Source organism: Eubalaena glacialis, chromosome 3 (assembly GCF_028564815.1).
Source record: "Eubalaena glacialis isolate mEubGla1 chromosome 3, mEubGla1.1.hap2.+ XY, whole genome shotgun sequence".
Lineage (NCBI taxonomy): Eukaryota > Metazoa > Chordata > Mammalia > Artiodactyla > Balaenidae > Eubalaena > Eubalaena glacialis.
This window is the reverse complement of record NC_083718.1, coordinates 17,390,002-17,450,949: the sequence shown is the minus strand read 5'-3', so window position 1 is coordinate 17,450,949 and position 60,948 is coordinate 17,390,002. Positions and strand designations below refer to the sequence as shown.

Genomic DNA, 60,948 nt, shown 5'->3' with positions numbered 1-60,948 from the left:
CTCTGAGGACAACTCTTCTGAATACAAAAGTTTCATCACACACCTAGATAAATAGCCCTAAATCATAACTCCCTGAAAGTATGCTCAGTAGAACAGATGAAAAATATTAATGTGGTTCTAAGCTAGAAAACATCCTTTAGAGAATCTAAAATTGTATAAGAATTGTTGGACTATATCTTCAAACTACAAAATTCTGATTAGATTTATTACAACTCTTAGTATTTTGTTAACCACCAATCACTACTCTAAATGTCCTGTCACCTATCTCAGACACCACTTTACTTCCAAATCTGTTCATTGGTCCTCCTGATTGATATATTTAATCAAGTTCAGAAAAGCTCACACAGAGAAAAAATTTACCAGGAGGCCTACCTTTGCTGCAATAGTCAGTAAGATTCATCTATCCAGCTGGCCAATATTCAGACTCCTGCTTTCTTGGGGAAGGAATGAGAGAGCTTTTTGTAGGCATGGAGGAGTTCTCTCTCCATTTTCCAAAATTTGTTCTAACTGCCAATTCACCTCAAATAGTCTTCGTACTCATAATATCTGCAGGGCTCAACAGACTCACTACCTATCACAGATATACCGAGCGGAGACAAACATCAGTCATGTTGATCCTAATAGATAAATTTAAGGAAGGAGCAGTATGAACTCTGCTTCCTTCAACTGAAAATCGTCTCCAAGTAAAAATGAACTTAACATCGATAGAGTACCGACAAATTAACCTCTTCACACTCCTAGACAAGCTTCATTATTCTAGGACTCCTATTACTGTACAATTACTGTACAATTCTGTTACAATAGTTTTTTAATGTACAACTTGGATTCCACTATAATAGTTTTTTAAAAGGTTATCTTTTAACAAACATTTTTTAAGTCATGGCAGATAACTGATTTATTTCAAGTTATCACTGTTAATCCAAATTGCCACACAATCCAAATCATACAGTGGGCACGTACTGCAGGAAGTCGACTTTAAAAAGGAACAGGAGATTTGACTTTTTGATTTTTACAGGAGTAAAATTACCCCTTATTTTGCCATAAACAATATCACTCAAATGATTCTAGTACAGTTCCTGGAACAGGTGCTCAATTAATGCCAGATAAATGCTTCACTTAACTTTCTAATTCTAGTACGAAATTTAAGTCAAGAATCAATGGTAGGGCTTCCCTGGTGGCGCAGTAGTTAAGAATCTGCCTGCCAATGCAGGGGACACGGGTTCAAGCCCTGGTCCAGGAAGATCCCACATGCCGCGGAGCAACTAAGCCTGTGCGTCACAACTACTGAGCCTGCTCTCTAGAGCCTGCAAGCCACAACTACTGAGCCCACGTGCCACAACTACTGAAGCCTGTGCGCCTAGAGCCCCTGCTCCGCAACAAGAGAAGCCATGACAATGAGAAGCCCGCGCACCTCAACGAAGAGTAGCCCCCGCTCGCCGCAACTAGAGAGCCCGCGCACAGCAACAAAGACCAAACGCAGCCAAAAATAAAAAAACAAACAAATAAATAATTTATTAGAAAAAAAGAATCAATGGTAGCTAAAGTTATTTCACATCTAAGTTAAAAATGTACCATTTGCTATTTTATGCATTGCTGTGGACTGAATTTTTGATCCCCCGCCTTCCACAATTCATAGGTAGAAGCTCTATTCCTAATATCATAATATTGGAGGTGGAGCCCTTTAGGAGATAATCAGGTCATGAGGCCCTTATAAAAGAGACACTGAGAAAGACGACCTCTCTCTCCCTCAAGTAGACACAGCAAGAAGTCAGTTGTCTACACACCAGGAGGAGGGTGCTCATCAGACATCAAATCTGCCAGCACCTTGATCTTGGACTTCCCAGCTTCCAAAACCATGAGAATAAATGTTTGCTGTTTTTCCCACCCAGTCTATGGAATCTGGTATAGTGTCCTGGACTAAGACACACACACACACACACACACACACACACACACACGTGCACACTTCCTTAAGAAATTACAAATGTTAAAAAGTATCTACTGATTTTTCAAATGTATGTTTTAAAAGTGAAATTCACGTGGCACAAATATATCACTATACTAAGTGCAATAATGGTACTCTGTGATCATTAAAAAAACTGAAAAAATAAAACTTCCATCCCATTTCACTTATGACTCTTTTATATTATATAATTTTATATTAATATAATTTTATATATATTAAAATTAATATAATTAATATAATTTTGTATTAATAAACATCTATAATAAAATAACATAAAATAAGTAAATCCGTATAGGGAAGAAACAAGTTATCCAAAAGATGTAATATCAACTTACTTATTTGACCTCCTCCTATCTCTTCTAAATATTTATGCTCTATGATGAGTCCTTTACAGGCATTCTCTCAGGCCTTACAATTCCTTACAAGGTCCTCAGTTTGTCCATGTTTCTGCTCACACTTCAACCTTAGGACTTCTCTGCTGTTATATGTTAACTGGGACATCTTTAGGTGTCTAGAAACTGCAATTAAATGGCTTTATGGTTAAGTACTGTATTTACATGTCCTAAAGACCAGCACGGGAGGAAGGATTAGTTTAGTTGGCAGCCACTGAATATTAAGTATGTTCATATGTGCAAAACACAGTGACTGAAAAGCCTTAAGAGGTTTTCCAAAATTTAAACATTCCCTTTCACCCACTTATTCATATTATAAAAGACAAAATATTTTAAAGGATTGGACTTACCCTCAAATAAATCTTCCAGAACTTCCTATGGAGTCATTTCAGGTTCTAAGTACTGAAAGCGAGCCTTTGAATTAGTCCATCCAAAGCGTTCCCAGGATATATTTTTCAATGAGTAGAATAATACTTAATCCATGTAGAAGTCTAGGTAACTTGAAAATAAATTCAGTATTCTAAGTTAAAGTACTAAACTACTGTAATGATTCTAAGTTATTGTCAGTCTGTAACAGGTATTAATTTTGTGAGATTTCAACGCCTAAAAGCAAAAAATAAGCAATACTAAACTATGCTAATACTGAGAACATTCACCCTAGCCATCTGAATATCCAGATAAGGGAATAAGATAATACCTAGGTACTGGTTACCTGGTTACTATTTTCCATTGTTCTTTTTAAACAAACAAAAATAAAATCTTTTTATTACTCTATTACCCTAAATAGTTACCAAAAATAAAATCCAAATATTGTTATATTTAGATAACTACGGGGGGGGAGAGGTATAGTAATGCTGTTCTTTCTCTTTTCCCTCCTTAAAGAACTCAAAGACAATATCAGAAGTTAGGTGCAGAATTATTTATCTGATTGATGTCAGAATTTAAATGTTGTAGGGGGACTTGCCAGGTGGTGCAGTGGTTAAGAATCCGCCTGCCAATGCAGGGGACACAGGTTCAAGCCCTGGTCCAGGAAGATCCCACATGCCGCAGAACAACTAAGCCCGTGTGCCACAACTACTGAGCCTGCGCTCTAGAGCCCGCGCGCCACAACTACTGAGCCCACGAGCCACAACCACTGAAGCCTGCACGCCTACAGCCCGTGCTCCGCAAGAAGAGAAGCCACCGCAATGAGAAGCCCGCGCACCACAACAAAGAGTAGCCCCCGCACGCAGCAACGAAAACCCAACGCAGCCAAAAATAAATAAATAAATATTAAAAATAAATAAATAAATAAATAAATGTTGTAGGTAAAATATTTAGGGTAGAGATGACAGAGCTAGATTATTTAAAACATCCATCTAAAGATACAGAGTTTTTAAAATAATATGCTCATCCTTAGATTCATATATGGTGGTATTTTGCTTAAATATTTGATCGCCAATATGCAGAAATATTAATACATATAAAACATCCTATCTTTATGATAAAAATTATTTCATGTGATTTACATATGCTTTACACCTTCTAACATAAGTGATACTTTTTTTTTCTTATAGCAGCAACTCAATTTTATTTTGGAATAAAATGATTTCTGAAAGAAGAAAATCTGCCAATATTCTCTTCCTTCCTTTCAGTTTGAAAATCTTGCTCAATTTTTCTAAATTAAACTAAGGACTATACGATGAGTTTATGTTAAAAAACAACTTTTTTACTAAACAAGAAGTTATTTACCCATTTCTATCACCTGATGTCCTATTCAGAAGAATTTTTGCAAAGCTTTAATATGATTCAGAAACAGGTTAATACCAAAAAAAAAAAAAAAGTAAAATCTTTAATTCTGAGAAGATAAAAGTTTTTAGGTGCTGCAAATTTGTTTTTCAAAATTATCTACGTGTGAGGTTGTATTGAAATATTTGTCTGTGTTAAGTTATATTGAGATGTTTAGCATGCTCACGTTACTACTGAGGACTAGTTGTTCACATTTACTTATATTACACTGACAAAATAGCAGTTCTATAATTTAAGAAGACACTAAATTTCATAAGTTTGGATACATACAAAAATGTACTTTGAGCTCTGCTGGTTTAATCATTTGATATCTTAGATGTATACCTTCCTTTAGGATAACAAATACCAGGCCATGGACTAATTTAACTTTGGTTACATAATACTTGTAACACTCAAATGGGTTTGCAAATATAAACGTCTCTGCTCTAGCATAGTTTTGAGGGGAGGATTATCCTTCCATATATAACAGATGCAAGCATGTGCAATTTGGTAGTAGGAGGAAACTATTTTTACTATGGAAAGATGGAGTAAGGGATGGACCCTTTTAAAAAAGAACACATCACTTTTATTAAATAATTCCCCTACAAAGTTTGCATCTTAGGCCCAGTTTGACAGAAAATTTGGAATGATATAAAATAGCCCTGCTTTCTCTTCTCTTTTTGTTTAACACCTAGATTCTGAAAGTCATCCAATTTAATAATCTTTAAGACAACTACAAGGAATCAAGTCTCAAATCAGACACAGTATCTGATGCAGACTATCTGTTGTCTACCCACCATTTCACTGGTCAGCCAGTCCATGAAAAAAGAATTTAAGCTAACTCAAATATTTCGGGAAAATAAGAGAAACTAGAACATGTCGAATATGCTTCCTAAGAAATTATGCCTCATTGCATAAGTTAAATATGAGAATTTCCACCTCAGTAAACCTCTCATACAAAAATAACCTAACACTTAAAATAAATCTAAGCCATTATTTATATATATTACTTAGCATATAAAAGGAAATAAAATAAAAGTAGAAATTTGATGCTTCTTAAATCATAATTGCCAGAGTGTCTAAAAATAAAATCATCACCCCAAATCAGAAATGCTGTAATTTAAAAATTTTGCTACATAGGTTTTCTCAATAGCTCACCAAAAAGAAAACACCAACCCTTCCCCACAAAAAATATACATATATAGGTCTGTAAGTTAGAGGCTGAAAAATATTAACTTCAAGGAGTTCATTTTAATTATGAATTGATATTGCATTTCTACAACCCTTAGTGATACTTAAATAAAACACCAATATCCAAAAGCAATAGGTAAACTTATAATGAACTTGGTAAAATGCATATCTCAAGTAGAAATATTTCTTTCTACAAACGTTCTAAAGAACAATGCTTAAAATTATACAAGGTTTGAAATATCATTTTAACCAAGTTTACACGAAAAAGAGAAACACCAAAGTTGATAATAGTGAAAGTCTTTTGGCTCTCTTACAAATGGTATCTTTATAATTCCCCAACTTTCAGAGCATGAGTATTTTTCTAGGAAAAATAAAATGGAAACTGTGTTTCTTATATAGCTTTATGTGTCAGAGTCACTTCCAGACCCCGGCCTGTTGTCATCTGGTCCATCACTTTCTTTGTCCCAGTCTTTCATGGATGCTCCCATCATGAAATTATCACGTAGGATAGTCCATCCTGGGCCCTCTTCTGATTTTGCTTCAGTCTGTGGAAAATTAAACAATCAAAATATTCAGAAGTCAATTTCATCATAAGGAAATTTTAAAATTCCAAGCTATAAAACAAACCTGTCAACACTTTTATAATAGGAGTGAAATCAAGACAAATTATAGACTGACTTTATTTATACACTATGATCATATATGCACAAATATGTAGTACTATGCTAATATATTTCAGCCTTATAAAAGAACCATGGAAGCAGAATTAAACTTTTTTTTTTTTTTTTTTTTTGCAGTAGGGGGTATAATACAGTAAAATCTAGGTTTGGTATCAATTTTTAAAATCTTCTGACAATCAAAACAGACTTACAAAATATCGTTTAACATTCAGTGATAACTTATTAGAAAATGTTTGGCAAATTATTTTAACACAAAGAGAAATTTAACAAAGGTTTTTAACCCAAAATAAAGGCGAGAAAATGAAACTAACCTGATACTGTACTAGGTTTTAATAGATGCTATCTCATTTAACATTTGATAAAAATTCGAACCAAATGTTCTTTATTTAGGTTATGATCTCACTGCCTGCCCAAATCACGGACTCAAAAGACTAATCACACGCTAAAACCATAAATATCTGAAACAGGCAATAAACATAATAAGTAGTCAATTCATTTTGTTTATTCATAGGATTTATATAAAACTATGTAAGAGAGTCTAAGAATTACAGCCTCTTATTTCATGCTACAACAGTACCACCTTGTGGCATTAATTAAGTAATGCAGGATGCTGAACTCTAAACTGGTTTCTTTCCTTCATTCCACAAATATTTACTGAGAACTGCATATCAAATACCTTTCTTAGTGTTAGAAACAGAGTGATGAACAAAACAAAGTCCCTGTCTTCATGGAGCTAACAGTCTGTGCTTTTCTACTTATGCCATTCACAGAAATACACAATGTGGGAAAAATTCTCTCACGAGAATCCATTTGGTTAGAAAATACTGTTACCTTATGGGAGCCATTAATCATATAAAAAGCAATTATTAAGGGAAAAGATGTTAAAGACATTTACTGGGTTAAGAGATTACTTATCTAATTCTGCTGAAGCTATCTTTTATTTTAAAAAATATAGCCCTGAAACAGTCATACCATTTTTAAAAAAAAAAAAGGACACTATTACAAACAGGAAAAATCTCCTATTGGCTTACTCCTCAGGGCTTGTCCCTCAGTAGAACCCAAAGACTGGACAGCATATAAATGTGAGCAAAGATTTCAGAAATGACTTAGTGAATCAAACAGTGCACTTTATACTATAATTTAACCAGGATAAAGAAACAAAAACATCTGTGCTAGGTTAAACCCAATAGTAAAACAGTTCCAATGCTTTTCACGCCGCACTGATAGAGAGTAATGATGTAGAAAGGCAATTTGTAACGCTGCTCACAGAGGATGCTAACACCTCCCCATCCCTCATCTCTACAGTGTCAAACCTACATTCCTAAAAACGATTTCTGCTTCTGTCAGATTAAATTACCTAACTGGATAAAAGGCCATTTTCCCTGATTCAACTGAAGTTTTCTTTGCCAATCTCCTCACCTTACTTAAGTAAGACAGAGTTGCTCCCAATGAACAGAGATCCACTTAGAACCAATAACTGTAACACTTCTCCTGCCAAATTAACTATTCAAGTTTTCAATTAAATTCTAAAAAGTGTATGCTTCCTGGTATAGGCATACACAAATTACTAACTAGTAAAGACAGCCTGACATTAATGTTTGTGTTTACATGCGAGTACTCACAACCTTAATGGTAAGGCTCCATGTTTAAATAACTACACCCAACATGCTATGAACACGTTACCGACCCAGAGCAGGCAGACCCCATGTGACCGACCTCAATGCAGACGTGCTTCTACATGAGAGCTCACCCTGACAGCCAACTTCTGCCGCATCACAGAGTTGCAGGCACCACAAGAAAGGAGGGAAGGAGGAAGGCGAGACGAGGACAAAATCTTCAACACGCAGTTCAGAAAGAAAGAAAGGAATAACAGTGGACCAAAGGAAAGGATTCATTAATTAAAATGGTGAGACCTACTGTCTCGATCAAGACGATCAAGTAAACGTATGTTTTACACAAAGAGAGCGATCATAGCATAAATTCAAAGCTCTTCTCAACTGTCCAACTTGAAGATAATGAAGTAAAGCTTTACTGGGGGGTCTTGGTGGTGGCGTTCTGGTTTCCAAGCACTCATATAGCCTGCTTCAGTCAGTCTCAAAGTGTGGCCCTCACACCAGCATCGGCATCACTTGTTAGGAATTCACAATCTCAGGCCCATAAGTACAGAAACATTCAAAAAAAAACAACCCCCAAAACTTGGGCCCTGTTCCGGACCTACTGAATCAGAAACTCTGGTTTAATCTGTTTTAATAAGCCAACCAGTGCTTCTGAGGCTCACTAAAGCCTGAGAACCACCAAATAAAAGGACAAATATGTCTTAGTGACAGTGACTTTTCTTTCACTGCTGTAAGACTAAGTACACTTCACGGCTGAGAGAGAAAAGATCTCAGATTTTGGAATCCAATGTCAGACACAGCACTGGATGCTTGACAGACTGCCATCATTCAAGCTACATTACAGTGGCATTTTTATACCACAAAGCAACAATATGGAGAAAAAAACAGACAACATAAAATTTAGTACTAACAAGTGTAGGTTAACATAGTTTAAAAACAGGTGTTTTCTATAGTATCTCTCAAGATGGCAGCTCAAGAAAAAAAACATCTCTCAAGATGACCCTTTAACTTCGAATGCCTCCACATGCTGAAGAAATATGCAGCAAGAAAAAAGGCAGGGGATCCGTGTTGAGGTGGCTGTTTGAACATAAACGAGTCCTGCTCAATGGCACAGCTTAAGCAACCATGGAACAGTGACTGTTGTTTTAAAGACATAATCCACAAGGACAAGATCCAAAGAGAAAAAACAGCAACAAAATTGTAGAAGGTGGAAGCAGATGGACTGGAGGAAAGTGTCTTGGCAAAGCCAAGGAAGGTGAATCCTGCGCCTGCAACCGTCAGGCTGACAGCTAACCCAACTCACGCAGCAGAACGCTCAGGGGAAAAAACCAAAACCTAGACATGGGCAGTTCTGGGTACTTCCGGAAGTGAGCGTAGGAACAGAGGAACCAAAATAAAGAGAATTGGGTGAAAGTTATCTTAAGAAACAATCAGGTCTCTAGATCCGCTCCCCACTCCACACTCCCCTGGCAGAACACTTGAGGTTTAACCCCTGGAGAGGTTATGAGCTAGCACAGATGAAGGCATAGGTGCAGTACCAAAACCAGGGAATTAAGTTACACACACACACACACACACACACACACACACACACACACACACACACACACTCCCCAGCCCCAACAATGAGTCCCAGGCTTCTTCTCACATTGGGCTCCCAAAATGCTGGTCAGCAGATCTTTTTTCTCCAGGCAGGAGATCAGAAATACTCTAGAAAATCTGACCAGTTAATAATAAATAACCCACCAAGAGAAGCCTACATTAAAGCTCACATGTCATGTGGACAATATCCACATACTCAGAGTTTCCAGTAACCTTTTTTAGGATTATTTGTTCTAGTCATGAACAGACAACTAAGGTTTATCAGAAAGAAGACAGAGAATAACATAAACAAACACAAACATTTAAAAAGCAACTTGCTTGGGAGATTGGATTGACATATATACACTAATATGTATAAAATAGATAACTAATAAGAACCTGCTGTATGATTAATAAATAAAATAAAATTCAATAAATAAATAAATGAAAAATAAAAAGCAACTTGCAGGAAAAAGAAACTATTCAGGCAGACAGCAGAAGCAAGAAGAACTACAATCCTGCAGCCTGTGGAACAAAAACCACATTCACAGAAAGACAGACAAGATGAAAAGGCAGAGGGCTATGTACCAGATGAAGGAACAAGATAAAACCCCAGAAAAACAACTAAATGAAGCGCAGATAGGCAACCTTCCAGAAAAAGAATTCAGAATAATGATAATGAAGATGATCCAGGACCTCAGAAAAAGAATGGAGGCAAAGATCGAGAAGATGCAGGAAATGTTTAACAAAGACCTAGAAGAATTAAAGAACAAACAAACAGAGATGAACAGTACAATAACTGAAATGAAAAATACACTAAAAGGAATCAACAGCAGAATAACTGAGGCAGAAGAACAGATAAGTGACCTGGAAGACAGAGTGGTGGAATTCACTGCTGTGGAACAGAATAAAGAAAAAAGAATGAAAAGAATTGAAGACAGCCTAAGAGACCTCTGGGACAACATTAAACGCAACAACATTCGCATTACAGGGGTCCCAGAAGGAGAAGAGAGAGAGAAAGAACAAGAGAAAATATCTGAAGAGATTATAGCCGAAAACTTCCCTAACATGGGAAAGGAAATAGCCACCCAAGTCCAGGAAGCACAGAGAGTCCCATACAAGATAAACCCAAGGAGAAACACGCCGAGACACACAGTAATCAAACTGGCAAAAATTAAAGACAAAGAAAAATTATTGAAAGCAGCAAGGGAAAAACGACAAATAACGTACAAGGGAACTCCCATAAGGTTAACAGCTGATTTCTCAGCAGAAACTCTACAAGCCAGAAGGGAGTGGCATGACATATTTAAAGTGATGAAAGGGAAGAACCTACAACCAAGATTACTCTACCCGGCAAGCATCTCATTCAGATTCGATGGAGAAGTCAAAAGCTTTACAGACAAGCAAAAGCTAAGAGAATTCAGCACCACCAAACCAGCTCTACAACAAATGCTAAAGGAACTTCTCTAAGTGGGAAACACAAGAGAAGAAAAGGACCTACAAAAACAAACCCAAAACAATTAAGAAAACGGTAATAGGAGCATACATATCGATAATTACCATAAGCATGAATGGATTAAATGCTCCAACCAAAAGACACAGGCTCGCTGAATGGATACAAAAACAAGACCCATATATATGCTGTCTACAAAAGACCCACTTCAGACCTAGGGACACATACAGACTGAAAGTGAGGGGATGGAAAAAGATATTCCATGCAAACGGAAATCAAAAGAAAGCTGGAGTAGCAATACTCATACCAGATAAAATAGACTTTAAAATAAAGAATGTTACAAGAGACAAGGAAGGACACTACATAATGATCAAGGGATCAATCCAAGAAGAAGACATAACAATTATACATATATATGCACCCAACATAGGAGCACCTCAATACATAAGGCAACTGCTAACAGCTATAACAGAGGAAATCGACAGTAACACAGTATTAGTGGGGGACTTTAACACCTCACTTACACCAATGGACAGATCATCCAGACAGAAAATTAATAAGGAAACAGAAGCTTTAAATGACACAACAGACCAGACAGATTTAATTGATATTTATAGGACATTCCATCCAAAAACAGCAGATTACACTTTCTTCTCAAGTGCACACGGAACATTCTCCAGGATAGATCACATCTTGGGTCATAAATCAAGCCTCAGTAAATTTAAGAAAATTGAAATCATATCAAGCATCTTTTCTGACCAAAACGCTATGAGATTAGAAATCAATTACAGGGGAAAAAAACGTAAAAAACACAAACACATGGAGGCTAGACAATACGTTACTAAATAACCAAGAGATCACTAAAGAAATCAAAGAGGAAATCAAAAAATACCTAGAGACAAATGACAATGAAAACATGATGAACCAAAACCTATGGGATGCAGCAAAGGAAGTTCTAAGAGGGAAGTTTATAGCAATACAATCCTACCTCAAGAAACAACAAACATCTCAAATAAACAACCTAACTTTACACCTAGAGGAACCAGAGAAAGAAGAACAAACAAAACCCAAAGTTAGTAGAAGGAAAGAAATCATAAAGATCAGAGCAGAAATAAATGAAACAGAAACAAAGAAGACAATAGCAAAAATCAATAAAACTAAAAGCTGGTTCTTTGAGAAGATAAACAAAATCGATAAACCATTAGCCAGACTCATCAAGAAAAAGAGGGAGAGGACTCAAATCAATAAAATTAGAAATGAAAAAGGAGAAGTGACAACAGATACCGCAGAAATGCAAAGCATCCTAAGAGACTACTACAAGCAACTCTATGCCAATAAAATGGACAACCTGGAAGAAATGGACAAACTTTTAGAAAGGTATAACCTTCCAAAACTGAACCAGGAAGAAATAGAAAATATGAACAGACCAATCACAAGCACTGAAATTGAAACTGTGATTAAAAACTTCCAACAAACAAAAGTCCAGGACCAGATGGCTTCACAGGTGAATTCTATCAAATATTTAGAGAAGAGCTAACACCCATCCTTCTCAAACTCTTCCAAAAAATTGCACAGGAAGGAACACTCCCAAACTCATTCTATGAGGCCACCATCACCCTGATACCAAAACTAGACAAAGATACTACAAAAAGAGAAAATTACAGACCAATATCACTGATGAATATGGACACAAAAATCCTCAACAAAATAATAGCAAACAGAATCCAACAACATATTAAAAGGATCATACACCATGATCAAGTGGGATTTATCCCAGGGATGCAAGGATTCTTCAATATATGCAAATCAATCAATGTGATAACCATATTAAGAAACTGAAGAAGAAAACCCATATGATCATCTCAATAGATGCAGAAAAAGCTTTTGACAAAATTCAACACCCATTTATGATAAAAACTCTCCAGAAAGTGGGCATAGAGGGAACCTACCTCAACATAATAAAGGCCATATACGACAAACCCATAGCAAACATCATTCTCAATTCTCAACATCATTCTCATCATTCTCATTCTCAAAAACTGAAAGCATTTCCTCTAAGATCAGGAACAAGACAAGGATGTCCACTCTCACCACTATTATTCAACATAGTTTTGGAAGTCCTAGCCATGGCAACCAGAGAAGAAAAAGAAATAAAAGGAATACAAATTGGAAAAGAAGAAGTAAAACTGTCACTGTTTGCAGATGACATGATACTATACATAGAGAATCCTAAAGAGGCCACCAGAAAACTACTAGAGCTAATCAATGAGTTGGGTAAAGTTGCAGGATACAAAATTAATGCACAGAAATCTCCTGCATTCCTATACACTAACAACAAAAGATCCGAAACAGAAACTAAGGAAACAATCCCATTTACCATTGCAACATAAAGAATAAAATACCTAGGAATAAACCTATCTAAGGAGGTAAAAGACCTGTACTCAGAAAACTATAAGACACTGCTGAAAGCAATTAAAGATGATACAAACAGATGGAGAGATATACCATGTTCTTGGATTGGAAGATTCAATATTGTGAAAATGACTATACTACCCAAAGCAATCTACAGATTCAATGTAATCCCTATCAAATTACCAATGGCATTTTTTACAGAACTAGAACAAAAAATCTTAAAATTTGTATGGAGACACAAAAGATCCCGAATAGCCAAAGCGGTCTTGAGGGAAAAAAACGGGAGCTGGAGGAATCAGACTCCCTGACTTCAGACTATACTACAAAGCTACAGTAATCAAGACAATATGGTACTGGCACAAAAACAGAAACATAGATCAATGGAACAGGACAGAAAGCCCAGAGATAAACCCACGCACCTATGGTCAACTAATCTATGACAAAGGAGGCAAGGATATACAATGGAGAAAAGACAGTCTCTTCAATAAGTGGTGCTGGGAAAACTGGACAGCTACATGTAAAAGAATGAAATTAGAACACTCCCTAACACCACACTCAAAAGTAAACTCAAAATGGATTAGAGACCTAAATGTAAGACCAGACACTATAAAACTCTTAGAGGAAAACACAGGAAGAACACTCTTTGATATAAATCACAGCAAGATCTTTTTTGATCCATCTCCTAGAGTAATGGAAATAAAAACAAAAATAAACAAATGGGACCTAATGAAACTTCAAAGCTTTTGCAAAGCAAAGGAAACTACAAACCAGATGAAAAGACAACCCTCAGAATGGGAGAAAACATTTGCAAACGAATCAACGGACAAAGGATTAATCTCCAAAATATATAAACAGCTCATGCAGCTCAATATTAAAAAAACAAACAACCCAATCCAAAAAAGGATCTAAATAGACATTTCTCCAAAGAAGACATACAGATGGCCAAGAAGCACATGAAAAGCTGCTCAACATCACTAATTATTAGAGAAATGCAAATCAAAACTACCATGAGGTATCACCTCACACCAGTTAGAATGGGCATCCACAGAAAATCTACAAACAACAAATGCTGGAGACGGTGTGGAGAAAAGGGAACCCTCTTGCACTGTTGGTGGGAATGTAAATTGATACAGCCACTATGGAGAACAGTATGGAGGTTCCTTAAAAAGCTAAAAATAGAACTACCATATGACCCAGTAATCCCACTACTGGGCATATACCCAGAGAAAACCATAATTCAAAAAGACACATGCACCCCAATGTTCACTGCAGCACTATTTACAATAGCCAAGTCATGGAAGCAACCTAAATGCCCATCGACAGACGAATGGATAAAGAAGATGTGGTACATATATAAAATGGAATATTACTCAGCCATAAAAAGGAACGAAATTGAGTCATTTGTAGAGACGTGGATGGATCTAGAGTCTGTCATATAGAGTGAAGTAAGTCAGAAAGAGAAAAACAAATATCGTATATTAACGCATATATGTGGAACCTAGAAAAATGGTACAGATGAACCGGTTTGCAGGGCAGAAATTGAGACACAGATGTAGAGAACAAACGTATGGACACCAAGGGGGGAAAGTGGCGGGGGAGGGGGAGGGGTGGTGGTGGGATGAACTGGGAGATTGCGATTGACATATACACACTAATATGTATAAAATAGATAATTAATAAGAATCTGCTGTTTAAAAAAATAAATTAAATTTAAAAAAAGAATATACTGGATAAACTTTAGTCAGTTGCTTTTAGTGTCTTTTACAAAAACAAGAAGCTCTGCGGAAAACAAGATGATTCTGCTAGGACAAAATGCATGACAGGACAATACAGCCTGGGTGTGGTTTAGTTTTTAGTGCCTGGGGCATAGTCCATATTAATATTATTTCTCATAATCCTCCTGATATGATCACTGGAGAAGAGTGGGAATTGAGCTTTTTCACTTATTTCTTTAAAAAAAAAAAAAAAAACTATTCAAATAAAGAAAATTTAGGGGAAAATACCATTAATATCCTTGAAGAGTTAGAAGATTATATTGCATCCACAAAGCTAGAACAGTTACTATTTTAAAATAAACATTAAGAGAATAACAAAGAGCTTGAAATTTAAAACGCGATGGCAGAAATAAAAAAAATTATTATAAGGGTGAGAAGATAAAGTTAAGGAAATCACGCAGAAAAGAGTAAAAAGAAAAACGTGATGGAAAACAGAAGAAAAAGTAAGATAATCGGAGAACCAGTCCAAGAGGTTTAACATACAAATAACAGGTCTGCAGACAGAGATATGCAAAAATGGAGAGGAGGAAAATCGATGAAATACTTCCCGAAAATTTCCCGAAAGTGAAGGACACACATTTCCAGAGTTAAAGGAGCCCTCCTGAATGTCCAAAACACTAAAGAAAAATTGAGCCACATCAAGGACACCATGTAAAATTTCAGAACAAAAAAGGGGTGCTAAAAGAACGTGCTATAAGCTGCCAGAAAGCAAACAAATAAATCACATACATACAGATGATCAGGAATCAGAATAAGATTCAGATTTTCCTACAGCACCACTGGAAGCAAAAAAGCAATAGATGAATGCTTTCCAAATGCTAAAAGAAAAGAATTTCCAATTGAACATTTAATACCCAGATGCACTGTTATTCAAGTGTGAGGACAGAATAGAGGCACTTTCAGACACATGAGGAACCCAAAACTTTACTTCCAATTAAGCCTTGCTCGAGAAACTACTGAGAATGTCCTCCACAAAAAGTTAGAGTAAATCAAGAAGAGAAAGACACAGGAAAGAAAAAAATCAGGACATCCAACGCAGGAAAGAGAAGGGCATGTCCAGGATGAGACTGAATGGAGACTCCAGCACGGTGACTACAGTCAGGCAGGGAGGAAAGCTTGCAGCAGTGACCTCGGGAAAGGCTGCTGAGAGCTGTCATCACCAGCCAACTGCCACAGTCCCATCATTTTAACTGGACAAAACCCCTAGAGGGTATGCTTTACCGAAACAGTGGGAGTAAACCAAGAAAGAAGAAGATACGAGATCCAGGAAACAGAGAATCCAATCCAGCAGACATTCCAAGGATCAGAAGAAATTTACGTCCCAGGGTGACAACTGTGAAGCGGCCCAAGACAGCAATCAACCCAGAAACAGGAAAACAGAGGATTCTAGGAGAGAATGTCTCCAAGAAAGTTTTTACAATAGATACATTACCTGAGGTAATTTGATTTTGAAAAACTAAATAAATTGTGGAAGTTAAATATGAAAATCAAGGCAATTATTCATTTCAGGAAAAACAAATAGAAAGGAAATGTAAGTAAGGAATATTACAATCTTTAGCTGTAAATAATACTTGTACAGGCATAATAATATATGTTGAACACTGAATTAGCAAAAAATTATAAACTAACTATATTGAAAGGCCAGCCAGGAGGAAACAGACTGTGTAAGAGGAATGAAATCTTTGCCTACAATAAGAGAAAGCCAATAGGTAACACCTCAAATTGACAAATCAAAAGATCTGGCTCTGTGCTAGTTGGGAATATGAGATGTGTAAGTGCCAGCAGAACTAGCCACAGGAGCCAGCTGTCCTGGTCGCCCAGGTTGCCCTGGGGTCAGAGCCGGGCAGAGTAGACAGGATGGGGCAGAAAACTGCTTTATTTGATAATGAACTTTTTGGCAAATGTGGTCTTTTAAACTACATGCCTAAGTAAAAATTAATTTAAAAAGGAAAAAATAGGACAAGGAGAAAACCAACTATTCTTCAATCATTTCCACAAATCCCAAGTTTTACAAGCCTCCTCCAACATCTTCCTAAAAAAATCTCTCCCAAGAAACCTTTCTGGTTTTATTAACCATAATGATTCTGCTTTCCTTTCTAACTTATTCAATGAAAAAAAGAATTATACTATGAAGCTATTATGTGCCAGACACTTTATATAATATTCCCTTGCTTCTCATTCTCTTAAGTTTCCTAGCCAGATTGCCATCATCCTTCTCATCTTTAATAAGGAAACTAAGGCTCAAAGAAGTGAAGCAACTTATTTAAGTCAGAGTTAATAAACGGCTGAGTCAATACTTAAATCCAGATCCATTTGATTCCAAAGCCCAAGTTCTTTCCATAATACTACACTGCTCTACAACTTAATCAATATGAACACAATATATTACTAAGTCATCTGTTATAACCTAAAAATTACACAGTAGAATGAGTACTAAAGTACACTGAAAACAACTGAATACACTTTCAGATAATTTCTATGAAAGTCAAAACTTGGGCAAATTATCTCACACAACAGATTTACATAATTTCAACTTACTGGATCTTTTCCATAAAGATGACTTAACCATTAAGTAGAAAACTTCCTAAATGCTTGGAGCACCCACAAAGAAAAGGTAGATCAGAGATTAATATAAGAAAAGGGGAAAGCTTGAAGCAAATTCCAAATGTGTCATTTGTTGGTAAAATTTGCCTAGGGTGATCCCTAGACAGATTTCATTAAATGTTAAGACATCATGAGAATGAAAGGTTTTTGTTTTATTTGTAAAATAGAAGTAGTGGCAATATGATGTATTATGTTTACAACAGGAATAAAAAACCAAGAGAGTTCTGGATTTGAATCATTGTTAACCACTGACTACAACACTACAAATGAGAAAGTTTAGATAGAGGTCCGAGATTTGAAAGAAATTAAATGTACTTCCCTTTCTTAAACTTGGTATAAATGTAATGTAAGAGACAGTTAATCATACTGTACATGTGAGGCACAGATATTTACTACCATCAGATGGAAGTTGTGTTGACATCTAAGTCTGGATGTCTTGACATCTAAGACTGGATTGATAAAAATTTAGCAGCTTATGAAGTCTGTCAGGGTTACTGCAAGGCAGCAATGACTCAATGACCTAAAGCAACCTACAAGACAACTCTCTGTGCCTACATCAACTGAAAAATAAAACTGACTTAAATGCAAAAAACTTAATGAAAACCATATGACGCAAGGAAACAAAATAGTCCCCACCCTCACTGGCCTGGTTTTACACAAATATTTAATCAAGATCATACAGAAGCAGTCTGTGTTGATTTTGAAGATGAAGACAACCCTTAAAAATGTTAATCAGCTTCCATTTCAAGGTTCAAACATACACTGGCAGCTATTGAAAAGAAAACTGAAAACAGAGGTTTGGAATTATTCATTAGTCTAATACCAAATAATTAAGAGCTTAACCTCATTTCAGTTTTGAAGGGGGAAAATTGAAGTCAAATCCTAAAAAAATAAACATTATAATCATATCTAAATTTAGCAATCAGCAATAGCTGATTTCATTGCTTTCCCTAAGAAGAACGTTCTGTTTTCATTTTAATTTATTTTCACCTAAACTAAAAAAGGTTCATACCACTGGTTAAATTCATCTTAATACCTTTGTTGTTACAAATTTTTGTAAGCTATTTACAACTGTAGTTAGTAATCTCCCCTACATTTGTGAAAGGAAAATCAAAATGGAGTCAGGATTGCTACGAGAGCCCTCTAAAACACAGCCAAGGGACCATTAAAGAAGTGTGACTTATGCACATCTCAGCCTGGATGGAATCTGACCCTTTGACCTGATGAAGCCATCCAGAACATCTACCAGAAATTCGTGACAGCATAGCCTATCTACTTACTGGACCCTACCCTAAAACAACTCATGATTTCTTAAGGACAAAAATATTTTCTGACTTCAGTCAGAGTCAATCACAATTCTCGTCGGGTGACTTTTAACAACCTCATGGCTTTTCATCTTTATGATGAAACTTTCTCTTCCCTGGAACACTCTTCTGGGATCACCCAAATCTTCTGCATCTCCCAAACTGCAATTCTTAAGACCCCAAATAAACTCTTTTCTTATTTGCAGACTCCTGCTTCTTTTTTTTTTCTTGGTTGACATATTAAATCCTATCTAAAAGTTCTGCCTGTGAAATGAAGGGTATATGAGAAATCCCTTTACATAAAAAAATGTATTCTGGTAGAAATCAAGAGAAGTAAAATATAGCCCCAAATCTTTAGAATTTAAATAAGAGCACAAATGATTTTCTAATTGTGCAAGACACTGTAACATCCCTCTAAATAATTGAAAATTCAATCATAAAGGATTGAAAATTTTCAATCTAGAATATACGAGAATTCCAATGAAGAACCTACTGATTCAAGTTTATGTGAAAGATCCCATATCTAAACAAACTCAAACTTTTCTCTGATTCTCAAAGAATTCTTAATAAGCAATTCCTACTTGTCTTTATCAATTTTTGCCTTCTCTATTCCTTCACAAGCTTGTTTAACTCTTTTACTAGGATGGTATTCCAGGCAACAAGCCCACTGGGCTTCATTTTTGTTAACTTTTTGTTTAGTTTCCACATTCTTGTATAGTTTACAAATTCAGATGGGTAATTTCTAAGATCCAAGCAAACTAGAAAAGCATTTAATAAGAGATCCCAGGAAAAAAGATCAAGATGCTGAAATCATGTCACCTTTCATTACAGCCCAAGCACATATTAAATGTACAGAACTCTCTAAGAAAACCTAATTCTGCCTGGCTTTCCAAGAATTCAGGCCTAATATTCCTGGAAAACAAGCTTTTTTGATGCATTTTTTTTTCATCCACTATACTGTTTTTTGTTTTTATTTCATTTGCTGCCCTTCATTTTACTATGCACTTAACACTTAGGTCCTTGTTCAAAGTGGTTCTATTTGGTTTCTTCTGTTCTAACTTGCTATCTACATACATCTAGCTCCACAAAATTAAGTCTTAGGAAACATTCCTGCATCCCTGATTTTCTTCATTGTTTATATTCTCTTAAGAATTGTTAAAAGCTGACTATACTGCCTAAAAAGACAAACAGAACATCTCAAGGAGCCTTTTGACACAAGTGCTCTATACATTTTCATACTCAATTAGGATCATGAAATATTTAGAATACACTCTGCCAGTCAGTCTCTTAAAGCACATCCTTATTCTTATATCCACTACATTACATAGTACATTAATGAGAATTCAGATTTATAAACAAATTAGCAGAGCTATGAATTTATCTAGAAAATAGACACCAATGTTTTACTATCACAACTTTGTTAAAAGCTTAAATGAAAAAAAAACATACATAAGCCTCTCCTCCATGTGAGGACACAGCAAGAAGACATGTCTATGAACCAGGAAGCGGGTCCTCACCAGACACCAAATCTGCCAGTGCCCTGATCTTGGACTCCCAGCCTCCAGAACTTTGAGAAATGAATGTCTGTTGTTTAGGCCACCTAGTCTGTGATAATCTATTATAGCAACTAGAATGGGCTAAGACAGCATGTTACCTGACTATTTCCTCTTCTGAAATATGAGGGATGATAATAGTAAATACTCTCTCCCTCACATATCACATACACACACATACACACAGCCATAAAGGTCATTGATATAAATAAATGGTTGCTTTTGCCAACAAAAAACTCCTTGTCATTCTTTAAAATGTAATATGTGATTATTATCCCTCCGTTCTTCTCCTTAATTTCTTGAAGTACCCAACCACCAAGGTCCTTGCAGCAATGAAACGTACAGACTTCTTGCTAGTCCAACACTGCAGTTAGTTTATGAGACGGGGTATCAACAAGGAAAAAAATTTTTTTAAAATATCAAAAAGTTCTTTGTAAAACCATGAAAAGCTATACAAACAAAACTAAGTTATATCTGGTAGATAATATGCATACTATCAATCAATCTACTGAAGTCAACAAAAGATTTAAAAATAAATGCATTGTCTCACTAGAGTTCCTTGTACAAATGGGTGATTCCAAGTCTGGGACACAGGAAGTTCAAGGTTTGGTCTGGGACATCTTGTTATCCCAGAAAGCAAGAAGTACTCAAAGAAAAACGGGGTCATGTCAAAAGGGCACAAGAGCCAGTTTGCACTGGTTCCCATTACCTCATTTGTGAATTTAAGCATCAAAAAGCATAATGTTTGTAAAATATTGAACAAATAAAAATTCTTATGTCCATGATACTAAACAAAAAACAACAACAAAAGGCGGGGGGAGAGAAGGCTCTCTTGCCAACACTGGAGATGACTGCTAACCCAACTCCCCACTCCAGAAAGCAGTAATTAAAGGGAAGGGAACATTAGCCCCCATCTTTAGGAAATTAAATTCATCCCTAGAAAAATAAATAAATAAAAAATAAATGAGAAAATCACCATTCTGTAAACTCCAATGACATAACTGTTTTAGACAAGGATCATCAGTTGATGCTAAAAGGCAAAGGAAAGATGGAGAAAGGTATACTTGCTCCTTCCAAAGTTATTCATCCCAGAAATTACTTTATAACTGTAGGGGGAAAATGCACTTTTAATAAGGGACTATTTATTACCACTTTAACCAAATGAAAAACTACCATCACTAATATGGGATGTGATGCAATAGTAAGTACAGAGCATCTAAGTATCACACCTATGAAATAGGCCAAAAGAGTTTAACCTAAATCCTAACCTTTAGTCCTAACTTCCAGCCTACTAAAAAAGGGGCACAGAGGAACAAGTTAAAAGATATCATGACAAAACCATCAGGCAAATTCAGAATCTGGATTCATTCTTCAAGACAACTGGTTTGTCTCTTTATATATTCTTCTTAAAAAAAGGTGAGGTGGGGTGGGAGAGGACAAGGGACTGGTCAAGAAGAAAAGAGACCAGGATACAACCAAATGTATGGTGTGAACCTCAACTAGATTCCAGTTCTCGAAGTTATAAAAGAATCCTTTGAATTCTGTGGTATGTGAATCACACGACAATAAACCTAATTTTTAAAAAAGAATCTCTGGGACAGTATAGGGACTACCTTCAAATAATCACCCCAAACAAACAAAAACTAGATGGAGAGAGGATAGGCAGACAGCTATAAAATAAACACATGGACAAGTGCTAACAATTTTAGAAACTAGGTGACAGAAATACTGGTCTTTCACATATTTTTCCTGTTTGAAAATTTTCTATAAAATAACAGAAAAAAAAAAAAAGGATTCTAAAATTTCTATTAGGCAAACAATGATTAAATGATATCCAATAACTTTAAATTCCTTGATAAATGAATAGAAAGTCAATTCTAACAGTAAACTTATAAAGGATTTTCTTCTCTTTTCTTTCTTTTTTTTTTTTTTTTTGGCCACACTGCGTGGCTTCCGGGATCTTAGTTCCCCGACCAGGGATTGAACCCGGGCCCACAGCAGTGAAAGCGCCGAGTCCTAACCACTGGACCACCAGAGAATTCCCCAAAGAATTTTCTAAATAAGGCTAATGAGTTTCATAATTCTGAAGTTTTTTACTATAATATTTTATCTTACTTCCTCCTTAACCAGTTTTAAGGAATGAGATTTTAAAGTGGGTCATTCCCCAAGTGCTACTACATAACCTGTGAAGGGGAGGTGAGACCCAGAACTCAGCAAGCTGCCTTGCTTACCTCTCTAGTCTGGGCAGGCAACACTGGGGCTCGCCAGACAGCCCCCCTTCTTTCCAGCTCATCTAGGTGACAGAATGGAGACAGTTTTCTGTTCTGCTTCTAAAAAAGTACCTCACTATTTTAAGCACACAGGCACCAATGGCTGAAAGACAGTTCTGGAGCAATACAGACTAGGTTTTCATCCAGAGTCTGTCAATTATTATCAGTGTGTCCTGAGGCAAGTCATTGAATCTGACTTTGGGTTTCTCATCTTTAAATGAGAGTTCTAGTATTTCTTAAAATGATAATTATATAAAAACACGTTCCATAGTACCTGGCGCAAAGCGAATAATAATAAGGCCCCTCCCAGCCCATTTACCCTGTCCCTACCACTAATGCCCTGAGTCATCATGTACACACAGAACCCCCGATTGAGGACATCTGTGATCTTCTAATGTTCTGCGCACTATTCACAAAGTTGAGAACATTCAAATAGTAGGAAAGCACCCACTTAGAAACCAAATCCCCCTTGCTGAGGAAAATCTTGTTAAGTTACACAGGTCAACCACAGCTTGAAGTGTGGGGTAACAGAAAGTGGACACACTTCTAGTCCTCAAAATCTAGTTTTATTATTTTGTAAGAAGTATGCATTACTAGGCCAGACACACCTAAAGTGAGAGAGAACCTTCCAAATCTAAACACAATTTTTATTCAATTATTAGATAATTTTTGGACGATCCAGTAATTCAGCAGTAGTAACAACAGTTTCCTTTCAAACTAGCTTCCAACTTCAGATTCATCTTTAACTATTATCTGTTAGGAAAAAATAAGAACTGACTATAAGAAACTCATTCTAATGACATGCTATTGCAAACATTTATATAGTGCTTACTAGATGCCAAGCTTTCTACTTCTAAGCACTTTACATATACTAAATCACTTGACTCTCACAGTATCTCTGTGAGATCGTTATAACTCCTAGAATGACTGTCTTAAACAGAGAAGTATCCTAGGTTTGGTGTGGGTAAGCAACCCATATGCAGTAAGTGGCAGACCAAGTATTCTGAACCCAGGCAGTCTGGTTCTCTAGTCTGTGGGTAAGATAATTCTTTTGATTTTTAAAAATGCACCGTAAGTGCAAACACATGGGTGTAAGACACACCTTGTGCAGGACATTTAAATTTAAAAAAAAAAAAGAAAAGAAAAGAAAGAAAGAAAAAGCCTCAACCTCACTGATGAAAATCCTATGCAGGCAGCCACTTCAGCCATTTCAAATAGAACATTTCTTCAAAGCAGGCCAGAAGAGGTACGGCACCATTATTAATTTTTATTTTAACAGTAACTAAAGATTTCCACAGCAGCTCCATAATTATATTTTTCACTTATACCCATATTTCCCCCATGTCAAATGCTGCATGTTACCACACTGCCAAACATAAGTTCACTTTGATTAAAACTGCTGTTCAAATCAGAAACCACCCTACGTTAAAATTAAACAGCATATTTTAAAAGTGAGTACAAAGAGAAACTGGCTTTAGACTGTTCCCATCAACAGCAAAGTGTACAATCATGATCATTCTTATTTCAAACTTGGAGTCTCTCTTTTGTCTAAACTCTAATCTATTAAGGCATTTTCAGTAAACAAACATTAAGCTGAATTATTTACAAAGTGAGCATTCCACACATTCCTGTTAGAGCCGCTTTTATGTGAGAGTAAAACAGTGTTGCCCTGCAATGTAGGGGCAACTTAAGGACAGCATCTTTCTCCACCCTCTTGCTTGCCTTCCACACCCCCAACTCCTTTTAAAAACTGAGGCCTGAAAATGGCCGGGGGACCACCTAGGGACCTGTGTGAGGAGTCCCTCCATTCCTAGGCTTTCTCCTTTGGGAGGAGAATTCAGTAGGTCTATGAATCAGCAGGAATGCACAGTTTTAAAAGTACACAGCAATTCAGAGTCTAGGTCTAAGTTACCAAGATACCAAAGAAGCCAGGTATTTCAAAAGTATTCCCACCACTAAATACATAGCTGTGAAGAAATCACATGGTTGTCATTTATGAGAAATGTATGAGAAACAGAGCCCCCTAACTTATCTCTATGTTTGACACTGAAAGCACTCATATCACAAAATCAGAAAAAAGTAAATACCTAGTCTCTTCCAGTAACTTTTCCCCTTGATTTTGACTGAAATTTGTTGTCCTGCAATCAGTAAGGAAATTACTTTCTAACAGAAACTAGCTAGCACTTTCTCTTACTACAAAATTATTATTCCGGTTTCATTATAACAATAGCCCAAATTGATATATTGACAATTTCAAATAAATGAAAACATTGCAGAAAGTCTGTAATTCAAGAGTGTTAAGTAACATACGGTCAATGATCTCCTAACAGCAGCCAATATACTCTCCTTAGAGACTTAACAGATTTAAACTGCATCACCTTTGCTTCTGTGCCACCTTTAAGGAAACAGGTGCTTAAGTTCCAAGAAATCTGACTGAATTTTAGTCAACTTTTCAAGAAAAGAGCAAAAGGAATAATCACAACTTTGAAAGGTAAGGGAAAAAATTAGCGGCTCTAATTATTAAAATCTTGATTATTCAACATATTGGGAAAACATCACTCTAGACTGCTATGTGTTCTGAATGGGGGAAGGAAGGTACTATTCCCTTAAGGATTAGAACTAATCTCTAATGAACACTTTTCTTATACAAAATGTTAAGTTTTTGTTGCTTCCTTAAACAGAGTGTCCTAAATACAATTTTATCTTTAAAAAAAAAAAAATTCACTCAGGGTCAACATCAAGAAAGCAGCCAATGTGCCCTGCCACATGTTGGTATGCGGCTGGTACATTCAGGGCTGCATTTATTTGGTCCAAGGGAGGGATTTACAGATTCTGGATTAGAGAATTCCCTCCAAATAGGTGACAATTAATTCTTTAAACCTAGAAACGTTTACGTTTCTAAAGTACACTATTCACCTTCCCCGACTGGGTAAACAGACTAACTGTCCTCCGTGTGTCCGGGGCCCTGCAGAGACAGACAGACTCGTGAGCTCCTGCACTAAGCGGCCTCCACACACACTGCTCTTCGGGCTGCCTGTTCCTTTGCGTCAGGCTTCCCACACTAACCCAGGGCCTCTGCCCCGCGCTTGACGTTTTTGACCTGATTTACTGTCATTCGCCTCATTTCTCATTACAACCTGGAGCAGACATTGCCTCCAAAAGTCTTTACCTCTCAGACATGTTCCACCTTTTACAGTCTTGACTTGGTGAAAGCTGTCACCATTTCTGACTCTCCCAAGCTGTCAACCTCACGGTCACCCACAGTCCCTCCCTCTCCTTCATCCCTCTGAATCAGGTGAGTCCCAGACCCAGTCAACCTCAAAACTGCCTCTCAAATCTGGCTCCTCTTTTCTTCTCACCCCCATGCAACCTTAGCTCACCCCCTTTTAGTTCTCCCCTCCTGCTCTGATTACCACAATAGCCTCCCACTGGCTGGTCTTCTGACACAGGCTTTACATCCTCCAGCCTTCTTTTTCTTAAAAATAATCAAACCTGATCCCATCACTTACCTGACGAAAAATTACAACTGGCTCCCAAATGCCTAAAGGATAAAGTCCAAATTCCTTAACTGAAGGTAGGAGACTAAAAAATTTGATCCCAACTTACTCAGAATCCCCTTTTCTAGCTCCCCACCCATCAGCAAACACCCTATATTCCAACCCCTATGGAAGAAGAAAAGAGAAAAGAAAGAAAATTATAAAGAATGTGAAAAACTGGAAAACTGTTAGGCTTTTTTCCCTTATAGTAGTACAAAGATTGGCAGTTCTTTTCCTCCTAACCAACTGCTTAAGTGTGCCTTGAAAAGTAAAAATGAGATGCACTGTCTCTTTTTCCTTGAATTATTACTAGTGAAAATGTCTACTGATTATGGCTTCATTCTCTGATGCTTATTTCATTTAAGTGTTTTCAAAGACTGTCTCAGTATAGGCTGGTTTCAGCAACACTGAACACTTGTTCCAATTTGTGACTTTCTTTATGAAATTCTTTAGCTTGAAGGTAAACACTTCATCAGAAGTATCACTCACTGCTGCCTCCTTCCCTGTTATCATCTGAATTCACCATTAAACAATGAAAAATGCTTCTTCAGTTACTCAAAGCACCTTTACCTACAGGCTAGGTTGGTCCAATGGATGAACTAGTGCCACCACTACGTTTGCTTCATGACATTTTAAAACCAAAGCTAAGGTTCTTATATTCTTCCAAAGCACATTCCTCTTGAGAATCACATTTTCTATGAACATTCTCACATCATAATTTTTCCAACTTTAAAACTTTCTAATTTCATGAGCTAACATCTGTACCACCTGGAACACATACTAAAACAATTTTTCAAATGGTTTCTCTTCTCGTTTCTACATGAAATATTTGATGGACTGATTCATTCAAAGAACCAACCTCCACTGAATTTGACATTCAATACTTTACCCCAAATTTTTATCTTTTGGCTAAGAATCACTCTTTTCTTAGGCTTTCTCACTTCTACTAACAATGTTCCCTTTCATAGCCCTATCTCACAAAATATAAATAAAATAAAAAATAAAAATAAACTAAGTCCCCTGTATTGATTTAGCAAGATTTACTGTGACGTGATATGATAGGGAATAGAGAAAACAATGGGCATAAAAGTGGATACTGGGTAGTGAACTCACCAGTAAGTGACATACTTCTGCATATAAGCTTTACAATATGAGGAACTTTTTAAAAAAGGAAAAAACAAAAAAAACACAGAGTGTTAAATTTGTGAATGCCAAGGTGTAATGTGTTTACATTTATTAACGTGATGTATATCCTCTGTACAAATGACCTGGCTTAACATGATGAAAGAGATACACAATTATTTATTAAGAAAAAAAAATTAAACCATACATATGTAACTGAAGAAACAGCTCTTTTTTTTAGAGATGAAAAATACTCAGAATAATAACTGCCCTAGGCACTAGAGTGAAGGCTGTTTTTGATTTACAAATATTAGCTGTTATTTCTTCTGAAACAAGCCCATCAAGTACCTTTTTGTCTTACTTCACAGTACCCAAGCTCAGCTCCAAGGAGTAAAGTACAGTAATTGGTGACTCAAATGTAATTTAATATATCAGTGTGACATCTTTTAAAATACTTGTAAGTCATTTCAAAATCTCTTTCCCTAAAAACACTCTTTAAAAAGCAATTACACCTTTTTTGCCCTAAGGAGGGCTTTCTAACATATGAGTTCCCAAGTACTTTGCTCTAGAAATAATGACTACCTACAACAAAATTAGGAAAGAAAAAGATTTAAAAACTTCTAAGGGCAACAGCATTATCCAAGTCAGCAGGATCAGAGGAGGAAAAATGTCTTGATAAACAGCTAATGATATGAAAGGCAGTCTTTGGAACATATCAAAAAGTACTCCAATCTAGGAACCAAAAGCCTTGAAGAAGATCACGGTTTTAAATGAAATAAGCAGACTTTAAACAGCTGAAGTTGTAGCTCACAAAAACAGTAAATATAAAAACATAAAATGAAGTAAGTCAAATGTAGATGTATAGTGCACAAATACATATCACCCTTAAAACAGACTTATAAATCATAGATATGTGACTTGTAAAGAAATGAATTAGTAATTCTCGTTATCTATCAGATTACATAACAAAAATTAACAGACTAGTCAAATTTTTTAAAAAGCATATACTCTCTTTTCTTCTTTATTTTCTAAGAAACAATGCTAAACACATATGTGCCAGAGCATGAATCTAAATATCTAAAGACTCTCAAAGGAAGAGAGATAATCACAACAATTGTTTCCAAAGAAGATGCAAACCCATAGAAATAGAGGTGAATATATCTGCTTCACGTGGACGTTTCCCTCTTTATATGGCTAAAATTTTAGGAAGTATGCCTATAATGTATTTTTCAAACAATTCACTTCAAAACATTAAAAATGTCAAAATTTAAAGGTTTATTGTTTGTGAAATACTTTATAATCAACTTAAGACTACCAGTAATTCCATTAAAGCAATAGGAAGCTACGATAGATGAACCTTTTTGCTTTTAAAATAAAAAGGTCTTCCAATTAAACCCCAGACATGCATTTAACTCCAATTCTTACAGAAAGCCTACAAAAATTAAAATAAAGGTATAAAAGTTATAAACATACAAGGAAACAATACAGAAGGGAAAACAATAGGAGACACAATATGCCAACAAATTTTGGGGGGATGAAAACTAGACAGAGTAGTAGCAACCAATTAACAGAGAAAAATAAGCTGATGTTTAAGTGACAAACAGTGGATCCATGCTCAGGAACTGGGGGCAGTGGGCGGAGGTAGGGGTAATGGGTGTGATAAAAACAGAAGAATGGCTGATAGTCCGTGTAAGAAGCAGTTATTAGACCTCTGGGTCCCCTCGCCAGCTTATGGAGGCAGGTGACTGACACTAACATGGACAGTAGTTTACTCCCTGAAAATATTAAACCAGAGAGGTCCTGGACTCTGGAACACTGGCTAACACAAAGAACTTGTACTGGATAAGTCTACATACTGAATGCTGGAGCCCCAAAGACTACTCCTACATTCTGCTCCAAGAATATTGGCAGCAAGTTCTTACCCCATACATAGGCAGAGGATTATTAAGAGTCTTCTCTAGAAAAGATATAAAGTTCCAGAAGAAAGTCCTATAGAAACTGACATTTGGACATTCCCCAACAAAAGCACCAACTCTCTTGATTCCTCTATAGCTGAGCTCACCAACCAGTAAACTCTGGGCTCACGCGGGGATGTTCAATCCGTTCTCTAGTACTTTACTCTTAAATATGAATGGACAGTAAGGATCACCATGTACTAAGGAAGGCCTCCAACTGGAAAGACCGAGGCCAAAACAAACAGCAAAAATGAGCTCAGAAGAGACTAAAACAACGCAGAGTAGAAGAACAATTTAAGATGCCTATGATTAATTCCCCAAAGAGAACAGATAGTGCATTCGTGAAACAATAATAGGATCCCAAGAATAAAACAAAAGAACAAAAAGTGTTCTTCAAAATTAAAAAATATGAAGTCATATATTTTTAAAACTCAATTTAAGGGCTAGAAATCAAAGAACTTCCCTCAGAAAGGTGCCAGAGAGAGAGAAAATAAGAGGCAAAAGTTATGAAAATAAGAGGATCAATCCAGAAGATCTAACAACCAATTAGCAGAAATTCCAGAAAGAGAACACAGAAAAAAAAAGGCACACAAATAATCAGATATTAAATCAAAGGAGCCGAACAATGTGTCTAGAAGGGAGGAACATGAACTTCTCACTGGGATGAGAGAGCCACCACGGGTTCAGCACAAGGAGTGAGCAAGCCGCCCAGGGCATTTCACTGCAAAGCTTCAGAACAGCAGAGATAAAGAGACGACCCCAAAGGTTCCAAGGAGTAAAGAACCAGAAATCAAAACAGCACTGGGCCTCTCACTGGCAAAAAAAAAAAAAAAAAAAGAAACAATAACTTCAAATTTCTGAGGGAAGATTATTTCTAACACACACATCTATACTATATTAGTTTCCCATGTCTGCCATAATATTACTACCACCAACTGGGTGGCTTAAAACAACAGCCATTTAGCGTGCCACAGTTCGGAATGTGGCCAGGCCCCCCCTCCTGAGGGCTGTGGGAGAGAATCGCTTCTGTGCCTCCTCCAGCTCCTGTGGGCTGTCGGCACTCTGACTCGTGCCTATCACTCCAGCCTCTGCCTCCGTTGTGACACTGCCCTTTCTGCTTCTGCCTGTCAGATCTCCCATGTGTCTCTTACAAGGACACTTGTCACTGGATTTAGGGCCCATGCAGATAATTCAGTATGATCTCTTCATCTCCACATCCTTAACTTAATTACATCTGCAAAGACCCTTTTTCCAAATAAGGTACATCACAGCTTCCAGGTACCAGGACGTGGACTTATTTTGGGGGCCACCATTCAACCCACTACATGTATCTAGCCAATATATCAATTAAAAATGAGGATACCCAAATACGTTCCCAGAAAGCTACTGGTAGATGTTAACCTCATCAAAATGAGGGAGAAAGCCAAGAGAAAGGAAGACATTTAGTCCAAGAAACAGAGACTACTGCACAGGGAAGAGGCAAAGGGAATTCCCAGGACAGTGATAAAGCAAAGTCGAAAATAGACACTGCATAGCAGGTAAAAAACCATCAGTCTGGATTGTAGTAGGGTGACCATGAAGAAAATAGTACTGAGAGGGGTTTAAGAGTTCTTTTGAAGAGGGTAGCAAGCCTTTGGTGCATAAAACGAAGCAAATGTTAATTCCAGGAAAACAAAAACTGTAAGGAGATAAAGAAAGAAAATAATATTATCATATATTACTTGGCTTAGCAGTGAACAATGTTTACATTGAATACTGATTTAGCCAAAAACATGAATATACTATATTGGAAGGACCGAGTATGAGATGTATGGGGTCGAAGGAATGTTAAGAATGCCAATTCTTTATCTTCCATAAAAGATAATATCTAATATTGATAACGAAACAGTATAAATATTATTTAATATATGGAGGTAAACACTAGAAGAAAGATCTATTACCTTGGGGCGAAGGGACAAGACAAGGGGTAGAGGGGGATGGGGAAGGGTACTGGCTATTTTATTTAGTCATAGTTCCCTTTTGGAGCGGTGTTCCTATTGCGTTGAAAAAAAAAAAAAAATTTAATGCAGCGAAAAAGAAAAGGTTCTGAGAAAAGTAACTTGTTCAGGGCTGTAACATAGCTAAGAAACATTTGTCGCAATGTCTCAAAGTTTCTAATATCTTGCAGGAGTATGGAAATTCTTGAAACAGGGTTCTTAAATTCCCAAGTCACAAGTCTTCCTAAGGATTCAAAAACAGACAAACAAATAAACCAACCAACCACACACAACACCAAGAGCACTCCTGAGGTATACTGACAGTAATGGACCTGACCTCTATGTTAGATTATTACCACTCTACCCAGCTTTGCTTAATATAACACGACTGGCTCTTGTTTGTTTTGAACTTTAATGTCACAACCACCGGGTAAAGGGGCTGAAGACATGAAGGTCTTTCCAGATTGGTATCCTGACAGATAGCTGCCAGTGAATCCAGTTTATATGTGGAAGGACTCTAAAGATTTCACAATATTAGAAATAAGAGATTAAAAGCCTGTGTTCTGAATACCGTTATGCTCAGAAAAGAGACGACAATGAGCAACTTCCGTAAAATCTCTTCTGTCAGACTGTATGAGGAGAGAAGGAGCATTTATTAGGCAAATGTAGCAGCAGTGGTGCTAGGATAAGGTGAAATAAGAGAAAAGGGGGAAATCTTATTCTCTACTTAATTAACGTCCTCCTTTATCCAGTCCATTAATATATGACTCATTTCCGAATAGTGTTTTGGCACACCAAACCTATTCCCACCTTGGCCTTCCCTCCTTCTCTTCAATTGCCTTAAAAGTCCACCTATTTCAAGTAACCTACATAGACTTAACTGATCTATGTCCTAAATGAATAATATAGGTTACTTTGAAATTCTCCCCACAAATGGGAATAGCCACTTAATTTATAGTCTATTATACCTAGTGTAATTGATGATAATAGTCTAGACATACTAATTGAGAATTTGTATGTTGTCATGTTAATCTCGTTTACTTATTTACTTGAGATCATGTGTCTGTCTGAATTGTAAGCCTTTAAAAGATACAAGGATAGCACCTGGTACAAATAGGTACTTTACGTTTTTCCATAAGTATAAAATCAAAATGAAAAGAAACATTTTTGAAAGAAAAAAATGTGCCAGGGTAGCACTGGTGTGGGATAGGTAGTTCTAGAAACAAATTACTTTTAAAGCAAAGCCATTTTGGTTTCAATCTCAAGGAATTTTTGACCGTGTCTCAGATTAATACCATGCCTGTGATCACTGAAGTAGAAAAAAAGAAGGTCAAGGGCAAAAGAGCAAATGGTAACAAAGAAAATGCAATAATTCCACTGAAAAGAACCCTTCATGTATTTTCATAACTCATGAAAAACCTAATCCCAAAGCAAAAACAAATGCTTCTGTTAAAACTTACTTTGAAACCAACGAGGAAAAGGGGAAAAAAGTCTTTCCTTTTCCATTGCCCCGTTAGCTCTTTCTCATCCAATGCTGCTGGATCTTTCTCCAGTTCTTACAGTAAAATATCATTACATCACAAGTGAGAACACAGCCTGTTAGACTTTTTAACTAAAAAGTACAAATCCCCAAACACAGTATTCATGTGTTCATAATTACTTCTGACAAACACTTTAAAAAGACAGCACTAGTGAGCACCACATTTACATAAATATACAAAATTTGAGTCCTTTGATATTCAAGAGATCAGCAAAGTATAAACAGCTTAGAAAACTTTTGTCAAAATTAGGTAAAATGGCAACTTAATCAAGAAACTTGAAAAATACTTCAACACTAGGCTAGCATGAAATTCCTAAATGCTCTTCTTGCCAGAGTTCCTATTGTCTTCCCAAAATACAAACAAAAAATTTATGAAAGAAACTCTAGTTTCCTGATTGAAGTACTCTTTGTTGGTGATAGAAACCAAGCCATCAAATGCAACTATGTACTTTGCTTTAATTAAAAAACAAACAAAAAAAAACACAGCCCTTCTGAGAATAAAGCACATTTCAGAACCTTTCACCTGGTACAGTAAAAAGAAAGCTAGTGGGGTTCATAGGTCAAAGGGCTGGAGAAGCAGAGATTCATGCCAAAGATCATGAAAAGTATTTATGTTCTTCATCTCCCAAACAGCCAAGTATCATCAAAGCTGCCTCAGCACAAGGATGAATTCTCACCGTATTTCCCAAAGCTCCAATTCTTCATTTTAGAAGTTACACACCATCACAATTACCGCTGTGGGTAACAGTCTCAATTGAAGCTGTATCCCTCACTTAGTCTTCTACAAAATGCACAAAACGCAGGATTTCAGTTAGGAGAGAGACTGCTCTGTCTCTAAAAAATTTACCTGAATCTACTGGTTCCTGAGTTCTAACAACATCTATAACTGGCAACTTCCATACTGAATAAGTCATCATGAAATTTAAGAATACAAACTTTTAAATTAGGCTGTGGGCATGTAGAAATTTTAATAAAATCTGAAAAAAAAAAAAACAACCCTATAATTCTATAGTATGCTTTTTCACCTCAAAACTCTAAGAGCTGACATCTGATGCACTGAATCCTATCTAACGGTCTTACCTGTTTGGCTTTCGACTTCTTTCCAGTCAAACTTTTCTCATTTGTACTTCCATCCATCCCTCTGAGAACACTGATGAAATCTTTCTTGGAAACAGTTGATATCAGCTTAGCACGCTTTCTAATAGATCCTCCAGCTTCTTTAACCTTTTCATCAACGTTCTTTTGATGCTTTTGAACAGCATTAAATAATTGCACCACACCCCTATAGAACATAAATGACCAGAGCAATGTAGTTAAATAACAATTACACTAGAACACAAACTCTGAGGACAGAAACAATGTATTTTCACTGCTCAGAAAAGAGGCACTAATTTAATAGGCACTCAAGTGAAAAGCCTTGAATAAATCTGAAAAGTGAACATACATTTCAATGAATGAATACAAATTTCTGAATAGAGAATAAATATATGTGGATTGATTTGTGATTTTTTTTCAGCTTTAGTCTTTGTAAATCAACTTTTGTACAACTAGAACTAAGAATCAGAACTAAGATGTTTTAACACAAACATCTACTTCTCAAAATATAAAGGCTTTACAGTGTAAATGGAATGAGCACAGCCTTTACAGTTAGCTGTCTAATCATTTGATGCTAGGAAAGATTTTCTGGATCTCAATTTCATCTGTAAATGGGAAAAACAATACTCAAGAAGCTTAAAAAGTATTCAGCTATGTTACCTGCAACTCTTATAAGACTAATTTAAAAAAAAATTTTTTTTGAAGTACTTTATGCTACAGTTAAACTCACCGAAAGATAAACCCTGAAGATTAAGAACTGTCGTGTCCATTACAGTAGCCACGAGCCACATGTAGCTAGCGAACACACAAAATATGGCCAGTATGAACTGCAATGTGCTCCAAGTTTAAAATACACACTGGATTTTGAAGACTCAGTATGAAAAAGAGAATTTTAAAATCTCTTTAATAATTGTTTTATATTGATTACATGCTGAAATAATAATTTGAATATATTGAGTTAAATAAAATTTATTATTTAAATTAATGTCACCTCTTTCTTTTTACTTTTTTCAATGTGGCTATAAGAAAATTTTAAATTACACACGTGGATCACATATTTCTACTAGACAGCATTGATTTAGACCATTAACATCCCTTCCAGCTCTAAAATTCTATAACCTATTAATCTTCCTGCTCTAATCATTACTGGCAGAGGCAATCCGCCACAGGCCCCGAGCATCCCTGCACGTGCTTGCTGGGCTCTTCGAGAACGCAAGGCCCTGACTGCTCTTTACCCAGAGGCCATTTCTCAGGGTTGTGTTTGCAGTACGCAACCTTGAAAGATGAGGTAATGTCTCCCCCCGGACAAAGAGCAGGCTTGTTACCATTTACCATAAAAGCAACAGATTCCCAGGTACAGAGTTCCTCTCCTGTAACACAACCCACCACAGGCACAGGCATCCATCTAGGGCACCTGCGCTGCCCCCCGTGGGACACAGGGAACCAGTGGGAATGTGAAGCTCTGCTTTTGCCGTGAGTAACAAAGTCCTTTGTCTCTGGCCCACAAGCCTCTTGTCTCCTGCCAGCATTGAAGAAACTTTACCAAGCTGGCTTATTTGTTTATAAGGAGGGTAAAATTCCATACCCTTCACAGCAGGGCTGGGACCAAAGTGAGGAGAGTGAGATGCCCAGGGTATAAAATTTAAGGAGGCACTTATTCTCTGGCACTAATCCTGCACTCTTCTAAGCTCTGCATGGGTATTAATTATTTAATTCTCAGAGAAATCCTACAGGGTAGGTATAATATTCTCTCCTTTTTCTAAGGAAAAATAAACTGAGACAGAGAGAAAGTGAGTAAATGCCCAGGGACACCCAGCTAGTCAGTCAGTGTGCTGGGACAGGCTAGTAGTCTGGCTCTACTGCTCACTCTCTGACCCATCCAGCCTCACTGTCTTACTGTACAACACCCAGGTGGATTGTTGTAGGCAAACAGGACATTTAAGGGAATTCCACTAAATGTAACTGCTATATTCTTTAAGTAGCAACCCAACTGTTACCTCCACCGTGGAGCCTGCCGCAACTCCCCTACAGTCTCCCATCGTATGTTCCCAACACATCAGACGTACCTTTATTTACAAAGAGACTAGAACTCCTATACATAAGTGGGCAAAGACCACGCAGCAGCCACCAGATTCTATTTATCTTTGAACACAGAGGGCAACAAATGAATGTTTGGTGCCAATGATAAAAAAAATGCTGAGTGAAAGGACAGCAAGAAGCTGCTATCATGTGTAATTTGTTACGTCATATAGTGCAAAATAACAAAAATAATCATCTAGTGCCATAATTTAAGACAAGCATCCTAAGAGAAATGCAGTAAGAGGTCTGATTATACTGTTCTTGTGACTATAAAATACAAGATGATATGAAATAGGTTCATACCAAATATCCACTTAGCACGTTATATTCTTGCCTCATGAGACCTCCAAAATCTGTGGTTGAATCCAGTATTAAATAGGCAGGCTGAGATATAAATCACTTGGCTCTGAGAAGGCAGACCTTAAGAATCAAATCTAGTCAGAAATGGATCACTACACAGCTTTAGAGTACTTATTTTTTAAAGGGCAAGAACACTGTCTTACCTCGTTGCAATTCTCTGAAGATTTCTCTCTGTTTCTTTGTCTTTGACAACATCTGGCTTTACTCTGCACATCATTTCCCATTCCCGCTTCTTATCAAGCTGTGTTATAAATATTGTTATGTGAAAGAATATTAGGCATTTTTGAAAGTGCAGCATACTTTGATATGATACTCTGTGAAAGGACAAAGGTAATAAATCATTCTGGCTTAGTTTGTCACAGGGACTTTCAAAAGCCCACACTTTCAGGGTTCCGGCTCAGGGAGCCTGTGGTTAGCACTCCGAGTGTCACGTGAGAGGCACCAAGTGCGCTGACGGCAGGCTCTCCGACAGCAGGGGCCTGGAGAGCCGCCAGCGCAAAGCGCCAGGCAGGACAAGGCGGGGTGAGAGGAGCCACGTTCCCGCCTGCCATCACCAGATCCTCAGCGGGGAGCACCAGCAGGGCTCCAAACCACCCTCTTCCGTAACCACAAGTTTAAATAACGTTTCTCTTTATTTTTAGAAACTGACTTCCTCAGCACTCAGAATTATTAAGAATTTGTATCAGCTTTGAAAAGAATAGCATCATATCCAGATATACCCTGTTTATACAGTGACTATTTTTCTTTTCTCTTATGGCACATCTGACCAATATCCTTGCCATATATGGCACATCGGTCACAAACTACAGCAAATTGATTCTTTGCTATAATGCAGAAATAGAAAGGGATCAGGAGATAAGGAAATCCCAAAGACAACATAATCTAATTCAAAACTGTTTTCCAGGGGTATCCTGGTCTCAGGTACCTGATTTGATACACGGCTTCTCCAGGTCCCCTCCTCGGGCCAACCTATCACCAGTATCAAATATACTGAATATGATGAATTAATCACCAAGAAGCTGATGAACATCAAAACCAGTAAGAACCAGTGGAAAAAAGTCTCCTTTTACCTTTTCCTTTTCTCCATTCATTTAATCTCTCATTTTGTATTAATAAAAACATCTGATCACGGTTAAAACCAAATCTTTGCTCTTGCTATCAAGATTACTCTGATTCCTTTTTAAAGGAGTAGATTCTTCCCCAAATCATGTAATTTAACTATCATGAAATTCATTATCAGACTATGCCAGAAATAAAAAAATCTTACTTTTAAAACAGTTGATTCTTAATTTTCTACTGTACCCAGGGGATAACAGGTATGCAGGATCCCAAAATATTTTTTAACTTTGAAATGTACTTTTATACTTATGATTAGACATAAGTAGCCAATATTCTGGAAACCAGTAATATATAACATTAAACGATGATAATTTACATAGACTCTACCCAGAAATATACACCCAGAGTGTTTGTGGCTGCTGTGTTGTGTTTCTGGTATCCACACATGTGCTTTCATGCATTATGTGGACAGTACCGTCTCTAGCACTCAAAGCTCTGGCCTAGAGCAGAGTTACAGACTCGTTTTTGTTGGCTTCAAAAGGCTGTCCTCTCACTGGAACACTAGGACTACAGGTAATTAAGGATTAAAGCCTCTTCCAGCTTTTGCCAGATAAAAAACAAAGATTCAAATTTTCAGTTGAAAAGCTACCAGTAAGATTTAGAGATAAAACTGATCTTAAATAAAGTACAATGAGAATATCGAATTAATAAAAGAGCACGTGGTTTCTAAGAGCAACACTTGAAAAGCTCCATCTTTATACAGCCTCTTACAGAGCCAGCCAGTATTAGGAACAAAGAAAACATTCATCTTGAAACAAGATAAGGGGATGGTGAACTTAAAAGGAAATAAATGCCATTGAAATCTATTTTTCCTTCATTTTTACCTATAACATAACTCTTGGAAATGAGTACTTTTATATTGTCAGTACGATTGTAGAAAGTTATTTTTCTCTCATTAAAAAATAATACCTATTTCAGTAACCAAATATTTTTAGACATAGAAATACCTCATCAGGGGATATAAAACCTTATTATTGTTTCTCTATCTCTGTAATACACAACAGCAAACTTAAGTCCAACTTTTGGCCTTTCCCTTTCATTAGTAGGCGGCACTAGTCTAACTTCTTCCACCAGTGGTTTAACAAAAGGTACCAGGAATTCAAGTTTATCCAACAGTGAAATAGTTTGTTTTCAGAACTGCAACCAACCCCTGACAATGACATCATCAAAGATTTATACCATAAAACAGATTCTGAGCAAAAAGTAACTAATGTGATTCTATTAGTTCAGAATTAATAAAGTTAGTATCTGGACAGCTAAGTTGAATAAGATATTCAAACCCAGGAGTCACTGTCACATGTATAACTACTTGATTTTAAAAGGATACATTTCCTTGGCGTTTACATTTCTATTGCTTTGCTTAGATGAACAACAAGTGAGCTTGCTCAACAGAATGATTCAGACTAGACCTCTGAACACAACCCTGGTTATGCACCCTCACATAAAACGCAAGTTACAAACTGTAATGTTAATTGGACAAACACTGCAGGGAACAATCTGGTGCAGATAAGAACTAGACTAGACAACCTAATCTACAGAACAACTGGTAGGACACACCTGTTTTCTTTTCTCTAGTCTCTCTTGCTTCAACTTCTCTTTTTCCTTTTCCAGCTCTTTGTTTTTGACCAGAATGGTGGGTTTACTTTTAGGAGTCTTCTTGTTAAGGACTTTAGCCATGGCATCTGCCCAGCCCACGTTAGTTCCAACACTAGCTTCTACAGCATCTTCACTGCCATCGCCACAGGGCTCAGCTTCATCCTCATTGTCAGCTTCTATTGCTTCTTCACCAGAGGAAAAGTGATCCTTTTCCGATACACAGCTTCCTACAGAACCTAAGAGTAGAAACAAATTAAACTTTAAAACCAGAGGCAGACCTTGGCAAGGCCATGTTAAGACCCCGGGGGCCCTTCCTAAGGCTAACGGTTCTCCATCAGTCTCCATTCTTGCAAGAGGAGACTTTTCCGAGTCCCACAGCTGCAGTAATAGCGGAGAATGGCAGGACCCTCCATCCTACTGCCATCCTCCCCCAAAGACCTGGCCCAGCCATGTCGACGGGGAGGCCACAGTGGCTTCAGCACCCAGGACCCAGGGAATAGAAAAAAATCCAACAGCCCCACCACGTCTTGTCATCAAGGTGGTGACAGACGCTGACATGGTGCCAGTGCAGAGTGTGTTCAAATCCCCAGGCTTTGTGTCATTAAACTACTTGAAGAGACTAATGAAGGTTACTTTAAAAACAAATAACAACAAAAACTTTAATCTGTCAAGAAAATGGTATAGTGCTCCCATGGCACAGAGAAGTCAGATTAAGTTCTCTGAGGGCTTTGGCCCAGATGTTTAAAATTCTGAATTTGTGTGCAGAAAAATCTAAAAACCAACTTCCTTTTATAGAATCTGCATATGACATTAATCAATTGGGGTGTTTCAACATTTTTGAAAAATAATCTAATGAAGTGATACGTGCCCAGGGTTTGACTGCACTGCTGGGTGACTGAGTGAAAATATCAAGTTCTGGGTTGAGGATACAAATTCATATACTGTTGAATTTTCTCATGCAGAACCACCAAAACAAGCATATACAGGTTACCAGCAAACTATGTCATCATGTAAGATTCAAATGGCTGGGATCAGAGGAGTGGCCTAAACAACAATCCAGTTGGTGACCTTACTCGAAAATCAACTTGCCAAGAAGCTCTGGGTACTTTTAAGTTTTGCAGCCTATCTCAAATTCTGAAGCTCACTGTACTTTAACAACAAGAACACAAGCGCCAGCACAGTGTGTGGGTAACTATATGATCCAGAGCCTTCTGAAGAGCTTCTGCTTTGCTCTTCAGAAACCTATGGAACTATTAGGAAATACTTCAAAAGTAGTTTTATATCGGCTTATGGCTAAGATCAAAGTGAAAGGAACTGAATGTGTGGTCAGCTCTTCAATTCTGAGTGATCCTCCCTAAACTCTTGACTTTAAGCCATGAATTAAGAGAACTGCTGAAAACACCTGACTTTTAGCTAGTCATCATTATATTTGCTTTTTGGTATTACTTTTGCATACCTTTATTTTTTAATTGTTGAGAATTCATGAAATAAAAGGATGGAAAACTAAACATTTAACATATTGAAACTAAACTTGTAACATATTAGAAAAAAGCAAATAAAAATATATAAAACATTTTATACACATATAAAAATGAGCCTCAAGCATAGGAGTAAAAAATGAAGTATCTTCAAAAAATTAACAGAACAATACATAAACTAGAGTTGAACACAGAGAGCAAAATAATACTTTATATTTTTAAAAAGCATGCTCTTAAAACATAAAGTATGTTAATGGTATCAAAAAGTATTAAAGGCAATGATAAAGAAGCAAGAATCACTAATAATTCTACTGCCCTAATGTGCTGCATATTTCTTAATAAAGAGAAAGAATTTTTTTAAAGAGAAATTAATTTGCCACGTATTTAATTTGAAGCCTCCTCTGTATCCTGTACGCTGGGCAAGTTTAAGAAATCTGAGAACTTGACTAGGATTTGATATGCAAATCTAAGGTGATATAAGAAATCTTACTGCCTGCAATATAAGAAAAAGTATCTAAATTTTGCCAAACAAAAGCTGAAAGCACTATCATTCAGTGAAAATCTGAGTTTCTGCTATATACCAGATTCCAGAGTCACATTATTTTTCCCCCAGAAGCATTTCCTAGGATCAGTGTTCCCTGGAAAGTAGGTTGAGAAACAAAGTTTGGAGAACGTAGTTAGCTGAAAAACATATATGTTAATATTGCATATGTTTATTCCTCAGTCAGCAGCACTAGACAGGTACTAATAAAAAAATAAACAATTCTTTGAAAAGTACTTCTTCTAAGTAAGCATTTATACAAATGTAAAGAGGCACAACAGCTTAAAAGTTTGTGTCAATGAAGAATCTCTGAGTGATTAAAAGCAGAAGTCTTTACTAGCTCCTGGTAAAATGTCAAAACTACAACACTGACATCTAGTGTTTTGTCCTGATGAATTCACACACAAATTGCAGCGAATTTCACAGTTTCACCTACACTGTAAATGCAGCCAAAGGCTTTATGGTTGTGTAAGCCACTCCAATTCTCCATTTCTAAACCCTGGCTATTTTTCTTTGGTGTGTTTCTTACCCAGCCTGACTACCACAACATGCATGTTATGGACACAATAAATCCATGACGTTTTATAACACCATTTCATACAACCTGCACTTACCCCACCAATTAAAAAAAAAAAAATCCCAGAATAATTTACTGAAGTCATAGTTTTTATTTTATTATTTTTTTTAAGACGCTCTAGCTCAGAAGTTTTTAGTCACGCATTCACTGCCAATGGAAATGATGATATTTTATATAAATTTAAAATGCCAATGTAATGAGGTCTTCCAGCATACTAAAAAACAGGATTTACTTCTAGGATACCAAAGATAATCACTATGCAAATCAGAAAATAGAACTGGTCCTTAAAAATTTACTACAACCTATGAGGACGAGATTTTTTGAATTGACCATGAACTGATATTTAGAAGAAGTGGATGTAGATAAGCAAAAAATTCCTTTGAAGTCATGTGTGTTATTTTAAACATTAACTCTAATTCTGCATTCTATTTTAAAAATCTGGAAATTAAGGACGGGCTACAAACAATGCTTATTGGAAGTAATAACTCAAGGTTCCAACAGAACTTTCTGCATTCATGGAAATGTTCTATTATCAGAGCTGCCCACTAGCCACCAGCCACAAAAGCCTACTGAGTACTTCAAATGTGGCTAGTACAGCTGAGTCACTGAATTTTTAACTTTATTTAATTTTAGTTACTTTAAATTTAAAGTGACTAGTGGCTATCATATTGGACAGGGCAGGGTTAGACCTCTGAGATAATGAGGTAGACACAGGCATTTCTCCATCTCTTGCTGTCTTTTCCCCAAACTTCCACCAGCCTTTCAAACTTGCCATCTGTCCCTGATCCCAGATATATGGTTAGCTGCTGGCAGAAAAGTGAGCTATTTACCTTAGCCTTTGGAACTGGGATAAAGTTTTTAAAGAAGACTCGCAGTCCTTCAATATTTACCAAGTAATCGTGGATGAAGACGAAGGAAGGGGAAAATGAAAAATCAAATTCTCCTTGAAGAAGCCAAATGTTTAGTAGGATATGTAAATCAGTTAAGAGCAATTGTAAAATTTGGTTTTACAATCTGTAAAATCTGTAAGTGTTCTTCTAAAAGAAAAACAACGAAGAAAAGGGTGATTGTTTAGGGGTATCTTTTACAAAGATGATTTCAAGTTGTTTCTTAAAAGTAAAGCAAGAGCTTGAATGACAAGAGAAGGAAAAAGGCCAAAGAAATAAGTATCTACAATGAGGGCAACTGAAAGAGGCAGGGGGCAAGATCACTGAATCTAGAACCAAAAACATCCTAGATTTGAGTCAATGCTCTGTATTAAAATTAAAACTATTATTGTAATCATCATTATTACTGACATTCCAGGCAGAAGAAACCAGCATGTCCAAAAGCATGGGAATGTTGAAGAAGGTAAGATATTTATAAAATAACAAGAAGTTCACACTGGCTGAAACTGGAGATTTGGGGATTGGACGGTAAGAATTGGGTATGAAAAGCTGGCTGGTTTACATAAATAAGCTGGTCTGATTTATCATCCAAGAAATAAAATATACATCAAGCCCCAAGTTCTGCACTATAGGTGTGTACTTCCACTACGTGGCCAAACTGCTAGTGCTTTTTTCTCTTACCACCTACCTCAAGTCCTTACTTTTAAAAAAGTGTCTCTATTGGGTTAAGAAGGTTGTTCTTTTAAAATACAAATATCATCTGGGAGCATTAAGGCTATTGGTTAACCTTGATATTACTTCACACCGTTAGAATTTACTCTAAATCAAATAGAACTCTCATAAAAATTTGACTGAGATCAGCTAGCAGTGGTGGTTAAAGAGTAAAGACACAGAACTCAGGCTGCCTGATTCAATCTTAACTCCAGACACAAATCTATGTGACTTTTCTGAAAGTTTTTATGTTCTCAACCTTAATTTCCTTGTCTGTACAAATGGTAATAAAATAGTATCTACTTCATCGGGTTTTGTGATAATTAAATGAGTTAATATATACAAAGTTCTTAAAGAGTGCCTAGCCCATAGTAAATGTTTACATGTCAATTACACAACACACATGACACAAACAATGCGGCTGTGGAGAAGAGAGGAACAAAGAAGAAATAACGCTGGTGGCTGGAATCTACAGGACATGTGAGGTGCTGAATGGGAAGCTTTAGATGATCAGTTACAGCACAGGGGTTAAGAGCTCAGATTATAAAATTAGGCAGACTTGGCGCTATGTCCTGTTTCCGTTACTTCCTACCAGCGTAATCTTGGGCAGGTTACCTAATCCCTGTGTCTCTGTAAAATGGGAATAAAAACAGTACCTACCTCAGTGGGTTGTTATGATGATTAAATAACACAGGAAAAGCACTTAGCACAGCCCTGGCACATAGCAGGCACTGAACAGATGACAGTAACCAGAAGACAGACAAAGATACTAAGAACCTGGGAGCCAGAGCAGGGGGGAATCCCAAAAGCTTTCAAAAGGATGCCAAAAAACAGGGGGGGAAGGGGGAATAAATTTTCCTTCCACTGTAATTCTACCCACAGTCTTGGCTATCGTCTATAACCCCTGCACCAGGCGTTCATGGTGAGAAGCCACCTTTGACTCTATTTCAGAAGTGGTCGATGTCTCCATCCTACAGCTTTCCGAGCACTCTAAAACAGGTGTTTAGGGCTAGGTGCTATTTAAAACACTTTTTATGCGCTATCATTTAATCCTCACAATACTCTTTGAGTTGTTATTATTATTCTATTTACAAAGGGAACAGTTCTCAAGCTTAGAAAAGTTAAAAAAAATGTCCAAAGTCACAAAGTTAATAAGGTAGGATGATAGGGCTGTTGATTTCTAAGGCACTACAAAGCTTTGAATCAAAGATTCAGCTCAGACTAATGTATACTGAACTAATGCAGAAAGTATTCACAAAATAGCTTAACAAAGCTTGAATTAAAAAGAAATTTCTCTCTAGGCCACAGTTAACAGAACAGCCATTGCTCGCGCCCATTCTCATTTCGCCCCTAGTTACGCAGAGCTCTACAAAACCACGGCTCCCCAGTCCAGGTGTAAATCATCTGTTCCAATCATGTCACGTGATCTTTCCTGCCCATTAGTACTTAATTTAGAATATTCAAAATTGATACTTGAAAACTTTTTTAAAAAGCATTTACCTCTAAAAAAAAAAAAAAAAAATGAAGTTACTCCAGGTTTCCATAAAAATAACCAAAAATAAAATGAAAGTTGTACCACAGGACAAACTATTGGATGTGATTACTGTGTGCTATCTGGGCAAGCCAGAGCAGACAGAGCCTGGAAGTAGTCTGTTTCCTGAGTCTGTCCTATAAATTGCTAAACCACTCAAGTAGGACTATGATATACTTCATTTCTTAGGCATGTTCCTTTGCTATTTAAGTAACTTAAAAGATGAAGGAGGCTATAAGCTACAGTTTGATGAAGAGCCCATTTATCTGCTAGGTTATTACATCTTGAATACTGTTTTGTAGTTTATCAAAAATGAAGGGGGGCTCCCCTGGTGGCGCAGTGGTTGAGAGTCTGCCTGCCAATGCAGGGGACACGGGTTCGAGCCCTGGTCTGGGGGGATCCCACATGCCGCGGAGCAACTAGGCCCGTGAGCCACAACTACTGAGCCTGCGCGTCTGGAGCCTGTGCTCCGCAACAAGAGGGGCCGCGATAGTGAGAGGCCCGCACACCGCGATGAAGGGTGGCCTCCGCTTGCCACAACTAGAGAAAGCCCTCGCACAGAAACGAAGACCCAACACAGCCAAAAAATAAAAAAATATATATTAAATAAATAAATAAATTTAAATAGCAAAAAAAAAAAATGAAGGGATAGCTCCTAGGACCTTCTAAACTGATTGTTATCAAGTCTTGTGTTAGAAGTATATGGCCATTTTTCAAGTATGTAACCAGACAATTCAGAAAAAAATGAAATTACCATTCCTCCCTACTAGTTTATAGGCATATGGACACATTCTATGAGGGAGGGGTCAATCACTTCATGGCACTGCACCAAGGCTTTTTTCACTTGGGTTGATTCACTGACTATAGAGCCTTTTTTTTTTTTTTTTTAAATAAAGACTATTAGTTTAAGCAGCAAGTTGGTATTGTGTCTAAACCTCCAACAGTGCATAAATTCCATAAATCTGAGTAGGTCAATGATAACTCAGAGGTAGAGGTTATCATACTCCTCTTTATAATACTTGATATCATCACCAGTGTTCTCATTTTTTTCACCTGAGTTGATTTACTGACTGGGAAGGCTGGGTGTGCCTGTGTTTTTTATTTAGACTACAAACTTAAGAGCCAAGTATACATTGTATCTAAACCTCCAACAAGGTATCAATTCAATAAATCTGAGTAGTTCCAGGTTAACTCACCTAGGGGTGGCATCCTCTCCTTTATAATGTTTGACATTTATGTGTTAACTGGAACGCTGACTATAGCATTTTACCTTTCACATACCTCTGATTCGTGATCATCCGCAATTTTACTATGACCAAATTTCAAACCTTACTGAAGAGTATTACAATTTACCAAAACTTCACCCTGAATCATTTTGCTATCATTCAAGTTTATATTACATACAACTTCTGTTAATTTTTAACTTCAGTTAAAAATACCTGGTACATGAGAAAAGAGTGTAAACATCACATTAAGAGAGGTTTCCAATTTATAATAAATGGATATTGAGTACTACACCATGTTTCAGGATTTATGCCAAGTTCTGAGCTACAGCTGTAACCAAAGCTTTCAAGGTCTCTCCCCACAGAACTAGGAAACTTCTGCAAAGTCTGACAAATAATACTTAAGTTTTACACTCATAAAAGCACAATTTTCTACCTTTCTTATACAATGGGTCAAAAGAAATTAAAGCCAGAAGATAAAAAATAAAGTTAAAACAACACATGGGTTATACCTGTGTGTTTTCTATGGAATTTAAGTAGCATCTTGCTAAAGGAAGTTGCTTTCAAATGTTGATATAAGGCACATCCCTATCAATTTTCATGAACCAATTAAAATTCAAAGATAAGTCTCTAATTCAATTTCCTGATGAAATGAGCTGGTACACTTTAATAATAAGCCTATAATTTGCTGATTCCTCATGTGTCTGAAGTCAGCTTCAATCGTCTGCCTTTATAATCTCTCAGAATCCATTCTCTGTAAATTTTTGATAACTTAATAGTTCTGCCAAGGCCACATGTACACAAATATCTGAACTAGAAAAGCTGTTTCCATGGGTCACTTTTTCCAGAAATATCTGATTTCACAAGAGGAAAAAAATGAATTTCTTATATTAAATAGCAAATTCTGAGTTAAACCAAAGGAAAACGTCCCATCCAAAGGACCTACATTACTGAATGTATTAAATAAAAGGCCCTTTATTATTTATGTCTATTGAAGAGACACATTCTAAATCCTGAAAGAAACAGCAGAGGGAGACAACTAAGTAGAAATCTAAAGGACACAGAGAAGCTGGTTACGAGAAAGTGAAGAAAAAAGAGCAGCTAGTAGGATAGCATAAGCATGGCTAGGAGGGAGGAGAGCAAATGTGTTCACGGAACGAGGAGTTCAGAAACTGTGACACTAGCGAGCTGGGGGGGCGACAAGGCGTGAGCCTTGAGGAGTAAGCAGCCGTCAGATTGTGGAGGCTGGGTATGCAGACTATCACCAGTTCACAATGATATAGTCCATCCTCCTTATTCACTGGATTCTGTATTTGGGAAAATGAAATTATGAATTGAGCCTTGCAAATATTAAGTGTGAGGTATCTATGGAACAACTAAGCATAGACAACCCATAGTTGTCAAAATCACTATTATTAATCCTGATTTCTACCACAAATACATGACTAAATGATTAGATTATGGAGTAAGAAGGACAGAATTAAGAGACAACATCCTGCAACTATGGACTGAACAGTTTTCCACTGGGAGGCATAATGGAAACAGTATCTCCAAGCCTCTGTCTCCTCATCTGTAAAACAGAAACGCCATCAGCTACCTTGCAGGGTTACCAGAGGAAATTCTAACCTTTTTTCTGGAGAAAGCTCCAGCTTATAAACATCACGGTTATCAAGGGCTGGAAGGCTTATTGGGTGGTCAGGAGATGGGACTAGCAGTTTTGTTAGATGAGAAAAAATGTCATGATCATTAATCCAAATATTTATGAGTAGGTGCCTTGTGCCAAACATTAAATGCTTTACATATATGAGCTCACTGAATCTTTGCAACAGTCCTGAGGAGGCACTTATCACCTCCATTTTAGGGATGAGGAAACTGAGGCAGGTCATAGTAAATAAGCAGTACAAACACAGGTGCCTCTTATACAACTGAGTAAAAGTGATCATTCATTTCTAGAGATAATACATGGATATTAGGAGAAAAGAAGGAAGGCTGGAAGAAGTGAGGAAGGAACGAAGACTACGCAGTTATAAACAGCAGAAGGAATGCTACAGAAATCTGACCACAATAACACCCCTTAGCGATGGAACCTTCTTGAGTGGAAGAAAAATCTGTCTCAACACCAAGGTTTCCTCATACCCAATTTTTCTTAGGATTCTATGCCCTTGCTCTTTTACTTTCCGGAGAGCTTTTTTTTTTCTTGATCATCTCTATCCTCCTGGTTCCTCAACTGTATCAGGGGAGTCAATCAGGGGTCAGAGTAAAGGCTCTAGAGCAAACTTCAATAATGGCTGTGTCATTTACCAACTTGTTTATCAGCTTATGCATTGGGGGAGCAAGATAAAACCTGTGTCTCAGTTTCTTATAAGTAAAATGAGGGTAATAATAACCCTGTCTCACAGGGCTGTTGTCAGAATTAAAGTGATACGTAGGGAGCTTAGAACAGTACCTAAGCTAATATTATTGTTATTATTACCTAATTCCTCTAACAGTATAGTACACCCAAAAGTTATGGTGCTACAAGTTTATTTGGAAGTTGGTTATCTGGAAAATTGAATGCTTTCCTTCTGAAACACATTTCAAGTGGGGACCTTCTCTCTGTCTTCCTTGTACTTTCCTAGTGCAATTCCTAAAAGAGTTTTGCAATTGCCTGATTGTTCTGGCTCTCTATGGCAGTCACCATACAGTTAGCAGTGATGTTTATAAAGATGTGTCACCCTCTTGCTTAAAAGGTCTCAAGCGCTCCATACTGCCTACAAATAGAGAATCCTATTTCCTTCATATGGCAAACAAGGTCCTTTACAATCTGGCTTTATCCTCTGTTCCTAGTCTCAGTGGCTCCTCTGAAGAGCTAGAGCCATAGCCAACAATTCATCTCAACCTAACCAGCCATGCATTTTAAGAAGCTGCATGCCACTGTATGTGCTTTTCCTATGTCTGAGAAAACTGTCCTCTCCACCCCCAGACTTAGAAAACTAAGCCTTCGATGAAATGACACCTTACTTATCAATATTTATTCAGCAAGAAAACGTACTTAGTACCAAAATGTGTAAGGAAGGCCCTATGAAAATAAAGATACATAAGACATCGTTCCAGCACTTGAACTTATATCCAAAAGGAGAGAGACACGTTAAAATAAAATAATAATACAGTATATTATGAGTAATATGTATACGATAGAAGGAAACTAATACAGTATATTATGAGTAATATGTATAAGATAGAAGGAAGCAATGCCTAGGCTGGGTTCTATAGGATGTGGATTTCTCTGTCTCCATCCTTACCATTTTTAACTGGACCAGGATCATGGTAACTATAACCTTTATAATGACCTCTTAATAATACTCAATACATTGTATTACAGTCCTGTGTTTAATATCTATCTTCCCTAAGACTGTAATTCTAGGGCAGGAATTTACTCATCCTTTGTATCCTCAACACCCAGAGGGTGACCAGAATACAGAAGAACACAATTGTTCACTGAACTGAATTGAAAAGCCTTCTTAACCTAAAATGTAATTGAACTATAATAGCAAGAGAACCCTAGACCCTAATCATATTTACAATAATGCACTGAGAAGTCAGGACAGCCCTAACTTGAAATTATCCAGTACTTGAATAGAGAAATCTACTTTCCACCTAAATCTGCAAACAATACTGATATTCTGCTCCAAATGTAGTAGTATTTCTTTCTCTGACAACCCCACAGGAACTAGTCTATTGAGTTCAAAAAATATTGGGAGGTGTTCCAATCCCTGCTCAACGAATAGTCTGTTTTCCTTAACTCCTTTGGCAGGAGATAAGGATTCCAATTACCTAGGGACTGCAGTAGTATACGACAGTTTCTTCTTCTTAGTCCTGAAAGTCGAGGTTTATTCACTCATTTACTTAAATATCTGCGAAGGATCCACAACACAGCAGGCACTGTCTGAGGCACTGGGGACAGAGCAGTCTCTCCTCTTATGGAACTTACATTCCAGCTGGGAGAGACACACAGCAAATATACAATATGTCAGAGGGTTTGAGAAATGCTGAGAAAAATAAAGCAGGGTAATAAGTCAAAAAGTGAAGGCAGGGAGACATGGAGAAGAGTAGTGGTGTACATTAGATAGGGCGGTCAGGGACAAGTCTTGCAGACAAGGCATTGAATCAGAGACTGAAGGAGTGAGCGAGAGAGAGCCATGCAAGCATCTGAAAAGTATTCTAGGCAGTGAAACCAGCAAGGGCAGAACCCATGGTGTGAGAGTTATGTTTAACATGTAAAACAAACCACAGGATATCAATGTGGCTAGTAAGGGGCAGAGCAGAGTGGCAGATGATGAGAGAGATGCCTGAACTAGATCATACACAGGCTAAGGACTTTGGATGTTATTCTGAGATGGGTAGCCACTGGATCATCTTGAGCAGATAACTGACTGATCTGAGGTACATTATAAAAGAATAGGTCTGGCTGTTACAAAGCTCTAGGTAGTACAAAGGAGCAATCATTGGGCAGTAGTAAGTCAGGGGTCGTCTGCGACCCCTTTAACCTAAGAAGCTAGTGCCAAGAACGATGGTAACGAGTAGGAGCATGGACACATCATGGTTGAAAGCCTTAAAATATATTTCCTTCCTTTCAATAGCAAACGTCTCTGAGAGAGAAAGTTATCAACTGCTACATTTATTTATTCCACTTTAACCACCTACTCTTCTTTCATTTACTATCTCATCTCTAACTCCCCAACAGATGCACGCACCTACCGCACAAGAAAATTCAAGTTATACCATCCGTCTTCCTCTTTCGGCCTTTTGCTCCTTGCACCATATGAGAACTAACTCATTCTTGTAATTTCAAATATCCCCCTTCCTTTCGTCCCTCGCTACTGTAAGCTTCTTTTTGCTGCTATAAGCAGCAGCAGTTTCATCTGTTTTAATTAATTACAGTGACGATAAAAATGTCTAATAAAAGAACTTGGAAGCTTTAACACGCAACAGGGACCCTTCCCTGAACACCACTTTCCCAAGCCTTCTCAAGGAGCCAAAGTCGCCCCTTCGCCGTCCTGAGGAGACGAAATTCGGGCGGCTAGCGGCAAATGCATTCGCATCCCCTGCTTCCCGCAAACTCATGCCGGCCTTTCCTCTGAGCAGCCAAACTCAGCCCTAGTACGTTACCTTCATTATCGGCAGCATCTTTGTCCTTATCTTCCAGCTCCGATGCTGCAGCCGGGGATACCATTTTCATCTTCCCCTTCTTCTTTAGTGAATTTTTCAGCTTTTTCCCCGCACTCACACGTGACTCTCGAACGGCCGCGGCCATGATTCCTAACCGGAAGCGTCCCGTGAGCGTTGCGTCCGGCGGTAACACAAGGGATTTCGGCATCTAGTTCCGGTGATACAAGGTTCCGGGGCGGGGCCGTTTAGCCGGGAGTTCTCGGGCTGGAGGCTCAGAATATGGATTGGAAAGAGGACTGATTGGTTGTCTTAACGTGCTATCTGCTCCAGTAAAAAACAATAATAATAATAAAAATCAGTGAATATACGTTCTCAGCCGACTCCTCTGCCAGCTCGCCCTTGTCCTGGTCCGCCGCCCCGCTCTGACCCCAACCCGACCCGGTCCACTTTCATTTTCTCCCCACGGCTGTTTCCGTATCTGATGCCTTATTTCGTGTTGGTTTATGGTGTTGGACTAACGTCCCGAACGTGCCTACTAAACGCAGTAGAAGGGAGGAAGCGAGGACAATCGCGTGAGGGGTCGATAGTTAGAATATGAGAATGTCCTCCCCTCTCCTCTGATCACCGCCAGCAACTCCAGATCTTTCTTAAAACTTTGATCCGACAATCTCCCTCTGATTAACCCCTGAGTGGCTTCCAATTGCAAACCGAATAGAATCTCGCTTTCTTCCCTTGGGTCGCGGGTGTGAAGGGTTCCAGCCCCCACCCCTCCCTCCCACCTAGCTCCGCCCCGCCCGCTCAAGGCGCCCGACCGCGCGGTGTGGACCGGGAAAACAGCAGCTTTGCACTCCGCGAGCTGCTCCTGCCTCCCTCCCGGGGCCAGCTTCTCCCCGAGGTCAGCCTTTGACACCAGCTTTCCCAGCCCCGCTTTCCCTCGAAGCTGCTCCCACAAGCTGCCCCTATTTCCTTTCCCTAACTTGTCGGCTCCTGGAAAATAAGGACCATATATCATTCACTACCCTACCCCCGAGGCCAGCAACGGAGCCTGGACCGTGGTAGGAACCCAAACATATTTTTGGACGAAATGAACGAATGAATGAATGACAGAATACAACCATTCACAAAGTTAATGAGTCAAACAGATAATGTAGCAAACTCTTACATCGTGTTGCATCGGCCAGGCGTATTCTAAAGGCTTTCCCTAAGCTTAGCATTTTCCTGGAAGAGCATTTCTTGTTTTTCTTTAATACCCAAAATTTCTAAAGGGGGAGGGGGCACACTTCTTCTTTGGGCGCTGTTCTCTCTCTGCTCCTTTTATCTGCTATTACTATCTTCTTTAGAGGTCTCTTCACGTCTTACTAGCCAATCCCTTGTTATTCCAATCCTCTGTTAAAGTTAACAATTCTGTATATTAAACTTTCCGAATCAAATTACTAAGTGGTTTCCATCTCCTGATTGGCCTTAACTGATACAAAGATCAGTGTTGTGATGGAAATATTATCAGTACCCAAATACTGTCCCTACCAGCCTGCAGCACCGTTAAACCGTTCCGTTAAGGTTTAGTCATTTTTAGAAGAGTGGGGGGTATTCAGAGTAGAGTTGCTTGTTAAAATGCAAATATTTATAGGACGATAACAGATAAAATAATTTCTTCTGTATGATTTGTTGCAGCTTGGCTGATGTGAGTGCATTGAAGAGCTTTGGACTACTGGACATGGAACAGATAAGAGGGAGAGGTAATTGCACAGTGTATCCAGAGCAGGGGGTGCTGGGTCTGCAAGGTCTGCATGCTCTGGAAAGATATTCTGGGTTAAGTAATAATTCTTGGGTTCTCTACAGAGAAAGGAATCTGTAAAAGGAGAGTGTAAAGAGAAAGAAGATATCTCAGGATCATAGGGAATATCATCAGGGTTGCTATGTGGGAAGGCACAAGAAAGAGGGATCACGATAGAGAGTTATGAGAAGAGCAGTGCTAGGTCTCTAAACACTAGTGGGACACATTTCCCAAAAGAAGTGATTGTCATCAAATGTGGACTCACAGGAAGAGAAATCATAACTATTTAATTGATTTGTCACTTTAACAAGAGACATAAAGGAAAACTTAAAAAAAGAAAAAAAAAAAAAAAAGAATGATGTACTATATTCCTGAAAGACAGATCAAATTTTCTAAAGCTATTTATTTATTCCAACAAAAGTGCCATTGGAAAGTTTGGGGAGGAGAAAAGAAAAGAGCAAAGTCTTAATAAAATAATTCTAAGGTTCAAAATAAGTAAATGATAATAATATTTTTTAAAAAGAGGAGTCTTGAGACAAAGCTTGCCTGTTCAGATATTAGAATATACTATACATAAAGCTACAATAATTAAAATGTACAGATCAAAAGAAAAAATAAGTGATAATGAAACAAATTCTAGAATATGTAAAAACTTAAAATATTATGCAGGAACTATCACGAGGAAAAGAGAGAAGAGAAAAATTCTGCAAAACTTATTTTTGTAAAATTAACTGTTTAGTGAGAAAAGAAATTAGAGGCTCACATCTTACCCTAAAATTAATTCCAGAATTAAATATGAAATAAATGTAAGAAAAAAAAGAAGTGAATGTCTGATTTATTGGATTGTAGAAACAACTTTCCAAGTTTAAAATCGATGGAAGTAATTCTGAAAACGAGAACAATAGATCTAATTATATAAAAACCAAAAACTGTGTATCTAAGAAAATGACCAAAATATAAAGGTAAATAGAATGTGAATAAGACAGAAAATCGAGTTTGACATGACTACATAAAGAATTCATATGACTTTCACATCTGGTCAAGGTGGAGTAACAGGGAGCAAATTTATCCTCCCACCTGAAACAAAAAATAGACAAAATAAATAGAGCAACAGTTTTCAAGAACCAGACATTAGATAATGAAGGATAATGACCAATGAGAGATGGGAAACAAACTAGGTGATCCCATGATCTCCTCAGCATACTGCTTGGAGAAAGTTTCCAGACCTGGGCACAGAGAGAGGGGATCGAAGCTGAGCCTGGAAGACTTTTCAAGTTGGAAAGATACAGCTGAGAGTCAGGGAAGACCATGGCAACTAGAGTTAGCAGGATAGAGTACCAGAGAGAAGAGAGACAACTCAGGAGATCTGTGAAGAGGCTCCCTCAGGGATTTAGGTCAGTACTGATCAACACACACATGTGAGAAACTACCCAAGAACCACCCAAAAGAATTAGAGTCAACAGCTACATATGCACACGTGGGACTGGGAATAGTGCCTATTCCCACCAGCCAGACTGGCAAAATCTCACAACTCACAGGGTATTGGTTAGAGTATCTGTCAAAAACTTAAGGGTATGAGATTTTATCTTATATGCAAGGTAACAAGAAGCCTGCCAAAATTTCATGAATGCTGGTAGAAGACACAAGACTTTTGGGTAAGAGAGGAAGGACAGTTTATTTATTTTTCAGAGCAATAGCAGTAGCAAGAGTATCAGCAATTTTTTAGACAATTCTCTGAGCCCCACCACAGAGTGACTCAAAAAGAGCTAGATAACATTTGCACATGCAATGGGTTGACTTACAGGAGAGGGGCTTGAGCTATTTACAATAGCATCAAAAACCACAAAATACTTAGGGGTAAAAGATGTGAAAGACCTATATGCTGAAGACTACAAAACATTGCTGAGCCAAAATTAAAGAAGATCCAAATAAATGGAGAGATCTACCATGTTCATGGATCAGAAGATGCAACATTATTATCAATTCTTCCCAAACTGATCTATAGATTCAATGAAATCCCAATCAAAATTCCAACAGACATTTTTTGTAGAAATTGAAAATCCGATTCTAAAATTCATATGAAAATTCAAAAAACCCAGAATAGCAAAAAAACAAATAAAAAAGAAGGACAAAGTTGAAGAGTTAGCACTACATAATTTCAAGACATTATAAGTCTACAGTTATTAAAATGGTATAGTATGGCCATCAAGTAGACAAATAGATCAACTGAACAAAATAGAAAGTCAGGAAATAAAAACACACACACACACATATATATATATACTTATTTATATACTGATTCTATATATATATGTATATATATACTGATTATATATATATATATATATATATATATATACTGATATATATATAAAGAAGAAAGATCTAAAATCAATAATCTAAGTTTCTACTTTAGGAAACTAGAAGGAGAAAAGCAAATTAAATCAAAGTAAGCAGAAAAGAAATAGTAAGCGTTAGAGCAGAAATCAATAAAATTGAAAGGAGGATCTCAATAGAGAAAATCGATGAAACCAAAAGCTGCTTCTTTGAAAAGATCAATAAAATGGATAAGCCTCTAGCCAGGCTAAGAATAAAAGAACTTCAAGAAGTTCAAAAATTACAAATATTAGAAACAAAAGAGAGGACATCACTACAGATCCTATGGATGTAAAAAGTATAATAAAGGAGTACTATGAACAACTCTGTGCCCACAAATTTGATAACCTGGATTAAATGGACCAATTTCTTAAAAGATACGTTTTCCCCAGTTTCACACAAGAAGAAATAGACAATCTGAATAGGCCTGTATCTCTTAAATAAATGGAATAAATAATTAATAACCACCCCAAACAGAAAACACCAGGCCCAACTGCATTCACTGTTAGGGACTGAATTGTGTCCCCAAAGTTCATAAGTTGAAACTCTAACTGCCAATGTGATTATATTTGGAGATAGAGTCTTCAAAGAGATAACTGAAGTTAAATCAGGGCCTATGGGTGGGCCTCAATCCAATAGGACTGGTGTCATTAAAAGAAGAGGAAAAGATACCAATGATGCATATACACAGAAAAGGTAGCCACTTATAAGCCAAAAAGAGAAGCCTCAGGAGAAACCACCCCTGCTGGCACCTTGAAGCCTCTAGAACTATGATAAGTCTGGTTTTCTGTTCTTTACATCCAAAAAACATTGCACTGGATACACTACATGACCTTGGTCAAGTTGCTTTACCTTCAAAAAGGTAAAGGTGTTTCCGTTTCCTCATATTAAAAATAAGGGAGCTGGACTAAGTAAACTCTAAAAATCTTTTCAGCTTACATTTCTATGCCATTATAGAATACATTTCCAGGTAGACTTTGTTTTCCCAAACCATCCCCCCTTCGTTCAAAATCTAAGATTCAAGACTGATATGCAAACTTTTCCTAAGTTATTTAATAGCAGTAATCTAAAATTAATAGTAACAATAATAATGATGATGATGATGATGATGATGATGTTGATGATGATGATGATGTTGATGATGATGGTGATAATGTTTGGCTCTGAACTCTGTGTTTTTTTAAAGTAGTAACAGAGTGGAATGAATATAAAGATGAACATAAATTCTCCTGTGTAGAAAAGCTCTGACCACAACAAAGTAGAGAAACTTCCTTTGTGGGGAAAAGTGGACTCGCAGAATTTAGATGCCAATGAGTGTATGGCTCTGTGTCTCCTCTGGAGATTGACTAGAAATTCCTAGGAATGATCTTTCATGTGAGTCACCTTAAGGCTTTTGAAATCCGTTAAGGAGCAGCTAACTAGATCTCCATTCCCTCTCCAACCAGGTAACTTTGCTCTCTAAAGGAAAAGTGGAACTACCACCCAAACCCCAGCATTTCAGACTCCTGTTCATATGGCTGTTTCTGAATCTTATCATCTTTATTTTAAGGACACATGTTTCTGAATCCTTCGGAACATCCCTAAAAAGAGGATAGCTTTCCTCTTTATCTTTACTCTCCTCTAGCACTGGACTTCTCTCGGTGATATAATTAAGACCCAGGCAGTGGCTTCATTATTCCTAACCAGACTGAGGCAATGTTTGACTGCCTCTTTAGAAACATCCCTGTAAACAAGAAAGGGACAGATTACATCATCCGGTTGGTGTTAAGCAACGAAGCAGGAGAATACTGGCAAGACTAACAGGCTTTATTTTATTTGAACAAATTACTCTTGGACTCCTGGTCTCAGAGCCTTCATTAGTGACACGGGTACTGTCATGCATCAAGAAGACATATTCCACCTTGCATAATGCCTTTCCATTAAACACTCACCTCCCTATGGGAGTTAACAGTCTCTTAGGCAGTATTCATCAGCCATGGCAAGATTTGCCCTGGATTTTTGAATGATCAAGCAACCAAAAGAGAAAAGTGGGCTACCTCGATCCTTCCAGACTTTCAGATTCTCATTTCTACTAGTATAAAGTGCATCCCGAATTGTATACAAGGAACTGCCACTTCCTTCCCATGGTGACAGTTGAACCCAATCTGTGTGTCCTTAATAGACCAGTGATACAGATGGAAGAGGCCTTAAGAGCTCGGCCTTCTTATTTCATCCTTCTGAAATTGAATGGCTTCATCATCCAAGACAAGAGATTATTTGTCCAGTGGTAAGGTCCCAGGGTCTAGCCTTCCTAGACATGCCATCCATTCATTCATTCACTCATTCATTCATCAAATATTTAATGAGCCCTTACTATGTGCCAGGTTCTGTTTTAGGCACTAGGGATTCTTAACAAAACAGGCAAGGTCCTTGTTCTTATTGAGGCTTACATTCTATGTGAGTGAGACAACAATAAATAAGTAAATAAAAATAAAATGAATAGCTGCAGATAATAGTGTTAGAAAGGTAATAAAACAGGGTCATGTAATAGAGAATGATTTGGAATAGGGTGATGGCTGGAGTGGGGTACCTTAGATAGAGGTCAGAGAAACTCCAAGGGATGACATTTAAACTGGGATATGAATGGTGCCACTGAGATGGCCATGTGACAATCTGGGGGAAAATTTTTCAGGAGAAGACAGGTTCCTTTGAGGAACAAAAGCCAGCATGAATAAAGCATAGTGAGCAGGGGAGGTGTAGGACATGCTGAGATAAGAGGGTTAAGAAGGGCCAGGTTAAATATGTCCTTGTAGGTCATGGCAAGGACATTCAACTTTGTGCCAAGAGAAATGGGGAGCCATGGTACTATTTTAAACAGAGTAATAACAGGATCAGAACTCATTTCTCAAAGACCCTTTTAGTTCTGTTGGAGAACATGTGGGTCAGAGTGTCAATGCACAGACCAGTTAGGAGGCTACTGTAAAATTCTATGTGGGAGATCATGGTGGCTCAGACTGGGGTGGAGATAAATAAAAATTGACATATTAAGAGTATATGTTAGACATGGAAAGAGTTGTTAATGGTTTGGATATAGGAGGTGAGAGAAAAAGAATTAGAAATTATGCCTAGATTTTTGATTTAATGGCTAGGTGGATCATGGTGCCATTTGCTGATATGGGGAAGGCTGGGAAGAACAGCTTAGTGGGAAAAATCTATTGTTTCTATTTTGACTTATTAGGTTTAAGATCTTAACTTCTAAATCAAGATGTTGAATAAGTAGTTGGATCTCAAGAGAGAAGCCAGGGGTAGAGATACAAGGTATAAAATTTGATAGCATATGACATCATTTTGGTGGGTATTAACACCCAGGTATTAAAACCTGGAGCAGGTTTTCCAGGCAGAAGAGAAAAAGGAGGCTACAGTCCAGGTGACAGGAACTCCAGTATTTAGAGATGAGTAGACAATGCATGAAAATGGATAGCCAGAAAGTAGAAAGAATTAGGAAATTAAGAAAGCAAGAGAGAAAAGTGTTTCAAAAAGGAGGCAAGCATCATCTTTGTTAAATACTATTGTGAGGTCAAGATAGGTGCGGATAAGATTGTATTCATAGGGTGTTTTCAAAGTAGAAATCTCCACTCTGATCTCATCTATCTTAGAAGTTTGTGAGTGGTCGCGGTGGGAACGCCGCACAGGGGAACATTTTCATCATCTCATTCAGGCTGAGAGGGAGGGATGGTGACCCTTCCACAGAGGAGAGCCAATGCTGAGGTTCAGGGAGGCTCAGCCAAATACAAACCACGGTCCTCACACCCCTCCCCCCGCCACACCTCCTCTTCCCTGGGATTCCCCAGCGCTTACTAAGACCTGCTTACTCCCAGAGGACACTGGGTAGGGCACCTGTCCTGAGTCTGGTCAGCACTAGTGGTCTGTCATCCTTCCTGTTCGCAGACTGAGACTCCCCTACTGGTCCTATTTGGCAGACGTGACAGTCTTTGAAGTCTACACTGACATGACCAGAGGCTTTGCCACCAAGGCCAGCAGCCAGCTGGGCACCCATATCTCCTTTGGCTTATAAAGAGTGCTCTCTTTGCTTGGCTGTGCCAGGAGCTTGAAACCCAACTTTGCAGAGCCCCATGCAGCCCTCGGCTCGAGCAGCCCTGAGTTCTCTGGTGAGCTGCAGCCTGAATCCTGAGCTGCTTTGTGGTGAGAGGAGAGGCTTCCTTTGAGTAAAACAGATCAGGTGGCCTGGACCATTTGGTCAGGTTTCTCACATGGCCATGGGAGGCTAAGATTTCCAGTGCTCTGTTTACTGAGCACTTGTTATGTACCAGGCAACGTAACAGGTGTTTAAGAGCCCCATTTTACAGATGAGGACATTGTGGCTCAAAAAGATCATGTGAAATACCCAGAATCAAGATTTCAGCTCTATCAGTTATTATGTATTTTGAGTCTCTGTTACTTGGTATGTACACATGCAGGATTGTTAATGTCTTCCTGGTGGATTAATCCTCTTATCGTTACGTAATGTCTGTTTGCCTCTAGTGATTTTCTTTGCTCTGAAGTCCACTTTATCTGATATTAATACAGTCTTTCTTCTTCTTCTGTCATATCTTCCATCATATCCACTCTACTATTGAACCTATCCATCCAGGTTTTTATTTTGGCAATTGTATTTTCCAGTTTTATAAATACCATTCTGTCCTTTTAAAAAATAACTTACAGTTGTTTCCTGAGATTTTCTAGTTTTTCATTTGTTTCAAGAAATTCATAGTTACTGTTGAGGCATTTTAAGATGACTCTTTTTAAAACCTTTGTCATAGTTTTAACATCTGATTCATCATGGTCTCAGAGTCTATTGATTGTCTTGTCGCATTTAAGGTGCAAATTTTCCTGGTTGTTACTATAACAAGTGATTGTATTTAAAAAAATATAGTAACAACCAAGAAAAGTAGAACTCATTCATGTTGCTTAGTAGTTTCCAAATGCAGGTGTCAGCTCAGCTCTCTGTTGGGCACTGCTGATACCAGGGAAGGGAGGAGTGGGGATCTGACATGAGCTTTGTGGCTGCAGGGCCCTACTGACACTAGGCTCCACCCCCTCCCACCTCATTATGCCTTGTTCTGCCTCTTTGCTGCCAGATGGGGGTGGAGGTGCAGCTGTCTGCTGGGCTCTGCTGACACTATCCTGGTGAGGGAACCAGAGCACCACTTGGCAGAGTGGAGGACGAAAGGCAGTTCCTCACTCAGCCTCTGACACAGCTTGGCAGGCATCAAAGCCCTGCCTACTTCCATCAGGCAGTGGGAAGAGAATCAACTCCCTGTTCTTTGGACACCGCTGGGCAGGAAGACTGGTGCACTATTGCCTCCTTCCGTGGGGCAGATAGGAGTGGACTGAGGTGGGAGATCCGCTTCCTACTGAGAGATAAGTCCTATTCCAGAATAACTAAATCCAAATCTCTGGGGATAGGACATCAGCCCTGGTATTTTCAACAAGCATTCCAGTTCATTCTGATACACAGTGAAGGTGAGAGCCGTGAGTCTACGTGGCTGCTGAGGTCACCAAGGATGATAACAGGTGCTAAAATCCATAATGAATAAGGTGCTGAGATTGGAGGATGAAAAAACAAGTTGAGTGGGAGCAGACGTTTCAGGAAGATGTGGTTTTAAAAAAGGAGAAGCAAGGGGCTTCCCTGGTGGCGCAGTGGTTGAGAATCCGCCTGCCAATGCGGGGGACACGGGTTCGAGCCCTGGTCTGGGAAGATCCTACATGCCGCGGAGCAAC

At 37.7% G+C, this 60,948-nt stretch overlaps 1 protein-coding gene across 1 annotated transcript; it reads right to left on the bottom strand.

Moving 5' to 3' along the window:
• Window positions 1-5,413: 5,413 nt before the first annotated feature.
• On the bottom strand, window positions 5,414-51,200 carry RRP15 (ribosomal RNA processing 15 homolog). Its single transcript, XM_061185314.1, has 5 exons — window positions 51,039-51,200; window positions 38,904-39,178; window positions 36,371-36,468; window positions 33,774-33,975; window positions 5,414-5,861 (listed from the first exon to the last, which is right to left on the bottom strand). The coding sequence occupies exons 1-5, from the start codon at window positions 51,181-51,183 to the stop codon at window positions 5,718-5,720; spliced, it is 864 nt and encodes a 287-aa protein (XP_061041297.1). The 5' UTR covers window positions 51,184-51,200; the 3' UTR covers window positions 5,414-5,717.
• Between the last annotated feature and the right edge of the window lie 9,748 nt (window positions 51,201-60,948).

Bases quoted from the DNA above. Each gene is read 5' to 3' on its own strand.
- RRP15 (XM_061185314.1), bottom strand. From the start codon at position 51,183: ATGGCCGCGGCCGTTCGAGAGTCACGTGTGAGTGCGGGGAAAAAGCTG. The intron at 39,179-51,038 runs GTAACGTACTAG...TTCTACTCTTAG, and splicing joins AGATGCTGCCGATAATGAAG to GTTCTGTAGGAAGCTGTGTA. The intron at 33,976-36,370 runs GTAAGACAGTGT...TATGTTCTATAG, and splicing joins CTTCAGAGAATTGCAACGAG to GGGTGTGGTGCAATTATTTA.